This window comes from Mesoplodon densirostris, chromosome 1 (assembly GCF_025265405.1).
Source record: "Mesoplodon densirostris isolate mMesDen1 chromosome 1, mMesDen1 primary haplotype, whole genome shotgun sequence".
NCBI lineage: Eukaryota > Metazoa > Chordata > Mammalia > Artiodactyla > Ziphiidae > Mesoplodon > Mesoplodon densirostris.
This window is the reverse complement of record NC_082661.1, coordinates 1,191,655-1,260,639: the sequence shown is the minus strand read 5'-3', so window position 1 is coordinate 1,260,639 and position 68,985 is coordinate 1,191,655. Positions and strand designations below refer to the sequence as shown.

Sequence of the window (68,985 nt, the reverse complement as noted above, 5' to 3'; positions counted from 1 at the left end):
GTCTCCTGACCTCAGCTGGGAAAGGCTCTCTGCTTTTTGGACTCATGTGGTTAGATTCGGCCACAGGGATGATCCGGACAATCTCCTCATCTCAGAGTCCTTAACCTTCACCACGCTGGCAAAACCCCTTTTGCCGTGGAAGGTGATGTGTTCACGGGATCCGGGATTAGGACGTGGACAGTGTCGGGACGTTATCTGCCTCTCACGCTGGGTGCCCACAGCTTAACCACGACCCTCTTCCCCAAATGAATACAGTCTGTTTTGCTGGGATGAATAATCATGTTTCTAAGAAATATTATATTTAAGAAAAAAATAAGCAAATAAATAGTTTTCATGGATCAAATGTCAGGGAGCTGAAACTTTCAGGTTTACAATAACAATGTCAGTTTTCTACAAAAATCTCGCTAATGACTGCCCTTTGTCACTGTAAGTGTATGTTTTTACTGATACACAGTATATACTGGCTAATCAACAGAGACAAAACCACACCTGAATTTCTGGAGCAGATTCTAAGCAAGGGGGTCTGTGTGCACAGCACGAGGTTCCGGGACCTTCTGGGTGTGTTGCAGCTGGCTCGACAGCTGCCGGAGTGAACGGAGCGACAACACCTCCTGAGAGCTGGGTAGGGCATGGAACGCCCGGTCTGCGTGCGATGCTGGTTCCCGGGCAGCCTGCCCACCGCACACACCTCAGCTTCCTATTCTCAAACGCCTGCTGTCGGAGAGAGCACCTAATTAATTGGGTGTTTTAGACGCTATTCTGAGCAAGTTTCCTTTTTTCCCCCTAAAGAGGTATTTTAGGAGTAAAGCGCCTCTGGTTCGGGGCAGAGCTGTCCTCTCTCTGCCTGCGGTGACGCGGCGGGTCCCCCTGGGCTGCCGTCAGGGCCACCCTGGCCCATTGCTCAGTGTCATACCCACCCCCCATGCATCTACGGACACACGTACATCTTTCTCATACCTCTGACAGAGAACACTCCTTACCAACCACCATAGCATTTCCCCTAAACACTAGTTCTGAGTCGTGTTCCGTGAACAAAGGGTTTCCTGAATTCCTCTTCTGGCAGCTATAGAGTAACTGGTAGTCAACTTGTTCTACTACCAGAAAATACCTCTAAACCGTACGGGAGAGTGAGCCAGGCGTTCACCTGTGGCCAGAGCAGAACTTGGGGCCCAAAGAGGGGAAGACACGGGGCGCCCCAGGTGACGCCCTGTCCTCTGGCGCTTTCCCACGGAGGCAACGGGAGTCTGGGTGAGGGAGAGGACTCACCATGTCCCCATCTCACTGTGACCACGAGGCCAAGCCCGTCGTCCTGTCCACGGCCTCTGGGCATCCTCAGTGTGAGGTGCTCGTTCACATCTCTGCCCGTTTCCCACCGGGTGGTCCATCTTTATCTAGTGGGTTTGTCAGAGTTTCTCCCCGTGCTCGGGACAGTCCTCGGTGAGCGGGTGTTTAGACGTCTTCTCTGAGCCTGTGGTTTGCCTTTTCACTCTCCTCTGTCTCTGATACAGTCCCATCTACCCAGTTGTCCTTTATGGGCAGTGCTGTTTGTGTCCTGATGAGAAATCTGTGCATTTCCAAGGTCATGAAGCCCCACTAGGTTTTCCTCTAGAGGATGACTGTTTCACCTCTCATGTTTATTTCTGCAGCCCGTGGGAAAGTGATATTTTGTGTGCAGTGTGCGGTAGGGGCTGCGTAGAGCCCCTGTGGGCGCCCAGGCAGCAGAAAGGCCATCGTCCCCCGGCCACCGTGGTGTCCCTTCATCACACGGGTGACGGGACCCGTGTTGGTCCGCCCAGCCTGCCCCTTTGACCACAGTCTGTTCTTGTCCCAGTGCCACCTCCCCATCTTTATTCAGACCCTCAGAAGGTCCAGTCCTGGTAGCGTGCGTCCTCCAGGTCTGCCTCCATCTCCAGCTGCCTCAGTGGCCCTTGACCCTGCCATTCCACACAGCATAGGACCAGCTGGGGCAGGGCACGTGGGTCAGCAAGGCCTTCTGTGTGACTCACAACCCTGGGAGCTGGCCGCTAGCTTGTGGAGGCATCTCAGTGGTGACGAGACCCTTCCCTTCCGGGCAGGGGGACCACGTGTCTCTCAGGCAGATACACGGCAGGCCGTACCCCGGTCGTGCGCGAAACAGCATGCCTGATGTTGATTTGTCAGTAAAAAGGCATTTCTTTTAGAACAGATAGACCCTCAGCTAGACCTTGTTTAAACTTCAGGAGATGTAGGAAGAGTGTCTTCAGGAAGGAGGACAAAGGAGGCTGCTTTGGTCCATCATTCTGTCTGTCTGTCTGCTCACTCACTCTGTCTATCTATCTATCTATCTATCTATCATCTATCTCTTATTTAGATTAGCTGTTTTCCATTCATCTCAGCCACGCATGTGAGCAGAAACGACCCTGTATGTCACCAATCCCCAGGACTGTGTCTATGAGTGAGGCTCTGCCCTGTCTGGGTCATTCCAGTCCTGGTCTCAAGCTGGGACGCAGGCTCAGAGGCTGGGTCCCATCCTCAGCCAAGGCTTCCTGAGGGGTCCCGAGCTGAGCGGCAACCCCAGACCCAGCCACTCTTCTCAGCTGGGCCCAGGCATTAACACGCTTGCGGAAACACACCCCAGATACCACACTTTGAACCCTGCGTCTCGGTTCAGTGGCTGGCAGGTTTCAGAGACAAAGGAGCTGTATGTGAGTACAAAGATGGAAAAAATTAAAGTGTTTCATTTAAACCCTTTCTGTATTTGAGGCAATGAATGCAAAGAGCCAGTGCGGTGAGAACCAGATGGCCCTGTGCCAGTGGGAGGTGACATCCCCCAGCCCGGGTTTCCGGGTGAGCCGGACTGGAGGGGAAATGTGAGGTTCAGGCCGCGAGGTGCAGCGAGAGGCTCCGGGGTGCCTTCTGTCTCGTCAGCTGCCCCCCAGGCCCCCCAGGCCGTCCAGGAGTGGACATCATTCACCAGCGTGCCCCTGCCCTCTCCAAGGCCAGTTCTCCCATCCGTCGTGTGCACTCCCAGTGCCAGGAGGGATTCTGCAGAGGCTTCCCGAGAACCTCCTTTGCTTCCTTGCAGCCCTGACGCCCCTTGCGGGGACCTGGCCTTCCCCTCGTGCGCAGCCCATTCTGGGCTTTCAGAAACTCCTGGGACCCTTTCTAGGACTGTCCAGGATCAGCCCCCGGGGCGGTGTGAGAACATGAGGCACCAGGCAGGCCCCAAGCGCCTGGATCCTGGGCCTTTTATGCAGCACCTGGGATGCACAAAGGCCCGTTGGTTTGCTTGTGCAGTGATGGGGACAGTGGTCTTCAAGCAGCAAGACGCACGCCCACTGTGCGCACTTGGAGGGCTTTCCGAGGGGGAGTGTGGGCTGCCCGCAGCTCCCTCTTCGTCTCCCCCCGCCCCCCACTGGCTCTACAAAGCCAGGCAGACCCTCCCCTCCCCAGGTGGACAGCTCTTGGGCACCAAACACAGGGAGAAAGGAAAGCTTTAACTAAAGTACTCAGACCACCAGCCCCCTCCAGCTGATTCAGAGATGCGTTTCTAATACAATTTTACTTCTTACATTTAGTAATTTATCAGAATTTGTAATATATTTGTGCTATTTGAACCAGTTATACACCATAATAGTTGCAATGATAACTCAACCTGAAAGACGTTTTTATAACCTCAGTGCTGAAGGTCACAGTAAAAAATCAAAATTTCCATTTATATGCATTTTCTTCTGCTGTAAAGATGTGATAGGGTGATCAATGAAAGTCCTTCCATCAAAAAAAAGTATCCCATTGGGGGCAATATATAACCTTACTCTGTGTGGTTGGTAGAATTTCAAAAAGAAGAGTAATAATGTAAAGATTCTACTACAGAAGAGGTTGTTGACATATTTTTTAAATTGATGACAGTAGGTTTCCAATCACTGTTCTAGTTTAGACAACTTTCATTGCTCTCTTTCAAGTTCATGAACCTTTTCTTCTGTGATATATAATTCTAATGTTAATACCATCCAGTGTGTTTCTTGTCTCAGACATGGCATTTTAATCTCCGTATTATTGATTTAGATCTTTAAAATTTATTCCATGTCTCTTCTTAACCTGCTGCTGTTTCCTCTGCCTTCTGGAGCTTGTGGTTTTATCAATACTGTGGCTGTTTTAACCTCCTGGTCTACTAATTGGCACATCTGCCTCATGTCTGCATTACTTTCTATTAGTTGTTTTTTTCCCGCCCTCTCATTAGGTCCTATTTCCCTACTTCTTTGCATGCCTGGTAATTTTTGATTGAATGCCAGACATTGTGATTTTATATTGTTGGGGCTGAATTCTTTGTATTCCTTTAAATATCTGAGCCATTGTTCTGGGGCGCAGGTGAGCCACTTGGGAAGAGCTTGTTGCTTTTGAGGCTTTCCCTTCAGCTTTCTGAGTCAGAAACGGAGCAGCTTTCAGTCTCGGCTGATTTGGCTCATGCTTGAGGTCGCCCTTCTGGGGTCTCTCCCCTCCCTCTGCCTCAGGATCACAAGCTCTTGAGGGGAATCTACCAGGCCATGCTGTGCCATGTGTTGTGGGGAGAGCAGGCCTGGACCAGGCGCTCCTTGGGGGACATGCTCCCTCTGAACCCCACTTTCCTCATCTGAAGAACCAGGTTTTGGCTGGTGATCCTGAGAGTCTTTCCTGGAAATCTGGTGGTTACACGTCTCCATTTTTATTTTATTTTTTTAATTTTATTTTATTTTAAAAATTTGTTTTATTTATTTATTATTTTTTGCTGTGTTGGGTCTTCGTTGCTGTGCGGGGTTTCTCTAGTTGCGGTGAGCAGGGGCTACTCTTCTTTGCAGTGCGTGGGCTTCTCATTGTGGTGGCTTCTCTTATTGCGGATCACGGGCTCTAGGCGCGCGAGCTTCAGTAGTTGTGGCTCGCGGGCTCTAGAGTGCAGGCTCAGTAGTTGTGGCTCACGGGCTTAGTTGCTCCGTAGCGTGTGGGATCTTCCCGGACCAGGGCTCAAACCCGTGTCCCCTGCACTGGCAGGCGGATTCTTAACCACTGAGCCACCAGGGAAGCCCACACGTCTCCATTTTTAAACGTGATTGGGCAGGTGATGGGTTTGGTAGAAGCAAAGCTGTGTATAAACCCGGTTCTGTTATTTTCAAAACTCCTGTGCTGCCACAGGGAAGACATTTACAGTGCTCAGCGCTTTATAAAGTCATAGCTGCTGCCAGTTCTTGTGTCTCAGGAGGGACATCCAGGGGTTAATGTCAGGTAAGCCTTCCTCCCTGGACCAAATTAAAGTGCCTTATACAGCACATGTCTTCCCCCAAGAGCCGTTCACTCAAGTGAGGGGGTGATGACCCTTTCCTCAAACAGGTGGGTGGTTTCTACCATCATTTAATATCATGTCTGTCTTTGATCCTGAGACTTGAGCTGTAAAATTTCAAATCATACTTGTGATTGAAATTATAACTGAAATAGTCGTAAATACAAGTCCAAGATTTCCTTCTTTGCTCACAAAGTTGCGGCAGGCCTTCTGCTTCCAGGAAGACAGAGCAGACATGCTTCTCCCATTCCTCCTGTCAAGACAATAAAAACTCTGGACATTGGGTCTAAAACAAACATAAGGAGACTCTGAAAGGGGGCGTGAAGGAGGCATCTGGCTAGGGACCTCAAGACCCAAGAAGATACAGCGTGATGAGCTCCCTGGGTTTCCTTGGCCTCGTACATTCCGGCATTGGGAGTTGAAGAAGCCAAGTCAGACATACCAACAGGCACAGACAGAAACAGCCCCAAGAAAAACCTGCTCTCTCTGGCCAAAGGGCCAGCAGCAGAACAGCCAAGAACAGCCTAGCAACAGATGTCTTACTGAAGAGGATGTACAGATGGCAGATGAGAACATGGAAAGATGTTACCAATAGTGGTTAGGGAAATGCCAATTAAAACCACCGTAAGACATAAATGGTACCAATGTTTTCTTAGGTCAATCTCCCAAGGCAGTAGAAATAAAAACAAAAATAAGCAAATGGGACCTAATCAAACTTACAAGCTTTTGCACAGAAAGGGAAAACATAAGCAAAAGGAAAAGACAACCTATGGAATGGGAGAAAATGTTTGCAAATGACGCGACCGACAAGGGCTTAATTTCCAAAATATACAAACAGCACATACAACTCAATAGCAAAAAAACAGACAACCCAATCGAAAAATGGGCAAAACGCATCTCCCCCTACCTGGCAAACAAATGCAGTATCGCCTCACGAATTGATTGCTTCTCTGAGGTACCTACCAGTGTATTTGGGGAGAAGCTTCGAGAACAAGTTCAGGAGCAGCTGTCCTTCTATGAGACTGGAGAGATTCCACAAAAGAATCTGGATGTCATGAAGGAGGCAATGGTTCAGGCAGAGGAAGTGACTGCTGAGATTACTAGGAAGCTGGAGAAACAGGAGAAGAAACGCTTGAAGAAGGAAAATAAAAGCCTGGCTGCGATTGCCCTGGCGTCTTCAGAAAACAGCAGTAGGACCCCGGAGGAATGTGAGGGGACAAGTGAAAGACCCAAAAGGAAGCAAAAACAAAAGCCCCAGGAAGCTCCTCAGGAGAATGGAATGGAAGACCCATCTGTCTCCTCCAAACCCAAAAAAAAGAAATCTTTTTCCAAGGAGGAGCTGGTTAGTAGTGATCCTGAAGAGACAGCTGGCAGTGGAAGTCTTACCAAGAGGAAGAAGTCTTTCCCCAAAGAGGAACCAGAGAGGGACCCTGAAGAGTCAGAAAACAAGAGGGTCCCCAAGAAAAAGAGGAAATTCTCTTCCAAGGAGGAGCCACTCAGCAGTGAACCTGGAGAGGCTGCTGCCAGCAAGAGCAGCAGCTCCAAGAAAAAGAAAAAGCTCTGAAAACTATCCCAGGAAGATTAGAATGGACATTTCCCTAGTAGGGCATAACTTGCAGGGATATTTCCCAACCCATCCCCTATAGCCCAATAAAAATAAAAACAAAAACAAAAACAAAAACAAACAACAAAAAAAGAAAAATGAGCAAAAGACCTGAATAGGCATTCTTCCAAAGAAGACATACAGATGGCCAACAGGCACATGAAAAGATGCTCAACATCGCTAATTATTAGAGAACGCAAATCAAAACTACAATGAGAAACTACCTCACATGGGTCAGAATGGCCATCATTAAAAAGTCTACAAATAGGGCCTCCCTGGTGGCGCAGTGGTTAAGAGTCCGCCTGCCGATGCAGGGGATACGGGTTCGTGCCCCGGTCTGGGAGGATCCCATATGCCGCGGAGCGGCTGGGCCCATGAGCCATGGCCGCTGGGCCTGCGCATCCGGAGCCTGTGCTCCGCAACGGGAGAGGCCACAACAGTGAGAGGCCCACATACCGCAAAAAGAAAAAAAAAAAAAAAAAAGTCTACAAATAACAAATGCTGGAGAGTGTGTGCAGAAAAAAGGAACCCTCCTACACTGTTGGTGGGAATGTAAATTAGTGTAGCCACTATGGAAAACAGTATGGAGGTTCCTCAGAAAACTAAAAACAGAACTACCATATGATCCAGCAATCCCACTCCTGGGCATATATCCAGACAAAACTATAATTCAAAAAGATACCTGCACCTCTATGTTCATAGCAGCACTATTCACAATAGCCAAGACATGGAAACAACCTAAATGTCCATCAACAGATGAATGGATAAAGAAGATGGGGTACATATACATAATGGAATACTACTCAGCCATAAAAAGAATGAAATAATACCATTTGCAGCAACATGGATGCAACTAGAGATTATCATATTAAGTGAAGTAAGTCAGAAAGAGAAAGACAAATACCATACGATATTACTTATAGGTGGAATCTAAAATATGACACAAGTGAACCTATCTATGATACAGAAACAGACTCACAGACGTAGAAAACAGACTTGTGGTTGCCAAGGGGGAGGGGGTGGGGGAGGGATGGATTGGGAGTGTGGGATTAGCAGATGCAAACTCATATATAGAATGGATAAACAGAAAAGTCCTACTATATAGCACAGGGAACTATATTCAGTATCTTTGGATAAACCATAACGAAAAAGAATATTAAAAAAGAATGTATATATATATGTATAACTGAGTCAGTTTGCTGTACAGCAGAAATTAACACAACATTGTAAATCAACTATATACCTCATTAAAAAAATAAAACCACAGTGAGATACCACCTATCAGAATGGCTAAAATCAAAAATAGCAGCAACACCAAATGCTGGCAAGGATGCAGAGAAACCAGATCCCTCACATGTGGGTGGCAGGAATGTCAGATGCAGCCCCTCTGGAAAGCAGTTTGCAGTTTCTTAAGTGACTGAACATTCAACTGTGTACGATCCAGCAATTGTACTTCTAGGCAGTTGTATCAGAGAAATGAAGACTTATGTTCACACAACAGTCTGCACATGAATGTTTATGGCAGCCTTATCCGTAATAACCCAAAACTGGAAACAGCCCAGGTGTCCTTCAGTGGGTGAGTGGATAATGTGACCACACTATGAGTGCTACGTACACAGCAGTAAACACGAATGAACATGAACTCTACACACACAACTTGGATGAATCTCCAGAATTACACTAAGTGAAAATGGTGGTTCCAAAAGGTCACATACTATACGATTTCATTTCTATAACATTCTTAAAATGACAAAATTATAGAAATGGAGAGCAGATTTGTGGTTGCCAGGGGCTGAGGACGGGATAAAGGTTGTTTAAAAGGCAACAGAAGGGATTCTCGTGGAGAGAGGGTGTTCCGTAACCTGACATTTCCAAAGTCAGCATCCTGGTCATGATTCTTAGTTTCTCAAGATGCTTCCATGGTGGGAACTGCACTGAGGGTACATGGGATCTCTCTGTATTCGTTCATATGGCTGCATCTGAATCTACAGTCATCTTGAAGTTTATTTAAGAATAAGTCATGGCACCTCTAGGAAAGTTCAGTGTTTTAACTCATTCACAGGTGAGTCAGAACTGCAGCCTTGAATCACACACATCTCCTTCCAACAAAAAGGGAAATGCATTGGATTCTGTTCTGTAAACTAGAAATGATGACTCACCATCAAATTTATAGATAAAAATATGAGTGTGTTGAAGTCAAGTCAAAGACCTTGCGGCTGAGAACCACGGGCCTTGTGAGAAGAACGGGCATCTTCTCCACTGGAGGATCTTATCGTCTGTTGTGATGGTCACCATGGTGGGAGCACAGATGTCCCACGGGCCCTATAGAAGCCCCCCCCCACACCGATGCATCCAGTAGGATGCATGTCAGGTGGGTCGGCCATCTCACCAGGCACGGGTAGCTGCCTCCCTGGAGCCCCGTCTGGCTCTTCCTCTCCTATGGCCTGTCTTCACAGTAACCTCCTGCCACGTGAGGGACGCTTGGGCTGAGGAAGGGACTCCTTACCCAGATGCTTCTCTCCCAGAGCTGGATTTCCTACACCTGATGATGACCAGGAACAGGGTCTCTGCCCACCACACGGACTCCTGGGCACTTCCTCCTGGAGAGCCTGGACCATATTTAATAGGCTTTCTTGGGAGAGTCTCATGCTTTTGGGGGCTTGATAATCATTTTCTAAAATATCTCTGGGAGATCATGGCAGCAGGACAGAGTGGGCAGGGAAAAGGGACCACCCTGGTCCGTTCAGCCCTAACTTCCCGGCCAGGTGGGCCATGCCTGGTTCCTAGCGTTCCTCACAGCAGTTCCCACCAGAACCCGGAGGGAGGGTATTGGAAAGTTTCCGTTCCTTCCCTTCCTCCTTTTATCAAATGCCACCACCCTATTTTCTGCAAACTCCATTTCCAGTCAGGGTTTGTGCAAGATCAACACACATTTGACTTCTTGGAGAATGTTGCAGTCAGAAATAAAGGTTATAACCCAAACCCTCAATAATTCTAATCTCTCTTAGGAGACACATTAAAAACACCGTGCATGTTTCTAAGGGTCGCTGTCCGTTTAGCACGAGACGAGCCCTTTCTTCACATGTCTGATTTGATTAGCAGCAAAAGTCTTGCTGTTACAAGTGAAGGGTGTTGCGGCAGAAGTCCCCCAATCCCTGACGATTTCCAGGCCGTGTCCAGTAGGATGCATGTCATTCCTGGGAGGAAATGAAGCCAGTCAGATGCTCCTTCCTGTGAATTCACAGAAAGCCGTCCCCAAACTGGGATGTCTGAAGTCGGTGCAGGAAGGTGAGTTGTTTCTGAGCGCAGCGCTGGGCACACGCCATGTGGGGTGTGACACCCAGCCTTCCAGGTCAGAGAAGCACACCTGGAGCACCCCTCAGCTGCCCCCAGGCTCGGCCATTTCTCTCCTCCTTGTACCCTCGGATGGGACGCCTCTGCCTAGAGGACCTGGTGGCCTGACTTGAAGGTTTGCCAGAAAAGTCACTTTGATGGGGTGCTGTGCACGGCCGCCTCTCTGGGCCTTTTGCTGAGCCGAGAAAACCCTGTGCTGGGCAGCCGTGTCCTCCTCGGAGTCAGAGCAGGACGGCAGAGGCCTCCTTGCTGGGCGGAGGAGGGGAGGGGCTGCTGCCTTGCTTGCTCAGAGCTGTTCCGACCTCAGGACGAGAGATAGCGCGTGGGTAGGGGCTCAGGGTGCAGGAACTTGGGGCGCTCGACCGAAGTCTGACGTGACTCGGCTCCCCGGGTCGCGTCCTGCAGGCACAGGCACTATGGCTGGCGTGGCTGCACTGGGGCTGCTCCAGTCCCTGGTCCCCACGAGGCTTCACGCTGTAGCCTCATGTGTGCCCCTCGGACTCCTGACCTCTGCCTCTGGCCCCTAGAAAAGTCGATTCAGCCTCAGCCTCTTTGCCCCGATAACCCTTCGGAGGACCGTCTCCAGTCCTTCATCTGCAGGAAGGGCCCAGAATGCTCAGGTGTCCGCTGTTCCCAGGGTCGGCGATGGGAGGGCCAGGGGTGGAGGCCCCCCAGGGCTTCTTGGTTGGGCAGCCCTCTGCCGCCGCCTGCGCCCCTGCGCCACCCCGCAGCCCCCGGAGCCCGTGCTACTCCCCAGCCCCATGTCCTTGAGGCCGGGCCCTGCTGGGGGGCTTCCCCGCCCCGCCCCATGCTCTCCCTGTTCCGCCCAAGCAAAACTCCTCTTTCTGGAGGTCTGCAGGCGTGGGTCAGAGTCTTTGATCAACACTTACATCCAGCCTTGCATGACCAGTTGATTTCCCTCTCTGGGGGATGTTGATGTTTTCCAAGAAAAATGAACTTTAATGGGAAAGGGGTCTCTTCAGGTCTCCTCCGGGGCCCACGGCTGGCCTGTCCCAGGGAGTAAAATGTGTCCGCTCTGAGCCACAGACCCTCGCCAGCCCTGCCGCCAGGCTTGCGGTGAGGTGAGGGTCCTGCCTGGGGAGGAAGGCGCCTGGAACCCACACCCCAGCCCGGTCTGAGTGCCCCACAGCCTACGCCCTGTGTGTCCGCCCCACTGCCACCAGGGCCTGGACCTGTGCCCCCTCCTCCGGCCATTGGTCCCATGGCCTGTACTTTGGAGGTCCCTGTGGGATGTGACAGGTGCCTCTGACCCTCCTGCACCTTGGATTTCCGTGGAATTGACAAGATCAGAAGCATCAGGTACATCCTTTCTTCTCCATAGATAAACTGCTTAACTCAGAAAGAGTCCATGTAAATACGACCAGCTTTGCAAGGTCAAAACCCCGTTATGACCCTGGCTGCTCACCCATCGCTGGGGCGTCACCCTGGCTGCCGTCTGCCTGTTGGTGGTTTCCTTCTACCTGCACGTCGGGGGCAGCGCACCAGCCCGGAGGCTCCACGTGGAGAAACGCTGGATGGAGGCCGGCAGGACAGGTGGGGGCCAGGCATACGGACCAGCTTCCCGTGGCGACTGTTGCATGGAACAAACATGCTCTTGGACCGCGAGCTTTGCCTCCTCTCTCAACCCTCCCAACACAAAATGACTTATTCAGAGAGATCAGAACAGACCTCTTCTGCTTGTTTTATTACCTCCTTGGAGACCCCGAGACAGAGGCGGACAGACTGCGCTATGGATCCGATAATTTAACAACTTCTGACCAAAGCGCAGCAAACGTGGTTGGTCTGGGTCTCAAGTGGGAGCTGGGCTGGTGCAGGGAGCATGAGAGGACTTGGTGAAATCCACCCTCCTCTCCTGCACCCCTGGGCTTCCCACGTAGACACACGACACCCGTATTTGGGAGAGTCTGATTCAACGGCAAAGACTGAAGGCGCCCAGCACTGCGACGCAGACTCCGATCACGGGAGCAGCGTGACTTGAGGATGCCTAAGTGAGTCTATCAGGCGGCTGCAGCCTGGTCGCCGCCCCACGCGTGGCCGGTCAGACATCGCCCCGCCCCTTCCCGCCAGCACCGCAGCTCCCAACCTTGAGCTGAGCAGGCGGGAGCCCCGAGGCCTGACCCTGAGTCTGGGGGCGGTTCCACATCTGAGGTTCAGACAGCGTGGGCTGTGCTCCACGTGGAGGGGCCTGGTGGTAGGGCTGGCACAGCGCTGCTCCGACCCCTCCAGGGGGCGGTGACGCTTCCTGGCAGGAGCGCCCCCCAGCGGCCAGAGCACCCCGCAGAGCCCGAGGCCTTCCGTGCGCTGGGCCCCAAGGCCATAGAGGGCTCCGTGGAAGTTCGTGAGTGGCCACCCGGAGCTGTCAGAGCTGGGGAGGTGTGTGCAGGCCTGGCTGGGGCTCAGGGGTGGGGTTGCCTGGCTGGAAAGGAGAGCAGGTGCTGGGAGGGTGGGTCCTAGCGTGGGCGCCCCATCACGGGAGGTGGCCGAGAGGAAGGGGGCAGGCAGTGGAGCCCCTGCGGACGTGTCTGCACTTAGCAAGCTGCTCCAGTTTCCCCAAGGGAGGGACAGGCACGCCCCCCAGTCCCCACCCTGACCACCAGCATCCAGTCTCCATGCAGGCGGCCCCTCCTGCTGTGACCTGTGACCATCCCTGCAGAATCCGTGCTCGGCCCTTGGCCCGTCAGCTGCCGTGAGGGCCCACCCTGGGTGGGCAGCTTGGGCTTCGCGGGCGGGCCCGAGGGTCTCAGCCAGGGAGGGAGAGCCCTTGGCAGAGAGCAGTGGGGCTGAGCCCTGGTGAATGCAGCCCCCATGCGGGTCCAGGCCCACGCTGGGCAGACAGGGTGGTCACAAGGGCCCTGTCCAGTGGGTGCTCGTGGTGTCCTTCTCAGATGGCCCCGCTGCAGCCCCTCAGGCCTGCACTCCCACTGGCTAATCACGGGCCTCCTCAGACGAGAGCACAGCCATGGCATGAGCCAGCGGAAGCCCCCGGCGTCCCCGCGGTGGAGGGCCTCGCAGTGCTGGCTGAGACCTCACCACTCCCAAGGCCTCTGTCTCCCCTCCGTGCGCCCTTTCTTTCTCCCAGGGTGACAGGAAGGACATGGAAGCCTGTGTTACGTACATAGCATCCGTGAGACCGTATGTAATCATTGCAGCTGGTGCTTTGTGGGTGTGGGTGTGTTGCGGCGAAGCCACGGGGTGCAGAGAAGCACGTAACAGGGACCAGGGGACCCCAGAGCTGCCCGGGCACACGTGGCCTCCATGTCTCGGGAGCCCCGCCTCCCTCTAATGTGGGCAGTGGTGCCCATGGGGAAGTGTGGTGGCTCTATCTACCAAAGTGCTGACTCTCCAAAGGCTCAAAGCGGATGCATTCAGTACAAATAGGATGCGGGGGAGAGGGGGAGACCCCCGTGCTGCTCCCCGGGAGTCACCCTGAAAAGTGCCCCCGGAGGACGAGCATGGCCCGCGCAGCAGGAGGGGCCCTGGACGCCCTGCCTCGGGTGTGGGCGAGTGGGACCCCTCACGTGCTCCCAGCGGGCTCTGGGGAGATTTACTTTGTCCAACACTCATTTCCATAAATAATGAGGTCAAGACACTTACCGTATTTGTGCCTAAATAGATGTTGGAGAAAACTGTGAACTTGCCTTTAGGGAGGTGCCAGGCTGGGGCTGAAGATCCATTACTGCGTCGAAAGCTCTCGGTGCTGGGAGGCCAGGGTCAGGGTGGAGGCCGCTCAGCCCCTGGGGGTCTGAGCCAGCCAGAGCTGACGCCGTCTGCATCGAGCCTTCGGGAGGAAATAAAGGTGGGCTGTGTTCTGGACCAGCCAGAGGCTGGGTGGGCGGTGCAGGGGCCTGGCTGAGGGGGCGGGGCGCGGAGGGCCCCTCTGCTGCCGTCCAGTGGGGCGCCCCACCTCCAGCGTCTCCCTCAGTATTACCTGCCCTTGGTTACCTGTTAGACAGCTGGTGACGTTGCCTCTCTATCCAGGAAAGGCCTGCGGAGTTTCATTTAAAAATAAGTAGAGAATAGCAAGACCATTTTCATAAAACACCGAGTAAATAGCAGTTGGGGAGGAACGCAGCCGGTGAATCGCACAGGCGCTGGGAATTCACTTCGGTCTGTGACAGGACACGGTAGGCGGGAGGGCAGGGCCAGGGGGCTGGGTCCTGGCACAGTGGCTCGTGAGACGGCGTGGAGAACAGGCTGGAGAGGGTCATAGCGGGGACGTAGGGAGGGTGGGGCTTGGTCCAGGGGAGTCGCTGTGAGACCGGGCCTGGGGACACTGCAGGGCAGCCATGGGGCCAGGTCCCTACTCACAGAAGGCTGCGGGTTGGCTGACGGCACCGCCCCCGACCCAGAGCTCCTGGCCAGTGGATCCCAGTGGTCCCCCAGGACCTCCCAGACCAGGGCCTCCCAGACCAGGCCTTGAAGAGCCTCACCAGGTGGACGGGACCCGCTGTGCACCTCAGCACGAGTGTCTAAAACACAGGATGGAGGCCTTGGGGGACACTGGGGGCACTCTTGGATCTCTCTGTGCAGGTGAGGAAACTGAGGCACGGGGTGTGGCAGGGAATGAGTGCAGAGCAGGACTCAGCCTGCCTCTGCTTTTTCATCCAGGCAAAGTTGGTGGATGCTCCCATTTCCCACACTTGCGCTGCCGTGTGGGAGGAGGGAGGGGCGGCCCCAGGCCTGGGGGGCAGCGGATTCGGGCACAGGGCTGGGTGACAGATGAGCCGGCCCGGGGCGGGGCGCTGGCGCCCAGGGTGGCCCAGGGCACGTGCTCACCCGCTGAGTTGGCTCGGGCACCTGGGCTGAGGGTGCGACCCCTTCCGAGGTGAGGTTTATAGGCCCCGTGGAGGGGCCCAGGGGTCCCAGCCACCACTCCCTTTGGTGTTTCTCACCCACTGTTCCCATCAGGCTGCCACACACCCTTGTATGAAAGGCGGGCCTTAACTTTGGGTCCCCGGTGTCTTATTCCAAAGGGGCAAAGAGCAAACATTTATTAAGCGCTGGTTACATGTGAGGCAGGGGACATGCTCTTGCTTTGGTGGGGGGCGTCCCCGTCAGGGGTGCTGTGCCGAGCGCAGAAGGCCCCTGCGGTCCGGGGCTGTGACCTGGCGGGCAGTCAGGAGCCAGCCGTGACCCTGCCCACTCTTCCCGCGGCCCCGAGCTCAGGCCGGGCGCAGCCTGCTCACCAGGTGTGCTTTCCCTCCAGGTGAGTGAGAAAATGTAGCGGAGCCCCAGCTCGGCGTGCACAGCCCAGCCCAGACGAGCGGCCCGCCCCGAGCGCCCCTCGGGCCACCCTCACCATGTCCAAGAAGGGCGCGGGCGGCCGAAGCAAGGGGGACAAGGCAGAGGTCCTGGCAGCGCTGCAGGCCGCCAACGAGGAGCTGCGGGCCAAGCTCACCGACATCCAGATCGAGCTGCAGCAGGAGAAGAGCAAGGTGGGCCCCCCCGTGCCCCCCACCGCCTCTCCACGCCTTCCTGGGCCCCCAGGGTCTGCCCAGAGCCGGGTGGAGCCAGGTCTCTGCAGATGTGCCAGCCCAGGTGGTCCCTGGGTCCCAGCGGCTCTCAAGGCAGCTCGGGAGCACAGACAGCTCTGGGGAGGGGGCCCCAGACCCACAGGGGAGCATGCGGACATGGGCCTGACCCCGTGGCAACAGCCCTGGTCCTCAGCATGTGGGCCGAGGGGCCTTGTCCAACCACACCGTCCCTGGAACGGTGCTGCTTCCCCCTGAGCTGTTCACAGTGGAATTTAACTCAAATATAACAGCCCCAAAGCAAACAGCCAGGCCCTGGGCTCAAGGCTTCCAGGTGTTGGGAGGCAGCTCTCCTAACCGACCCACTTGGAAACGTCAGTCCCAGACCCCAGCGGGCCCTACCTGGGCAGCCCTGTGATGACCCCCTGCCCCGACACCCAGCCCTTGGGGGTCCTTGCAGCCTGCAGGGAAGGCTGGGCTTGAGCTGCGGCTGAGGGGGTCCTGGTCAGAGGATGCCCTCCCCTCTCAGTGCCAGGCCAGGCCTGGGCCCGTCCCCTGACCCACACTTCCTCCCTCTCTGTCACCTTTGTCCTCTCCTTGCTCCCCACCCAGGAGCCACCAGGAAGTACATGGGCTCTTGGGAAGGAGATGCTAAGGAGAGAAAATCTGGGGAGAGGGAGGCGTGGGGAGGGGAGAACGTCAGAGCAGGCTTCTCTCCCGGAGGGTTTGAAAGGTCCCTGGCTGTGGTCTGGCCGGCATAACAGCCCCCCAGCCTTGCCCCCCTGGGAGGCCCGGTCAGGGAGGGAGTCACGGGAGCTGCTTCGCAACCTCCTGGTTAAATCACAAGAGGAATGGTATTTTGTGACATGTGATTTATGGAATTCAGATTTCACTGTCAGTAGATAAGTCGTTAGGACCCAGCCCCGCCCGTTCATTTACACATCGTCTGGAGCTTAGTAACAGCAGCGCCAGCTGAGCCACAAGGCGTGGCCCTTTACAGAAAAAGCGTGCTGGCCGGTCCCGGTCACCTCCCTCCCTCCTAGGTCCCCTGCTCTGTGAAAGGGGACAGAGACAGCACAGGGCCTCCTCCAGCGTGGACACTAGAAGGCGGCTGTCACAGTGACCACGTGGCCGCTCCCGTGGCCAGGCCACCTCGCTGGGCCTGCAGGAGAGTCAGAGCCTGCTGAGTGCCCACGGTGAGGACCTAGGGAGTTGGGGAGCATCAATGTCAGCACCTGCTCTGTGCCAGGTGGTCGCAGAGCCAGCAAGGACAGCCCAAGGGGCCCCGACACGCTGCCTGGCTGGAGCACGGGGCGAAGGCACGAACATCGGTGGCCTGGGATGGAGAGTTGTCGAGTGGTCCCCGGACGCAGAGAGCATCTGTTCCGTGCCCTAGAGGCACATGGGTGCTCCGAGCATCTTGTCCTGACCAGACTGAGGGGCTGCGAGGCCAAGCCTTGGACATCACTCTGGCCCTCCCCCTCCCCTGTTTGCAGATGAAAGAGAAGAGGGGCTGACTTGTTAGGAACCTAATGATAATGAAACCCTTTGTTTTATTGGGTAAAAATATAATAGCAATTGTCTTTTCAATGCAAAGAAACGCCACGTGATAGAAACCACTAAGTAATAGTACTTTTGCCCGAATCTCCAGATTCTGTCTACCATTTACAGCAGCATCATACATATTCCATGTGCAGCTTTATCAAAACCCATCCATCATGTGGCAGCCCAAGGGGGCGTGTGCCGGCCCCTCGCTGGCCAACGGGCTGAGTCTGGCCGGGTCGGAGCTTACAGCTCTCCCTGGTGGCAGACAAGAGGCCTGGGCCTGGCGTCAGAGGCCCTGTTATTTATACAAGGTGTACTTACTGTCTTTTGACAAGATGATATAACCTCTTGGTTCAAAACTCCAAAGGAAGAGAATAAAAGGCCCAGCATCAGGGAGGCTTTCTTCTTCGAGTCCACATCCCAGGTCACCTCCCGGAGGGGTTCAAGTTACAGTTTCTTCAACACACCTGCAGGAGAGGTGCAGGCCACAACAGTGAGAGGCCCGCGTACCGCAAAAAAAAAAAAAAAAAAAAAGAGAAGAGAGGAAAACCCCCACAGGCCCATGGCCTCACCTTCTGCAGAACTGAGCTCTCCGAGCCCCGGCTGCTCTGAAGCCTCCACTTTGGGCTTCGCTGCCGAGAGCTACCTCCCCACAGGGGAGCCGCCAGTCCACCCGGCCCTTCTGCCCTCCTCCCCCGCCTCCTGGCTGAGCTGGAGTGTGGGCTGGAGGGAACAGTGCCCCAGGGGCCGAGGGGGGATGCGCCATCCCAGGGAGCGCTGGCCTTCCTGCAGAAAGACACACCCAGGTGGTGTAGTAGGCAATGACCCCTCATTTCTTTGCTCAGCCTCCGGGCCTGTGGCCGGACCAGAGCAGCTGTGGGGGGCAGTGGAAAGGAGCAGCAGGGGTACAGGCAGACCAGGAGCGCAGGCCCGGCCACGAGACCTGAGGACGTTCTCTGAGCCCCCGCGTCATTACCTGCCCCCGCCCGGCCTCCCGGGTCCCACTGATGCCTCCCAGCCAGACCTGCACATTCCCAGCCAAACGTCATTTAAAACATTCTAGATTTTTAAAAAATTGTATTTATTTATTTATTTTTGGCTGTGTTGGCTCTTCTCTGCTGCAGGCGGGTTTCTCATTGCGGTGGTTTCTCTTGTTGCGGAGCATGGGCTCTAGGCGCGTGGGCTTCAGTAGTTGTGACTCACAGGCTTCAGTAGTTGTGGCACGCAGGCTCAGTAGTTGTGGCTCGCGGGCTGTAGAGCACAGGCTCAGTAGTTGTGGTGCACGGGCTCTAGAGCGCAGGCTCAGTAGTTGTGGCTCACGGGCTCAGTAGTTGTGGCACACGGGCTTAGTTGTTCCGCAGCATGTGGGATCTTCCTGGACCAGGGCTCGAACCCATGTGTCCCCTGCATTGGCAGGTGGATTCTTAACCACTGCGCCACCAGGGGAGTCCCAACATTCTAGATTTTAAAAAGTGTGTGTGTGTGTGCGTGCGTGTGCGTGCGTACAGGTACCTGCCACCCGGCATTAGCACGTCCTGCCATTTTGGATTTGAAGATGAATGAGCCGGAAGCTGGCAGACCCGCTGCCCGCCCTTATTTCCCCCGCACGGTCCTAGGTCCGAGCCCAGCCTCGCCCCACACCCACCAGGAGGCCTGGGCCTCCCTGAGACCGAGAGCAATGGCGCTGGTCCCACGGGACAGCCGTCATGAGGATGTGGGCTCAGACATGGGCTCAGCTCCCGTGAGGTGCTCAGTGGCCCCTGACGCGGCCCCCAGGGTGGAGTCCTCGGTTTCCGTCACTCCATCCCTCCGATGGGCGGTGAGCTGGGAGCAGCGCCTGGTTTCCTTCCCAGCGCAGGGCGGACACGGCGTGGGAACTGCCTGCCATGTTTCCTCTTTGGTTCTTGCCTGCGTTTCCCTCCTCTCCTTACCATCAGTCCAGTAAATAGAAGATGCGTCTGTGTTATCCTTGGAGTCTCTCCCGGGAGGGCGTCTCCTGCTGTGGCCGCCAGCAGGGCTGCACCAGGACCACAGGCGGCTCCCAGGGAATCTCCTCGGTTCTGTCTGCTCAGCTTAGAGACGGATGCTTTACCCCAAACACGCGGTGGCTTGGTGGTGCCTGTGCCCTGGCCAAGTGGGGAATGAGATGCGAATTCGATCTTTACGGCAAATGCTAACAACGTCCACCCTCGCCATCCTTCTGAAGGCTTCGCATGTGTTAACGTCATTGTTACAACCACAGGACAGATGTGTGCGGCCAGCTCCCTGGACTTGGAGCCTTCCGTCCAGTTTCCAACACATTCCAGATGCTCCTGCAGCACCCAAGGAGGAGGGCCTGGTTCTGGACCTCATGATGGAAGTGGGTGGACGGCCGGAGGGACCCTTCCCCGGCCCCCAAGGGCCTGCACAGAACAGGGGTGGAGGCTCTCATGCCCCAGCGGTGGTGAAGGCAGCCTCAGGACCGGGCGCCAGCTCCCTCCTCTTCCCTCTTAGGGACTCAGCACCTCGTCTTGCAGGTTGCGGTTTCCAGGGCCAAGAGGTCCCTGTGGAGCACAGAGACGCCGATGTACGTGGCAGCCGCGGGCTAAGCATTGCAGATTTCAGGCCCACGGTTAGTTCATCACCGAGGAGGACGTGCAGGAATGGAGACTCGACAGCAAAGAATGAAATTATTTAAATAAAAACAGGCCTCTCCTGCTGCCAGGGCGCTGGAGATAAGTGGGACCACCTCGGATGGAGACCCTTCTGAAAAGAGGGAGGAGCTTAGCAGGGAGAAGATACAAGGGAGACGCCTCTCGGAAGCTCCGTCCAAGTTAACTCCATGTTGTCTTAAAGAGGGGGAAGTACTGGGATCCTTGAAGTGGAAGGAAGAAAGAGTCATAGCGACATGACACCCCTGTGTCTCCATCACACACTCAAGGAGGCTCCAGCTCTAGGCCGGGCACGGAGCAGCCCCCACTGCCTGCACCCCTTGGTCCCTCCTACAAGCCGTGCCCCCACCTTGGCCTGGAACAGAGAAGACACACCCAAGCGTTACACCTGCTGTTACGAAACACACTAGTCCTAACTGGGAGGAGGGGACCCCATGGGGGGAACCCTGTGCTGAAGTCCAGCCACCCCCCAGCTCCAGGCCATGGACGGCCACTCAGGAAGGACTTACTGAGCACCCTGCCCCCAGGACCACGTCCAGGTGGAGGGAGACATGTAAGAAACAGGAACTGGGCAACCGGGCGGGGTTACAGCCTACAAGCCGACATGCTGGGCTGTGGTGTGGTCACTCTGCTCAGCAATCAGGGAGGGCCTCCCGGAAGAGGTGGCCTTAAACCAGCCGGGACAGGGAAAGTGAGGAAGTGAAGGTGGGAACGAGGCGGGCTCCCGTAATGCAACCGGCGGCCAGGAAGGGCAGCAGGAGAGGTGGCCCAGAGGTCAGGCCACGGAGGGCCATGCAGGTGGGAAGGGCCTAAAAATGTACCGTCTGGACCAGGACGTTGGAGAGAGACTGAGACCCACAGGGGACCATGAACTTGGCTGAGAGCTGCCTTCAGACTAGGTATGTCCTGGTCACCAGGTCAGCGTATTTGTTACTGTAAGTCATGCGAAAAAAGCTTGAAGGTCATTGTCTTTCCAAAGCTAGTGAGGTGGGTGATGTAGATGCCAGCGTGTTGCCTGTTTCACAATGAGGAGGGGGTACAGCGGGGAAGCCGAGAGGGGGAGACGGAAAGCAGGGAGAGGATCCCACGCCAGCAGCAGGAGACCATGTGCACGTGGGGCTGCAGCCCGAGGGCGCTGGGACGTCTGCCCTGTCCCTGGAGACGAGTGGGTGGGATAACACGGGAGTGATCTCCAAACCCGCAAATCCCAGTTATACCCCAAACTCCTGTGGGAAACCCCTTCCCCCACACCCACAAGGGAATGCTACGTCCTCGCAACAGCTCCAGGGGGCAGGCCGCAGACTTCGACTTCTCGTCTCTGTGGACAGAGCCACTGGGACTTTGTAGACAAAACCACTGCAGAAAAGAACACACCGAAAACAATAATGAACCAGAGGAAGAATGCCTCCCCGTCCCCTGATAACCTGGGAGACCAAGAAGCAGGACCAAGTGTTCAGGAACCTGGCCCGACATGCGGAAGACCACAGGCAACTCACAGCGCCAGGAAGCATGAGGCTCGTGGGGAGTCAGGGGGCGCATCCGTTTATTCAGAGGGAAGCTCTGTTCACGTGAGTCAGGAGTGGGACTGTGCCCTTGTCCCGCCTTTACACGCACCTGGGCCAGGGCGCCTGGCCAGGGAGGGGGAGGGGCAACACCAAGCAGACCATCCGACGTGGGCAGGGCTGCGGGTTCTACTCTAGTGTCTGTTCCTGAAATGGACCCCAATTGTAGAGCAGTCGTTGGAGGTTGGCAAGAGATAATTTTTCTAGAAGTAAGACCACAGAGGAAAACATCCTTTTTTGGGGGGGGCGGATTTTTATTTTTATTTATTTATTTTTTTATATAGCAGGTTCTTATTAGTCATCCATTTTGTACTTATTAGTGTATACATGTCAATCCCAATCTCCCAGTTAATCCCCCCACCACCACCCCATCCCCCCGCCACGTTCCCCCCTTGGCGTCCATACGTTTGTTCTCTACATCTGTGTCTCTATTTCTGCCCTGCAAACTGGTTCATCTGTACCATTTTTCTAGGTTCCACGTATATGCGTTAGCATACGATATTTGTATCTCTCTTTCTGACTTACTTCAATCTGTATGACAGTCTCTAGATCCATCCACATCTCTACAAATTACCCAATTTCATTCCTTTTTATGGCTGAGTAATATTCCATTGTAAATATGTACCACATCTTCTTTATTCATTCGTCTATTGATGGGCATTTAGGTTGCTTTAATTGCCTTGCTATTGTAAATAGAGCTGCAGTGAACCTTGGGGTGCATGTGTCCCTTTGAATTATGGTTTTCTCTGGGTATATGCCCAGTAGTGGGATTGCTGGGTCATATGGTAATTCTATTTTTAGTTTTTTAAGGAAGGAAAACATCCTTGCTGGTAGAAAATTGATGTGTCTAAAAGTGGCTCCTGAGCAATGAAATAGGATCCCTCCCAGGGGCACTGTTTTATCCATTCAGCTTAAACTTCTGTAGGCCCCTGAGCTGTCTCCGGGGCCCCGCACGTTTGTTAACTGGCCTTTGAGAGCTCCAAATGTTTGCGGCATTACAAGTGGTGGCTGTTTCCACCCAGAAATGGGTGTTGCACGGACCGCGCCTGAGCCCTGGGACCACGAGGCACGAAGCTCTTGGCCGCAATGCCCGGCACACCCTGCTGCCTGGCACTGAGCGTGGAGCGCAGGGCCCACCTGTGGCCGGTCCGACGCTGCCATTAAAGAGATGCACCTTCTCTCTGCAACTTAAATCAGCAACAGCACAATCTCAGCTTTTAAACGTAATTTGATTCTGATACCTTCTCTTCTCATGAATAACATCTGACAAACGGGACAAACAGCATCTCCATTCTGTTCAGCAGTTTGTCGGTGGAGGACCGTGTCCCCAGGCTCTGTCTTTCCGGCATAACGACTGCCCGTCACTCTCAGGGACGTCCCGGTCAGCACTGTGCGTGTGGCCACCCTGTCCTGTGATGCCTGCTCTGTGCCAGGTCTGTGCTGGTCACGAGCCGGGCGTGGTCCATCCTCGTGGGGCTGTGGTCTGCCCTGAGCATTGAAGCCGGTCTTGACCAAGGATGGTAGCACGGCGGTGTCCACCGCTGCTGAAACGGCCGACCTGCGAGCTGCCTGGGCCACTTCTTTCTAAGAGCAGGTCTGAGCCATTTGGCTAGTCGGCTGGGTGGGGTCCCACCGTGCCAGTGCCCCACCCACTGGGAAAAGGCTGCCTCGGCCCCATGTGGGACTCGCCGGTGTCCCCTCGTCCCCAGCCCCAAGGTTCTTGTTCTTGTCCAATTTCCAGGTCTGCCCTGATGCTGTCTGGAGTCCCCTCCTCTGCCCCTGAAGAGCCCCGGGCCCGTGGTGGCCTGCTGGGCCCTGGTCCAGCCCCCATCACTCCCACTCACACAGGGCCGCAGCACCAGGGCCTCCACCACAGGCTGACCCCGAGGTCCCGTGAGGGGAAGGCCAGAGCAGCCATCAGAAGCACGTCCGGACGTCCAGCCATTCCGTACGGTCGGGCTGCCGTCTGTTTTCACCTGGCAGAGGGGCTCGCTGGGCCTCGCGGGACGGGACCCGATTCCGGGCAGACGTGAGTGGGAGGAGGGCACCTTCACCCCTTTTACTGGATGCTGCGGAACAACTGGTGTTAACTGTCCTTCTCACATACTTCACAGCCCCAGAGAGCACACCCATGTGTGCGTGTGAATGTACACGCGTCTGCGTGTGTACACACATGTACACGTGTGAGGACAGGTGTGCGTATGTGCGTGTGCATGGTGTGTGTGTGTGTGTGCATGGTGTGTGTGTGTGTGTTGGGGCCTCTCTGGGGTGATCGGCAGGACTAACGGGCCTGGCCCCGTGTTCCTGGGCTTCCCACAGCACCCCCAGCTCTCCCCAGACTTCGTGTTAGACCCCAGGGGTGGAGCCACGACGACTCTCCTCCTTGGCCTCACCTCAGACTCACCTGGACAGGAGATTTAAAAGGAGTCCCAAGGCCCAGGCCACCCCTTGCCCCATGATAATAGGTCATCATTTTGGGGTGTGAGATGCAGGCGCCCGTGTTTTTTAAAGCTTCACCTGGTGCTGCCGTGCAGTCAAGGTGAGACCCACTTGCCTGAAGGGTCTTTGCCCAGAAAAAGTCTTCTCTGCATCAGAGGCTGTGGCTTAATTTCCAGGAGAGGTTCAGTGAGAACTGTGGAGTTTGGAGGAGAAGCTGTTTATTCACGTGCGGGTTCGTGGAGCAGACAGGGTTCCACAGGGAGGAGGAGCCCTGACGACAAACCCGCTCTCCCTCCATCCTCCCCCTCCCCCTCCCTCCCTCTTCCCTCCGACTCCCCTGCCCTTCCTCCTCCCTCCATCGTCCCCCATCCCCCATCCCTCCTCCCTCCCTCCCTCCTCCCCCCATCCTCCCCCCTCCCCTCCCTCTCCCTCCCTCCTCCCTCCCTCTATCCTCCCCTCCCCCTCCCTCCCTCTTCCCTCAGACTCCCCTGCCCCTCCCCTTAACCAAAGTGAACTTCGCTCTGAAAGGGAAAAGAGGCCAGTCTGTGAACAAGGCAGCGAGGGGGAAACGTGCTGAAAGATAGTGATAAAAGCTGGTGCTTATTTGCAGGAGTTTATGGTCTGCAAGCAGTTTCCTGTGCTTTTCTTACTTCCAGCCTCTGAGGAGGGTACAGTGAGGCCGAGGTTATCACACAGCTGCTGGGAGCTCCTAAAAAGTTCTGTGTCATGGAGAGACGTTTGAGATCAGGGATCCGGGTCACGTCGGTCGATCTTCAATTTTCAGTGCTATTTGGGGCCAGGAGCCTTTGACCCCCTCCTCCCCAGCACGCTGTGTCGTGTGACCTCTGCTCACTGCCTCTACTCTGCCCCTTTCCCCCCTCCACCTGCTGGAGCCGCACACCTGTGCACACCTGTGCACACCCTCACCATCAGCCGGTCTCCGTGGCCGGGGGAGCTTGTCGGTTCGGCCCAGGCACTAAGGGAAGGAATTCACCACCCCTTAGTGGACGGAGCCTCAGAGAGGAGAGGGGCAGTGAGCGCGTGGCAGAGACAAGTCCCAGTGCGCTCACGGGCGCCTCCTGGCCGGGCTCCCAGGAAGCCACCGGACTGGTCCTCATGGTCAGTGCCTTTGCTCAGAGCTGCAAGTGAGTGAACCCAGCTGAGCGCCAATTCCCAGCCACAGAAGTGTCTCCCGGGACCCTCACTCGTTTTGCTGGTTCTTCTCTCCTTCAGCTGCCAGATCCCTTCCTCTCCAGCTTCCGGTAACCACAGTGGCCGTTGAGGAGGCAGGGGTTCCAAAGGGAGCCCAGCCATGCTGTTGACTCTGTCAGAGCCAATTGCTCCAGCAGCATCGGGGCTGCTGCGGGGACGGGGAGGGAGGCAGGGAGGCCGGGAGGCCGGGAGGCTGGGAGGCCGGCCCCGTGTCGGCTCATTTTTCGCCAGGCCTCTCGTGCAAGTCTAATGTGGGCTCTGGCAGACACCTGTTCCACAACAGAGTCACGGGCACTGGACCGAAGGATAACCACAGGCGGGCGTAGTCTCCATTTTCACTCCACACAGCTTAGCTCAGAGTCAGGGTTAAACCCCATCCAACCCTGAACTGTTCTGCTGATATTTCTCTGTCCTCCACTCTCTCTCTCTCTGCTCCAAACAAAACAAAAAACAAAACACACCTCTATGATACATGCTACATCATTTTTCTTTTCTCTGCTGGTTCCCATCCAAGAGGGTGTCCTGAAGGTGGCTGTTATGTCATCCATCAAGGGGACAGGAGCTGGGCTCTGGATCTCAGGTGCGGTGGCTCCACCACGTCCAGCTTCAGGACCCACTCTGCCGACCCCTCCGCACCCCACCCGCTATAGGGACGGCAGCACCTCCCGCCCTGAGCAGGTTCTGAAATGGCACCAGTGGGCTCCCCTAGAGAGTCACCACGCCCACACGACTGAGAAATACCCCCCCTCCAAATCTTGCTTTTCTGGGTGTCTTGAACTTAATTTAAACTGGACAAAAGGGAGATTCACTTAAATGGAAGATGAATAAATATCTATCTGCTCGAGGCTTTCAGCAATAGCCCAGTTCTCCAGGCAGGAACCCAAACAGCTGGGCCGGCGCTCACTGCACCCCGTGTGCCCCTGGGGACTTGTCAGGGGCCCCGGTTATTAGAGTTTCTGCAAGCATTGCAGGGTCTGAGCCATCCTAAGGGAAGGCTCGGGACCGAACCCCATTGGACAATAGGACTGCCTGTCGGGGTGCACCAGCTGAGGGAGTCAACGTCCCAGGTCTGCCCTAAAGGGGGAAATAACAGAGGACAAGGTGGCCACGGCCCCCACCTGCTCCCGGGGAAGCCAGTCCTGGCAGGGGAGACAGACAGCTCAGCCACAGAGAGAGAAATAAGGCACCTCGGGACTGACGACTGCTGTGAAGACCGTGACGCTAAGTAACGGGGTTGCTGCAGTGGGCCCGGAGCTCCTGACCCCGCGAGGCTGCAGAGGCTGCCGCCCGAGACCGCGGGAGAGCACTGGGGGCTGAAGCTGGGCCGGGCCGGGCCGAGCAAGCCAGGAGGGTGGCGGCAGGCGCACGTCCAGGGGTCATGGGGTCAGAGCCTACACGCCTCTGCGGGGAAAGAACACAAAGCGCAGGGCGTGGGTCCCCAGGGAGCGGGGCTGCGGCCCATGCCTCGTTCTCCGCAAGGATGTGCCCCGTGGGTGGCACGGGGTCTTGCAGATGGCGCCCGCTTTCCTGGGGCTGGGAGATGGTGCTGCTTTTATTCTAAATGCACCGGGAGACGGACGGAGAAGAGGGTCACACGGGGACCAGAGTGGCGAGCTTCGTGCTTCCTGAGCTCTCTCCGTGGGGAGTGGGTGGTGGGGAAGGGCGGTAGGAGGCAGCGGAGGCCTGGGGGCCGTGGGGGGGCCAGGGAGGGGCCAGACACGCGGTGCACCCTGCAGGTGGTGGTGGCAGGACTCGCTGACGGCACTGGGGTGACGTGAGCCGAGGATGACAGCCCCCCTCGAGGTGCATGGACTGAGAACACAGATCTCTGAGGCTGCTGGGGGGGAAGTGAAGCGTCCCTCTGGACACACTGAACGTGAGGGGTCTGTAGGGGACTGCGTTTCTTGGGGTTCTGGCAGGAAGCGGAGGGCACCCTTGGTGTGTCTGGGGAGGGGTGTCAGGGCTGTGAACTCAGGTGTGCCTCCAGCCGGGCTCCTCCTGTCTGCCCCTCACCCCCCACGTAGACCCAGGGCAAATCCGGATCCCAGCCATTCTTTCATACCCTAAATAGATTTTGAGCGCTGGCTTCATGCCACGTGGTGTGCGGTGAGGTCATTCAGCCAAGGTCAGAGCTTTCAGATGGAAATAAATCATTCAGTACAAAAAACTGAGTGTCCCCCCAAATCTAGACATCAGACATCATGTAGACAGACAGTACAGCTGCCTAGATCGATTTCTCCATTTGCCAAGAGTGTCACAGAAGGTAAGCGAGACATCCCTTTATTGGGGCTGAAGGGGGAGGGGCCGAAGCCATCTGGAGGGCAGGAGCCCGCAGCCCCCCTGCTCCCCACGGGCTGTGCCCATTCCTTGGCAGATTCATCTGAGGTGAGGGTTTCACCCTCCCGTGCACCGCAGATTTCCGGGGGCCCGTGTGTCTGCGATTTTACTTCCCAGGCTAGGGGGCCTTCCAGGCTTGACGCCTCTGGGTGCATATTCACGCTGTCCCCAACAAGGCTTGGTCCTGTTGTCAAGGCACGTTTTAATGAGCCGTCCTTGAATAGACGGTTGCTCCCAAGTTTGCAAGAAAAGCCACCTTCCCACAACTTGCGCTTGGGTTTCGGCCAGCGCGGAGTTTGGCTCACACACAGTGGGTGTCGCCCTGGTCTTGCAGGTCGGCCGCGTGGAGAGGGAGAAGAGCCAGGAGCTCAGGCAGCTGCGCGAGCACGAGCAGCGCAAGAACGCCGTCCTGCTCACCGAGCTCAAGACGAAGCTGCACGAGGAGAAGATGAAGGAGCTGCAGGCCCTGCGCGAGACGCTGCTGCGGCAGCACGAGGCCGAGCTGCTGCGGGTCATCAAGGTCAAGGACAGCGAGAACCAGCGGCTTCAGGCGCTGCTGCACGCCCTGCGCGACAGCGCCCCCGACAAGGTGCGCACCGTGCTGCTGTCCGAGGCCAAGGAGGAGGCCCGCAAGGGCTTCGAGGTGGAGAAGGTGAGGATGCAGCAGGAAATCTCCGAGCTGAAGGGGGCCAAGAAGCAGGTGGAGGAGGCGCTGACGATCGTCGTCCAGGCCGACAAGATCAAGGCCGCGGAGATCAGGAGCGTGTACCACCTGCACCAGGAGGAGATCTCCCGCATCAAGAAGGAGTGCGAGCGGGAGATCCGCCGGCTGGTACGTGCGGGCGGCGCGCGGGGTGCGGGGCGGGGCGGGGCGCGGGGCCAAGGAGCAGGCATCACTTCGGCCTCGCTCTCAGGCAGGGTCCCCCGCACAGCGCACCTCACACCCCTACTGTTGGTTTGCAGACTGCAGAGCGGCCAGGCTGCTAAAACCAGCGGGGTGCGTTTCAGAGCTCACCACAGTCAGCGCCCCCCAGGGCCGGGGAGGCTGCAGTCCTCTCCCCTCCACCCACCCAGCCTTCCTTCCCAACTCCAGCGTGGCCAGAACAAGGCACCTGCAAAGGACACCCCCTGTTTCCTGGAAAGGGTTTCTGAAAGGTTCCCCTTCTCACAGCCCCAAGTTAAGCTCAAGCCAGGCAGGGGCTAGTGTTTGATGGCATGAGTCCCACACTCCATAACTAGCAGGTTCTGTGGTCTGTGAGCTCGCTGGACCCAGAGAGGTGAGACCAGAGGCCCACGGCTGATGGTCATGGGCCCCAGGCCCTCCTGACGTTCCCAAGCTGTGCACTGTCTGGGAAAGCGTCGCCCTTTGCGGGTCAGGAACTTCATCGGGTGCATCCTGCTGGCTCCAGAGACCAGGTGCCCAATAGAAGCGTGTATATATATGTGTGTATATATGTCTCTGTGTGTATATTTCACACATATATATATATATCTTTCATATGTATGTCATGGAAGACATACATGCCTGATAGCAAGAAGACCAATACTTCCCTTTTGAGACCCGCCCCCCCAAGAGCCCCACAGCTCCGCGTCTGTCTCACTCAGCCCAGTGGGGAGGGAATGGGCGGTGGGCTCACATTCCACCCACCGCATCTCCCGCCCCTTCCACCAGGTGTCGCTGTTGGAAGCCGGTCCACAAGGTGCTGCCCCGCCGGCATCAGGACCCAGTGCCCCCCATCCACCTCAGCTACTATTCCCAGAGCCCAACCATATTATAGAACAATATTCTATATTATATGATAGAATATACAAAATAATTGTTTCCAGTTTTTATGGGGTATAATTGACACACATCACTGTATAGGGTTAAAAAGTGTACACATGCTGGTCTGACTCCCATGCATGTGACATGATCACCCCCGTGAGGTTAGTCAGCGTCCACCAGTTCATGGAGACACAATAAAAAGAAAAACCAAAAAAAAATTTTAAAAATGTTTTCCGTGTGATAAGAGCTCTTAGGAAGGCACTCTTAGGATCTACTGTAGTAACAGCTTTCATATATTTCAGTACATATCAATGTTCTGTTTTTGTGCAATTTAAAGCAAATAATGAAAAACACACATGAAGTCTCAGCCGCGTTCCCAACACACAGGAGGTGCTCCCAGAGCGAGGACCGCAGTGGGCGCCAGTTCCCGCCACCCGCAAGCCCAGCATCATGGCCCAAGCCTCTCTGCCAGGGCCCTTTCTCTGGTGCAGCGCTGCCCCCATGGTGCCCCCTTGCTTAACTGAGGCTCAGCCTCTCTTCGACCTTCTCGTTTAGGCTCTAGCTGGTGAGAGCATCCTGGCCCCTAGACCCGGCTGTGGATTCAGGGGTAACACCCAGCCCAGCTGTGCAGACATGTCTGAAGTGACCATGACTGAGGCCAAGTGTGATGCCCCAGCCCAGGGGGAGGGGCAGCCTTGCCTGGGAATGGGGGCTCAGGGCATTTTCAGAGAAGGGGGGGTTGGAAAGAGAGGGAGTGGTGGCAGGGCTGGAGCACAACTGGAGGAAGACGTGGTCCAGAGGAGGCCCCCCCGCAGGGCCCTGGGGGCAGGTCTGAGGAAGGGACCTGGTTTGGAGGGGAGGCGGGCTGGGGGCTGTCCAGAGGCAGGGCCTGGCCCCGAGCCACAGTGCAGGGCCAGCAGTGGTCAGGGCGCTGCGGGCCAGAGGAGGGACGTGGTCCCAGGTCCCAGGACAGCCATGGTGCAGCGAGGTTCACTGACGCGGCCCCAGGGATGACCGTGCTGACGGCCGTCGGGGGTCTCAGGGCTCCCGCACAGAGAGACCCCGTCTGCAGTTACCTTGGAAGATATTTGACAATCCCAGTTTCTTACAAACGTTAGGCAAAGAGTTGCTGTTTCCCCAGCCGTGGCACTGGCCCATCCCGGGGTGTGGTGACGATTTCCCTGGGTCTGGGAGGAAGGCACGTGGTTCCGGAGGGTCAGAGGTCCACCAGTGCTCAGGGAAACGCTGGCCTGGGGGAGACGCGGCCTCACCTTCCCCGTGCGCCTCCCAGCTCTGGACACCGAACCAGGGCATGTGTGACCGCAGGAGCGGCCGTGCAGCAGCCAGTGCCAGACAGGGTTGCAACCGAGTGAAGGCCAGCCCGGGGGCCCTACTGCAGCCCAGGCACAAGGCCGAGCGCAGTGGCCGTGGGCAGCCTGACCGGGAAGCCAAGGAGCGTGCAGGGGGGTCCGCGCCTCGCGTCCTCGTGTGGCCGGCGCCCCGAGCAAAGGGGACCCTGCCGAGAGTGCTGCTTGTAGCAAACCTGGGGCCTGAATTCCCTGCACCCTGGGGGATGGGAGCCCCGCCTGTAGATGGGTCTTGCTGGCAGCCCGGCCCAGGGAGGAAGGGAGGGGACCTCAACAAGGGGCGGCCACTTTGCAAAGAACACGACAACTCCCAAGTAGCCAAAAGCAGGAGACTCCCCTGCAGCATCTTGGTCAGTCTGGCTGGTGTTTTGGGGCCTGGCCCCTGCCCGCTTGCCGCATCTCTTCCGGCCCTTGTCCTGTGGCTCCAGCCAGTTTGGGGTCTTCTGGGTGCGGCTCACAGGGTCTGAAGGGGAGGCTGTAGCCATGTCAGAGAGGCCAGCAGGCGGCGGGCTGGCCCTGGTGAGGCGTGAGGCTGAGGGCCCCCGCAGGGCCAGGCGTGGGCAGGAGAAGGATGGCTGCGCCGGGCCAGTGGGGAAGGGCCGGGGAGCAGTGGAGAGTTAGGTCCCTGCTTTGACCCTGGGACCCTGGGTGCTGGCCGGGGGTGTGGCACCCCGTGAGGGCACAGAGCTCTCAAGGAGAAGCTTCCTGGAGGGTGGGGACGCGGCGGCTGGCAGGCACGCCCAGACAGAGCCAGGGAGGCCCGGAGCCGGGTGGGCTGCAGGGCTGCAGGACGGGCTTGGGGCTCAGAGGTGCTTCTCACCGCGGGGCTCGCCTCGGAACGCCCGGGGGTTTCAGGAGGTGACTGCAGGCAGGATTGGGGCCTCCCTGCTGAGGCCCAGGCCTGTTGTTTTTAGGGCTCCCTGGATCTTACAGAAGGGAAGTCTGGAGCCCCAGGAGGCTCTGGAGCTACCTCGTCAGCCGTGCCCGGCTGCACAGCGACCCTGGAGAGACTCGGTCCCGGGGTGGGGGGGATCCTGACCAAATTTTCAGCCTGTCAGAGTGGAAGGGAAGGAGGTGGTTCACTCTGATTTCCTCTGTGAGCTCAGGTGCGTCCCCATCGTCCCAGCCGCGCCTGGCTGGTGACACACTCTAAGGACTGGGCTGCAGCAGGCGGGGCGGGGGGGGGTGTGACTCCGGGCCCCAGGAACGGGCACGTTCATGCTGTGTTGTTGTGGAATCGGGGGATGTCTGTCGAGCATTCGCTAAAATACGAGCTCAGATGGTTATTAAAAATTCTATAAAACCAAAGAAGTACAGGCAACACCAATCTCAGCTTTCTCATAAAAACCTATGGTGTGTGATGCTACCTACCCCCAGTTGTCTGGACAGCTAGTTAGAGTGGTTAAACCCGTACAGAGACTGCTGGGAGGGGGCATGGATTCTTCACAGTGCTTCTCGCAGGTCAGGAGAACAGCCCAGCTTTCCCGCGGCCGCCCGCCGAGGCTTCCCTGGCCATCCCGTTACCTGGGTTTGAATGTGCTCCCCGAGCTGGAAGCAGCCCCCCGAGTGAGGTGGGGGCCCCATGCATCCGACAGAGCGTGTCTCCCGTCGGCTGGGCGTGCCCGTGGTGGACACGCGCCTCCTTCACGGACGGGCCTCTGTGTCTAAAGCAGCAGGACCGGGAGATGCAGGAACGTGCCCTTGGCTGAGACCCTTGGCATGTCGGGCGCAACAAGGCGCTGAGCGCGAGACCCCTGGGATCTTAGAGGCGTTTCCATCTTCAGAAATCAAATCCCCCCCTCGGTGGGGCGGAAGCAGCTGCACGCATTTCCTTGGTGAGCAGATCTCGGAGCTCCACCTCGGGGTGGACCGGCTAACTTGGGCACGTTACGTGGCACGTACAGTGACTTCCCTGGGAGGTTGGCTTCCTGGTCCAGACCATCTGCTTAAATAGCTGATTTAAGTGGGAGAGTGGAGACTTGTTTTTACTTTTCCTGATGAAGGAAAAATGATGTTTCTAAAGTGTCTGTGTATGACTGTAAATGTGAGACCAGAGAATATAGCTGCTTCTTAATATGACTTTATTTTCACTGGCCTCTCTGTTTCCACTAATTGAATGGGTTGCCTCTTTCCACGTTGCTGTGTGCTCCAGGCAATGGAAGTTTAGCAATTAAGGATTTCTTTTCTTCTGTTCAGCGTCGCTGGCCTGTGAATTCTGTGATCTGGGCTAATTAGACATCTCTACTCTGTTCCAAGCTGACTTCAGCAGATGGCTGATTTATTAACTTACTCAAACCTTAAACAGCAAGCAAAGCAGCAGGATATCCTACCCTGCTCTGCTGTTTGGAATATGCTTTAAACCGAGTCTTCTTGTCAATCTGGTGCCATTTGTAATGACGCCCCCAGCACCCGAGCCTGTCTGTCTAAAGAATGGGCCGCTCGGGGCCCGTTTCGCCTGGCCCTCCCCCCAGGGCAGTGGCCTGCGCTTTGGTCAGGGCCGTCCCTGTGGCAGCTGGGAGGGGCCCAGAGGCCAGGAGCAGCTGTGTCTGGAAGGGCTGGCAGCTATCAGGAGGTTGACACTTCAGGGAGAGTGGGCAGGGCTGCAGACCCCTCACAGCCACCAGACACCCTGGGCACCCTGACCTCCCGTCTGGAGCCTGCTTGTCCAGGGACCCCCCGCCCCAAGCCTTAGCTCAGAGGAAGCTGAATTAAAAATGCGGCTTTGCCTGCGAGCAGTCGGGCAGCGCCCCTGCTTTCTACCCACACCTTGGAGCCGAGGGAGGACACGCACGTTGGCCCTACGCACCGTCCAGCCTCCCCAAGCCAGGCGCCGCAGAGCAGTGGGAAAGAGGCCGAAAGGGCTTTTGGGCCCACGGCTCCTACTTCTCTGTGTTCACAGCCCGCCTGTTTTAACACAAACCTTGCTCATCCTACTGACAGGGTACGGGAAACGGGGCACCCCTATTCTGCCTGACGTGCAGCAGAAGGCAGAGGATAGAGGTGGCCTCTCCAGACCCTGCTGGACAAGGGGTCCCCGCAGGCCAGCCTGGGAGAGGGGAGTCCTGCCAGGACCCCGGGGAGGCTGGGGAGGGGTGTGTGGTGGAGACGTCCAGGGAGACGTCCTCGGCTCCCCCAGCTTGGTCTGAGCCGCGGAGTCACGTGAGGCCTGGGCGGCGGGGCATGGCTCTCGGTCCAGGGCCACTTGCTTTGCTTCGGGTCTCAGAGCCCGAGACGCCGGCAGGGCTGCTGCTGCGGGTGCCCCTCCTGACGCTTGCATGAGAGAGTCACTCCTCCTGTTTCTATGGTAACTGCAGATCTGTACCCTGCCTGCGTGTGTGATTGTGTTCTGTTCTCCTTGTAGATGGAGGAGATAAAATTTAAAGACAGAGCAGTCTTCGTGCTGGAGAGAGAGTTAGGGGTTCAAGCCGGGCATGCTCAGAGACTGCAGCTCCAAAAAGAGGCTCTAGATGAGCAGCTGTCCCAGGTCAAAGAGACCGATCGGCACCTGGGCAGCCCCAGACGGGAACTTCCTCACGCAAGCGGTGCAGGAGACGCCTCAGACCACTCGGGAAGCCCTGTAAGCACCTCCCATGCTTGGCCCGGCGACCCAGAGTCACAGACAGTGCTGCCCATGGCTCATGGCCCCGCGGGCAGCCCCCTGGGGAGTCCAGAGCCCAAGCCCTCCTGTCCTGGCGGCACCGACCGTGTCTGCAGCCCGCAAGCCAGAGGGACCCTCAGCTTTGCTGGCTTGGCTGCGGGGCCCGGGGACTTCCGTCTCTTCCCTTCCTGTGACGTAGCACAGCACAAGCCCTCTTCTGTCCCTCCCGTGGGCCCCGCCCGAGGCGTCAGGCTTAGCTGCACCCACCTCAGCTGCCGCGCCCCAGGCTGCGAAGCGTCCCTGCCCTCGCTGGTGGGAGTTGCGGCTGGGCTGCTCCATCGCCGCGCGCACGTGGGCTTTGCCTCGCGGCCCAGGGCGGCCCCCTGCTCGCCCCCCTCTGGCTTTGACCCTCCCGCAGTGGTTTCTGCCGCTCCCGTCACCGGTCGCCCACCCACCGCTTTCTGCATGCCCACGCCGCTTTCTGCTCCTTGGGCTGCACGGCAGCGCAGGGCCTGTGACACCATCCGTTTCCTCACGGCCGCTCCTGGTCCAGAGCCCTCTGAGGGGTTCCGGGAATCCGGGAGGGAGTCTAACTTCCACGGACCCTCGACGCGGTCCTTCCAGGTCTGCGCCCTCGCCTCTCCTGCACCTGCTGAATGAGGAACCGTTCCGCGGTCCTTCCTGGACGCGTGTCTGTTTGCTTGGAGGACAGAACCGCGTTTGAGCCGAGCCAGCCCTAGGACAGTGACATTCGAGAACAGAGCACGACATTTTGTAATCTTCTTATAAATGGCTTAACTGGATCAAAACCAGCGCCTGCTCTGGCATTCGATAGATTCCGTTAACTCCAGAGAAATTCTGAAGCCAGATCAAAATGTTTTCTTTGATTTTTCAATCAAGTTCTAGTGGTTCCCAAAGTGACCTTTCAGAAACTAACTTTGAGGCACCACTTTTCTTGGGAAACCCACTTTTGAAAGTCTAACTTGAACACCTTTTCCTGGGCTCACGTTATAACATGAGGAAAATTATGCCCCGACTGCAGTGCAGGGCAGGCCCCTCCCGAAAGCTGCAGCCAGCAGTGGCCACAGGAAGCATGGTGCTGGTTTCCAGGGTTTTCTCGGCGTCACACAAACCTGCGGCATCTGCATCGGCACGCCCTCGCCCCCACATCTGCATGCCCTCGCCCCCCACATCTGGATACGTCTGGACATTTCTGCTCCTACATCCCGTCCCCAGCGTACACTTTGCCGTGCCCACGGCGCTCGAAGCAGCAGTTGCCGGCCCCCAGGAGGGTCCACACCCACCCCCAGCTGTTCAGAATCACAGGCGAGCATGACGCAGAAGTGCCTTGGTTTCCGTGGTGTGTTGAGATTTGCAATGGTTTTTGTGTCTGTGTCTAGGAACCGTTATTTGCAGTTGATTTTTGTTTTAGGAACAGCAGTTGGATGAAAAGGATGCTCGGCGTTTCCAACTTAAGATTGCGGAGCTGAGCGCGATCATCCGGAAACTCGAGGACCGCAATGCCCTGCTGTCAGAGGAGAGGAACGAGCTGGTGCGTGGCAGCGGGGCCTCTGGATTCTGCGGGCTTGTGGCTGCTGTGCAGGGCGAGCTGAGGCATCCTCTTCCAAAAGTCCCTGTGGGAAGGAGGAACGAGGGTGACAGGGGTGGGCCTTGCGTCCAGGCTCCTTGGCTGTTTCCAATAAACAAAATCAGGTGGGGGGCCAGAAATGGGCCTCAGGAGCCGGCTGGCTGACCCCTGCCCTGCGTCACCGAGGCACAAGTATCCTCAGTTCTGCGCGTGATCGGGAACATGTGAGGACCTCGCCCTTCAGCGGCGCCCTCCCCCTTAGTCCTTATGGCCACGGACATTCCCCGGTGACCTGCGCTGCCGGGGAATGAGCTCCCCAAGGGGCCCCGAAGGGCCACGAGCCGGGCTGCTCCCCACAGCTCTTATGGGCTGAATAGAGCGCGGGCCCGAGGCTGCTGCCCTTTGTGGAACCTGAGGCTTATGCTGCTCACTTGACCGCCTCTGTTTGGAGACTGCCGGTTCTCTGCACACTTTTAAAAATCACTCTGTGTAATTTATTTTGTCTTTCAGTTAAAGCGTTTAAGGGAAGCTGAAAGTCAGTACAAGCCATTGCTGGATAAAAACAAACGCCTTACTCGGAAAAACGAAGATCTGTCTCACACTTTACGTCGGATGGAAAACAAGTTAAAATTTATCACCCAGGAGAACATAGAGATGGTAAGGGGCCTTGCTGTCGTGTACCCGGCCTCTCCTGCACGAGGTTCGGTAACAAGATGGAGCCTTTGGTCTCACGGGCGTTGGTGGGACCAGGAGCTCGCCGGAAGGAGGCCGTCCGCCCGCAGCCCGCGGGTGGCTGGTGACAGGGCTGCCGGGACGCAGCAGCCACCCTTCACCGGTCGGGCCCTCTCAGCCCACATGTCGCGCCGTGTGGTCTGGTTGGTTTTTCAGAGACAGAGGGCTGGCATCCTAAGGAGACCCAGTTCCTTAAACGACCTGGACCAGAGCCAGGACGAAAGAGAGGTGGACTTCCTGAAGCTGCAGATCCTGGAGCAGCAACACCTCATAGACGAGCTCTCCAAGGTGACCGCTGGGCGTCACCCCGCCCGCCCGCCAGCCGCGCTCCCGTCCCCTCCCGTCCCCACTCTGCTGCCCACAGGGCACCCTGCGCCCGGGCTGGGCGGGGCCTGCCGGAGATGGGGGACAGCCTCCCCCAGGGTCGGCTCTAGGCGAGCCCCCCAGCCGAAGACCTCTGCTTCCCCCTCGCCTCGGGACTGTGACCTCAAGAGCAGCAACAGGGCCTGTGTTGGCCCCAGGGCTCTCATAGCGCTGGGGGTGGGATCCAACGTCAGGGTGCTGGCAGGGCCGCGCTCCCGCAGACGGTGCTGGGGAGGACGGGTCTTTGGCCACCGGCCACATCCCTCTGACCTCAGCTGTCTTCCTGGGGCCTCTCCTCTCTCTTCTGGACACCCAACCACCCTAATCCAGGATGGTCTCCTCTCAAGGTCCATGACGTAATCACTCCGCAAAGACCCTGTTTCCAAATAAGGCCGCAGTCCCAGGCCTGGGGCTTGGGGTGTGGGGGTATCTCTCCGGGGGCCCCACCCTCCATGTACGTAGCCCTCCCCTTGAGGCCCCAGCCCCGGCACAGCTTTTCCAGTAGTCCTTCTAGGGACCCTCCTGCAGTTACCCTCATCAGGGCATCTTCTGCATCTTTTTGGGACCCTGACTGACTCCACGGTCAGATCAGTTCAGAACAAGCTGCTTTGGTCATTCTGTGCCCTGGGCGGGGGCGGGGGGAGGGAAGCAGAGGGGACAGCGGCGCTCTCTGTCCTATCGCGGGCATGGCGCGGGGCCAGGGAGCGCCGGTCTGTCTTGTTTCCATGACTGAAATCACCTCCGAAGTAACTGAGATGGGTTGGGGCATCTTCCCACCCCGTGGGCAAGATGGGGTCTCACCACCCAGCCTTCCCTGACAGGGCCTGAGATCAGAGCTCTTGTCCCTTCAATGACCAGTGACCGTCCATCCCCACAATAAGAATGCACGAGGGGAAGAGAACAAAGACAGCATCCTGATCAGTTACAGATGCACACTCACCCTGAGCCTCTGCAGGGTCCCGGTTGCCCTTGGGGGCATCAGCTTAGGGAGGGAGGAGGCACCAGGGCCAAGGAAGACCCTCCCTCTCGGGGTGCGGGGGTGGGCGAGAGCAGTGGGATTCTACATCAGGAAGCAGAGGCTGGAGCCTGCGGGGCTCGGGGGCTCCCACGGGGCTGGATCTGTGCTCCCAACTCTCCACCTGCCTTCTCTCTTCCAGACTCTGGAGACTGCCGGCTACGTGAAGAGCATGTTAGTAAGTACCAGTCGGCATCCTCTCCTGCATTGCCTCCCACTTCCTGGGGCCCTTTGTCCCCAAAGCCTTCCTGTTCCAGTGGTTCCTCCCCACCCAGATAGGAGCATCCACCCCCGCCCTGGGTGGGTTTTATGACCACAGTGCTGCTTGCCCAGAGGCTTTGCCGTGGTGACTGAGAACGCCCACCCAGCAGGGTCACGCAGGGAAACGGCCAGCACCCCAGTTGGCTTTTGGCAACGCCTGATTCAGAGCTGGCTCTCCCTCCAGGCCCTGGGACACTCACCCCCCCATGGGTTTCTCCACCCCCGCCTGGACCCCGGTCTGGGCCTGGCTGGCTTCCTCATGGCCCCATAAATGCAGCCTAGCTCCCTGGAGAGAACAGGGTCACTGGTCTCACGTGTTTGCGAGGTCTGTCTCCACCGTGTGAATGCCACCCTGTGGACGTCTGCCCTGGGAGAGCGGAGAGGGGCTGGGCCCTCCGTCTTTCTCGAACTTGCATTTATGTGTGTGCCACTCTAACCCCTGCCCCGCAGGGTCCCAACCCCAGGCAGCGGAGGAAGCTCCAGACATGAGCTCAGAGACACCCAAACCTGCCGTTCCTATTCCAGCCCAAGCTGGAAAGATGGTCCTTCCAAACCCTCAGAGCAAACTGCCCTGAGCAGACCTCACTGCAGTGTCTTTGTGATAATGCAGGCGATAGACCAGCCTCAAGGTCACTCTCGGTCCATTCAGATGACGACTCGGAAATATTAACCTGTGTATTTAAAACTGACAGAGCTGTTAAACTACTCAAAAAAATCTCCTCAACTGGTTTTTTGCAGGAACGTGATAAGCTTTTAAGATATCGGAAACAAAGAAAGAAGATGGCAAAACTCCCCAAGGTAAACGAGTACATGAAACGTGTATTTTAAAAAGCCACTTAACAGGAATGAACCTCTTCCTTTAGATGTGAAAAGAAAATGGTTTTCTTATTTCTAAAAATTGTTCTTATGAAACAACCAAAACAGGACCCAAAGTATGTATTCTCTTTATATATGTATTTTTTTAAATTAATTTATTTATTCATTTATTTTTGGCTGTGTTGGGTCTTTGTTGCTGCGCACGGGCTTTCTCTAGTTGCGGCGAGTCGGGGCTACTCTTCATTGCAGTGAGCTTCTCATTACGGTGGCTTCTCTTGTTGAGGAGCACGGGCTCTAGGCGCACGGATTTCAGTAGTTGTGGCACACGGGCTCAGTAGTTGTGGCTCTCGGGCTCTAGAGCACAGGCTCAGTAGTTGTGGCTCACGGACTTAGCTGCTCCGCGGCATGTGGGATCTTCCCGGACCAGGGCTTGAACCCGTGTCCCCTGCACTGGCAGGCGGACTCTTAACCACTGCGCCACCAGGGAAGCCCTCTCTTTATATTTTAAATTAAAAAACCCAACCTTGTTTCCTTTAAATTTCCAAGAGAAGATGTGAATTCACCACAGTAATGAGGAGGAGGAGAAGGTAGCTGCGACATGCTCCCCGCCTTGGGCCAGGGCCGCGGGCGGCAGCAGCTGGGTCTCTCCCAGGCAGACCTGCGCCCCTGTGCCCCTAGGGAATTTGAAGACCTGGGATCGTTTCTTTGCTGCACAATCCTTTTTGATAAACCTGTAACTTTTATTAAAGGAGATTTGGGAGATATTCCCAAAGGACCTAACTTGTATCCTGCTTTTTACAAACTGTGTGGGTTTCTTTTTTGGTTTGGTTTTGGAACAACCAACGGTGATCCCCATACAGGCTGTTAGAGATTCCTTAGGCACAAACATGGGCTTGTCTGGCCCCTAGAAAGGCCGCCAGGAGGGCCATGTCCCACTCTGCTGTCCTCCAGCCCAGATGGTGGCCCCCTTGGCCCAAGGTTGGGCGGCCCGAGCAGTGCGGGGCGCGGGAGGTCCAGGATGGAGGCCGGAGTGCGCTTGGGGGCGGCCGGGCAGCTGGTCTGGGTTTGGATTAACGCCGCCCCTTTTGGTCAGAAGCCGGTTGTCGTGGAGACCTTCTTTGGATACGACGAAGAGGCTTCCCTGGAATCTGATGGTTCTTCCATCTCTTATCAAACGGACAGGACAGACCAGACCCCGTGCACCCCAGACGACGACCTGGAGGAGGTACCCTCCCGCGGCGGCTTCTGGACAGGCCCAGCGGGCGGCACAGAGGCAGGCGGGGTCGGGGTCAGGAGGCCTGCTCCCCGGAGGGGGCCCTCACCGGCTGTAACCCTCAATAACCCACGATTTTGTACAGTGGGAAACACCTCCCACTGCCGGCTGCCTGGCTGTCGCTGCCCCCCTTCCTTCGCACGCACGCCCCGTCTGCTTCACCCCCGTCACTGCGCCAGGGCCCCCTCTGCAGAGCGGTGCAGAGAGCTCCTGCCCTCTCAGGGTGTCGGGGGTGGGGGGTCTGGGCCACCCAGCAGGGGTCGGCACCAGCGCCACGGGTGCAGCCGAGTCGTGCCTCAGGGTGGAGGGGTGATGAGGACAAGCTCTGTCTCTGGATAAACACAGCCGAGGTGTCCCACCCTCCCCGCGCCTCCTTCCAGAGCACTGGCCCAGCCCTGCAGGTGTGGGATGAGGGGGGGCCAGTGGTCCGTGGCCCCGACCGGCACAGCGGGCACTGAGGCCGCGGGTCGCACCTCCCCTGGCAGATCCTGGCGGATGGCCCCGTGACCATGAACCCGCTTAGAGATCCAGGACAGGGTAGCACAGCTGCCGCCAGTGAGGACGGGCCTGGGGGAGCTTGGGCCCATTAGGGTTCCCGTCTGGTCACTCCTGGACTTGGCTGTTCTCCTCTGAAGGCCAGCAGCCCCCTGCCTTCTCCCTGGGGCAGCAAGTGACATCCCAGCCACGGGGAGGCAGCATGGGTGAGTGTGCAGGAAGGAGCCTGGAAGGTGAGACCCAGCTGTAAGCCTTTCACAAGGCCCAGGTCCCTTCCCGACACACTCCGGCAGAGCGGATCCTCAGGGCAGCCTGGTCAGGAATGCAGGGTCCCCGGCTCAGGACAGCCTGGCTGGCAGGTGGGCCCCAGCCGAGCCCTGGCCTCGGATCAGCCAGCTCGGCCTTTCATCCCAGGGCTCAGGGCCTGCCTCTCGGGTCCCCGGTAGAGGCCTGGCTAACGCTGTGTCTCCGTGCGCCCCTCCAGGGCCTGGCCAAGGAGGAGACGGAGCTGAGGTTCCGGCAGCTGACCATGGAGTACCAGGCCCTGCAGCGGGCCTATGCGCTGCTGCAGGAGCAGGTCGGAGGGACGCTGGACGCAGAGCGAGAAGTTAAGGTCTAACTGACGTCCACGCCACCACGCTCCGGCTCCCACTGGGCTCCCCAACTTGACCCCCGGCCTTGGCAGGGACCCTCGCACCTTCCAGGCCCGGCCCTTCTCTCCCGCGGTCATGGTCAGGCCTGGTGATGCTCACCCAGGCCATCGACACGCGGTTGTTTGGGAAGCAGCTCTGGCGGTCGCTCAGTGGCGGGTGGGCCTGGGCCAGGGCGGGGTCCGAGTGGAGTGGAGGCACCCTCACACCCTGTGTCCCGCTGGCCCAAACGCTCTCATCCGTTTGCCCTGGAAGCTGTTCCCAGGGCAGCCGGGGCACCCATCATGATAAAGTGCCCTGCGGCCTGGACCCTGTGAGAGCAGATTAGCTCGAGGGAAGGGGGCTCAGACCCCTTAGAAGCCAGCTGGTGCTGGGCGGTGGGCTTTCACGCAGCAGGGCGCCGGGGGCTGGTCTTCTAAAGGAGGTCGGGCTCTGGGGAAGAAAGTGAAAGCGAAGTGCGGGTAAGGAGGTGAGCGCAGGGCGGGCAGAGGCGCGGGGAGGGGAGGGAAGGTGCCCGGGAGCTGTGCCTGGCACACCGCTCAGCAGCCCCTCTGCGTGTGTCCTGGTCATTATTGTCCGACAACTAAAGCAGCCCCTTCCAGCCGCACCCGGCAGCTCAATCCTCTTTCATCCTGGAAACGAGGATTCTCCCTAATATTCCCTCCAAAATGACTCTACAGATCGTCCCCCGTAATCTCAGCAAGGTCGCGTGCTTCAGCTAAGCCTCCGCGTTTCCCCTTTACTCCAGAGCGGTCCTTGCCAAGGGGCTACTCTCCACTGGCTGAACCAAAAGGCAGACAGTCCCTCTAAAGTCCCGTCCAAGTGGGCACGTCTGGCTTTTAGAGAAAATTTGATGTATGTCTCCTCCCATCCTACAGACCCGTGAGCAGCTACAGGCAGACGTGCAGAGGGCGCAGACGCGGATCGAAGACCTGGAGAAGGCCCTGGCAGAGCAGGGACAGGTGAGCACAGGGGCCTGGGTCCCCGGGAAGCTGGGGTGGTGGCCTGGGTCCCTGGGCTGCAGTGCCCCCCCCATGAGGGTGGCGGTCTGTGAGTGTGTCCGTCGGCGAGAACTATCCATCTGCACACTGAGGATTGGCACCCCAGCTCCCTTTACTGTGTGTGCATCACACCTCAGTAAAAGATTTAAAAGCGGAAAGAATGCATACATAAAGGAATTCCACAGCAAGCCTCAAACAAGGCAGGAATCATCCTGGCCATCCGTACACGCCTCTTTGGGCTTGATCAGAGATCCTGTCCGTCTCTTAGCTCAAGGCCTGGATTTCAGGTCCCAGGGGTTTGTCGGTCACTCCCCTTAGCCCCCCTCACTGCTGGGCTCTTCAAATCCTGGGGGGAGGGCCTCCATCCCACGGGGCCTGAGCCTCCCCCTGACCTGCTGGATGGTGCAGCCCCAGGTGGACCTCAGGACGGGCTGGAGGACGTCCAGTGGGGCTGGGAGGGTCTGGGTGGGAGAGGGCCACGTGCCGTGCAGACCCACGGAGGGCCTGATGTGTTAACTGCTGGGGAGACGGCTGGACAGACGGACAGGGCAAGGACGTGAGCCACTGCCCGGCCACGTTGCCACATCCTCGCCAGAGCGCATGAGGCCCCGAATCCAGTGCTGAGGCACCTGAATCACACAGGACCGGCCCACATCCCCACTCCTCGGCCCCTGAGCCCCCGGGCTGCGCTCGGCCTGAGTGAGCTGCACGCACAGCGCCACGACCCAGACCCGGAGGCGTCATTCCTGGGCCCCGTCTGATGTTGCCGCCGAGCCTCTTGCGCCCGAGAAGCACAGTAGCCGAGGGGCTGGGAAGCGAGAAGGAGGAGGAGGGGAGGAAGCCGGTCCTTTGGTTGCAGAAACGAGTCCTTCAGACTTGAAAAGAACTTCACAGAGGACTCTGCTGAGAAGAAATTTGGGGCCGAGTTCAGTGTCTGGACACCTCACTTTGTGACCACATGCCGGTGGTGGAGGTTCCTCCAGGGCACGGAGCTGGAACCGGGGTCGAGGACACTGGGGCTCCCCCAAGGCCTGACCCAGGGCAGCCCAGCAGGTGTCCGCACGGGCCCCACCAGGGCTCAGAGCCTCCCTCGGGCCCCGTGTCCCCAGGTGTGAAGTGGGAGGGACCCCCACCCTGGCACCTGCCCTCTCCCCACCGGCCCGAGCCCCCTGGCTCCTGCTGGCCGTGTGTCTGGGTCCCCTAGACCTGCAACGTCCACATGGGCTCCTGGCCTGGGCTTGCACAAGCCTGGGTGCCATCCACTTCTATCCGGGACCCTCCAAGGAAATGGGTGAAACCCTGGGTTTTCATCAGCTGTGGGGCAGAAGCTATCCCTCCCTGGTTACTTCAGAAGCTGGGTGTTGAGTCTTTTCGTCACATCCCCTGTCTGCTGAATCGTGATTTCAATCGTGGTTCCACCCTGCGGTGTTTTTATTTCTCCACTTTGATTCCCTTTCCAAGGACATGAAGTGGATTGAAGACAAGCAAGCGCTGTATCGGAGAAATCAAGAGCTCATAGAAAAGGTAACGCCCCTGCCAGGCCGCGTCTGAGAGTCTGGCTGCTTCCCGAAAAAAGCAGGAATTCCCTTGCGCTCAGGGGTTTGCGGGGTCCCCGCGGTGCTGGGCAGTGGGGAGAAAGCAGAGGTTCCCCGGCGGAGCCCCAGCCAGGCCTTCTGTGCTTCTCACTCCCGTCGGGTTGCCCCCACGACCCACCCCCACCGTCTCCTGGGACAGGCGGCCTGGAAGGGGGCACCTAGGGCCCCGCCAGCCCCATGTCTATAGCGGCGTCTTGATTCTTGTTTTCTTGCCTGATGGGTTCTGTGGTTGGTGATGGTTAGAAAACCCTTGTGGGCAGTTCATGGCCGTCCCCAGAGGAGTGGGCCCAGGACGGCTGGAGCCAGTCACGTGGAACGAGGTGGGAGGGGGCAGTGGGGCCTCACAGCTCGCTCTGGCGGCCCCCTCATCACCCTGTCCTGGTGAGGGTGCTCTTGGTGACCCGTCCCCACCAGCAGCTGGCCTTGTCCACAGACAGAGGGCGGGCGGGGGCAGCACCTTCTACGGCAGGCACAGCTCTTCTAGAAAAGAGCCAGGCCGGCCACAGCTCGCGAGCCTGAGGGCACTGAACCAGGCCCATGGGCAGAGGCCGGTCCTGCCCCACCCGAAGCCATCAGGCCCACACGGGGCAGTACTTTGGGTGCCATTCGTACCTTAAGTGCTGAGCGACACCTACCCGCTTGTCGTGGACCCTCTGCACACGTCTTCACTCAGCACAGCTGTTTCCATGATGCTGTCATGCTCACATAAACGCTCCTGTGCATGTAAATGCTTGTGTGTACACAGAACGGCCGCATACTTAAATGCACACGCACACAGGTAGATGCTTGTGCGCACACATAAATGTTCACGTGCGCACGTAATAGCTTGTGTACACTCAGACACACATGTGCACCTTTAAACACTCGTGTGCACATTAGCACCTGCATATACACTGGAACACAGGCACACTCAAATGTTCATGAGCACACACACACTTAAACACTCATGTGAGCTTAATTGTCACCTGTACACGTCACACCCACAGGCACACATAAACTCTCATTTGCACACTTGAACACTCATATGTGCACTTAAAACCTGTGCATGTGTCTGGCACGGTGCCCATAGGGTCACAGTCCTGGCCTGTGGGTGCATCCCAGCTGTCCCAGCCGTGCAGAGTGACACACAGTGCAGTGGGGAGACCCAGTCCCCGAGGGCACCGGCTGACTCAGAGGACACTGATGCTCCCGGATCCATCTGGACCCATTCCGAGCCGCAGAGCAGGCCCCTCGGCCCCCACGTTCAACTCGGGGGGACGGACCGAGTGGACAGTGCCCGTGGTGGACACGAGACCACTGTGGACATGTGCCACGGGCTGCACTGTGCTTTACCCCTTGGGAGGTGCGGGCCTCACACACGTCAGTTCTGGAGGGTGGCCAGGCAGCCACGGCACACAGCCCCGCCATCGGGCGGCAGTTCCTGAGGCTCTGGGCCAGCCTGGGCCCCAAGGGGCGCCGTCCTGGCCGTGGTGAGGCGCGGGCAGCATGGCGACAGCTTACGCCTCCGCCCACGGTGGCCCTTCTCTTCCTCATCTCTGCTCAGACGGCCCCCCGCCCACCCGCTGCCGGTTTAGCCCAGGGGGGGACTCACCTAGTCTCACCAGGGCGGCCCCCCACGGACTGAGGCTGGAGTGAGGGCTCTGGGCCGAGGACCAGGGCCAGGCAACCATCCCCGTGACGCCAGCAGCCGTCAGGGAAGCTGAGAGCTGGCCTCACGTGAGACTCCAGGGCCTCACCCGTCTTTTATTTTACAGATTAAACAAATGGAGACAGAAGAGGCTCGGTTAAAGCATGAGGTCCAGGATGCGAAGGACCAAAACGAGCTGCTGGAGTTCCGGATCCTGGAGCTAGAGGTGCGGGGTCGGGGTGGGGTCAGAGAGCTGTCGCCCCGAGCTGGTGCCATCGAGGGCTGCGAGTCCAGCCCTGTCACTCAGAGGAAACAGATGCAAGACGAAACAAAAGTGTCCGCACACAGCTCTGGGGCCTCCCTCGCTCCTGGTCCCCTGTGGCCCTGGCTGCCAGGCATGACCACCCTCTCCTATGATTCCACCACCCAGCTTCGCTTGGTGCGTCCCTGCACCGGCGTTTCCACCCATCTGGTTTCCTGGCGTCCACGCACACCTGCAGTGTGGGGAGTGGGCCCCCATGAGTCCAGAGGGAGCTGCCCCTCAGGGTCCTCCCGTCCACCTCCCGGGGCACAAGAGGGCTGTGTGGCCACTCCGTGTGCATCGCCCCGTGGCCCCAGGGCTCCTGCCTGTGGTCCTGGATGAGGACGGTGGCGGCCCCTCCAGCCACTGTCCTCTGTCCTCAGGGTCGCTGAGGTCAGGCCCGTGCGGGACACTGCTCCCGGTCCCCTGGGACTCAGATCAGCTCGTTGGCCCTGGGGGTGGGACTGCCGGCCCCTCAGCAGGCGGGGGCCGCTCCCAAGGGCCTCCCCATGGGTGGCTGGGAGGCCCGTGTCCCCATCAGCGTCCACACAGGGCCGTTCCCTGGGCAGGAGGAGGGATGGGCCTCTGCTGCAGCAGCCGGGGCTTCATCCTCACAAAGACCACGCTGACCATGCTGGGTGGACGTGGTGTCTTCACCGTGTCCCCGGGCAGCCCAGCACTGCCCTCCAGGAGGGAGGGGACGCCCGTGCCCAGATTCCGCTCTCTGTCTAGGAGAGGGAGAGGAAGTCGCCGGCCATCAACTTCCACCACACCCACTTCGTGGACGGGAAGAGCCCCCTGCAGGCGTACTGCGAGGCCGAAGGCGTGATGGTAATGCCCCGCCCCTGCCTGCACACCCCTCACCCCCGCGGCCGCCTGGCCGGCGCTCCCTCCCAGCAGCCTGTCCCCCTGCCTCTAGGACATCCTGGTCTCGGAGCTGATGAAGAAGCTGGACCTCCTGGGGGACAACGCCGTAAGTGTAGGTCGCTCTCCTGACTTGTGCATGCCTCCCCGTGCCCAGCGCCCCGCACGGTCCAGGGGCCCCTGTGAGTCCCGCTGTGGCCCTACCGCAGCCCACACCCTCCCACTGCCGGAGCTGCCTGGGACGGGCCCTCTGGCATTTAGGAGAAACTGCGTTCTTTCTGACTCTGTTCCCACACGGGAGTTCAGGGCCTCGGCTCTCACACTTGATTCTTCCAGCAGAGGTGCTTCTGGCCCTGTGTTCTCAGTTTCTGGGATCCCTCTCAGTCTCTAAGCTCTTCCATGTTCTTGGTGGGGATGGGGGCTGTGGGTCCTTAGTGTGCCTTAGACACCTCAAACTCAGGGCTTCCCACTTACTTAGTTTGGGAGGAGGGGAAGAGCCTATATAAATAATCCCCGAATCTCACTTAGGGCAGAGTTCCAGTTTCTACAGCAAACTCCTCAAACACCCGCCAATTGCTGAGTGGGCAGTGACCGCATCCCTCACGCCACCCTCCACCCTCCATCCTCCATCCACCCACCTTCCATCCATTCTCCGTTCACCCTCCGTCCATCATCCTGTACTGGTTGAGCCCCTGCCCAGTGGTTAGGGGGATCAACTGTGCTGGAACAGGGCCCCAGTCCACACCCCAGAACGTTTCCGCCACAAGGTGTCCTAACAAGTGTCTACAGCTGGTCCTAAAGCACCTTGGGCTTCACATCCTGGTAACTGCTCTCAAGAAAGATCAGGGCTTCCCTGGTGGCCAGTGGTTGAGAGTCCGCCTGCCGATGCAGGGGACACGGGTTCATGCCCCGGTCCTGGAAGATCCCACATGCTGCGGAGTGGCTGGGCCCGTGAGCCATGGCCGCTGAGCCTGCGCGTCCGGAAAAAAAAGAAAAAGGAAAGATCAAGGCACTAAGTCAAACTGTGCCCTCCATGCAGCAGATGGAGGAAAAAAACACATGCACACACACACACACACACACACACACACACATTCTCACGCATACCAAAACCCAAGCACTCATGCACATCCTTGGGGCCAGTTCTTCCCAGCAGCTTCGAGGTGTTCAGGGCCCTGTATTGACAGGAATCCCTCCTCTCCCCACCTGCCCTTGACTTGGGAAGCAGTGAGGGTGGAGAGCGGGGGGGAAAAGCAGCTCCCAGCAGGGAGGCTCTCCTGGCTGTATTGCCCACCCCCCGACCCTGCCACTCGTCAGACCCCTGGCTCCACCTCAGCTGCAGGTAGTGGAGGTGCTGGTCCACAGCAGGGATGGCCGTTGTCACGATGTGCTCCAGGGTTTAGCCTGAGTATCAGCCCCCATCATGGGCTCTTGGGAACCTTTCAGTTCACAGCTAGAGAGACTGAAGCCCCAGAGGACACCCACCCAGGTCACAGAGCTGCGGTACTGGCCAGCTAGGACGAGCCCAGGTCTGCCTAGTTCTGTTCGGGGCCCCTCCCAGCCCTGTAGCTGCCCACGCGAGAGCACCAGTGCACGTGACGGCCCTGGAGCCATCACACGGCCTCAGAGACGGGGGCAGAGGACACACTGCCGGTCTTACGTGCAGGTGACCTCTAGAGACCCTTGGCAGTTTCTGAAGGACCATGGGGGTGACCATTGAGTCTGTCGTGTGCACATGGACACACTTCAGGCAGATGACAGGGATAGCCTGGCCCCCTCCCCTTCTCAGCCAGGGCACGCTGAGGCTGTGGCCACTGTCTCCAGGCTGCTTCCCAGAAGGCTGCAGCCTCCCAGCTGGCCACGGGGCACCTGAGCCCCGGGCCTCGGTTTCCTCGGGAGTTGGGGTCCTTGGAGTAGGGCAGAGTGGCCGGCGGGGGCAGAACGGACCCCCGTCCCCCCTGGTGGGCGTCCGCTCACTGCTGCTGCGCCTGGGCCGCAGGGGGGACAGGGCACCCAGGGAAGGCTGCGAGGGTGGAGGAGAGAGCACGTTGCCAAGGCCAGGGTCACCTCCCGGAGGGAGTGGCTGGAGCCCAGCCAGGCTGCCCACCAAGTGGGACGTCGCGGGCCCTTCAGCCTGGTCTGACCACATCCAGGTAGCTTCCCTCAGTTACCCGGAAGGCCCCCCGCAGCCTCCCACACTCCCCATCCTGCCCATCAGGCCCAGCCCTGCCTCGGGAGGAGGGTGGGGACAGCCTGGCTAGTGTCCCCGGAAGCCAGAGGGATGAGGGGCGCCTGGCCCCGGCACCACACTGCATCAGGCTGCAGCGTGTGCCTGAGGACGGAGCCTGCCTCTGTGTCCCAGCAGCTGGCCACCCTCCCCCACCTGTGCCTACTGCTTCCGGGGTAGGGGGTGGTGAGAGACCCCTGCCCCTGGGGAGCTCACGCTGTGGAGGGAGCAAGGCGGGAGGGCCTCCGGAGCGGGTGGCCCTGAATCAGGGAAGTTCTGGGGTGGGGGGCCGCCCTCAGCTCAGTGACCTCAGGGGGCTCCTCCCTGCCTGTCTCTGCTCCCCATGACCCTTGTTGGCTGTCCCACAGGTGGGCCCAGCAGTGGGGACAGCCCAGCTGCCTCCACCCTGGTGCTGATGCAGGTGGCACATCCTCTGAGGATGCCCCCCGGCCCCAAAGCCAGAGTCACCCTGCCCGGAAGGACCCTTTGGGATGAGGCATGAATACAACGTGCAGAAAAAAGACAAAACGGCAGGGATGGGAACCATTTCATAGTCATGAATGTTTGATCTTTGCTTCACATTCATAAGTGGTGCTGTAATGATTCAGGCCTCCTGTGTGCAGAGCTGTGGCTTTAAATAAAAACCCAACAGAGAAGCCTGGCTGCTCATCCTGCCACCCGCTGTTCCATTCTGCCTCACTGGCTACCTTAGACGTGGTCACCAGCTATGAGAGGGCCAGAGGGGCAAGACGGAGAGTCACCCCAGGGCTGGCAGGGCCAAGAGGAAAGAGGATCAAAGCCTCCCGGGAGGGCCTTTTAGTGAAAGCGACATTTAGCTGTGACCCCAGCTCCCCTGCGCCCGTCCCATCAGTGCCACCGAGCGCCCGTCCCTCAGCCCGGCCACCCAGAAGGCACTTGCCCTGACCACACGTGAATTCTGCTCTTGGATGCAGAACCTGACCAATGAGGAGCAGGTGGTCGTCATACAAGCCAGGACAGTCCTGACCTTGGCCGAAAAGGTAACAGTGACTGTGAACGCTGTCGGGATGGGGCCGGGCTTCCCGAAGCCTCCCTTTCTGGCTCAGCGCACAGAAGATGCTCACCCTAGGAGGAGGGCTGCCGGGAGGTGGGGTTGGGGTCCACGGGTCCTATTTGCCTCGGGAGGTCTGGCACACGCACAGGTCAGCCAGCACCGCCACATGTGTTTGCAAGTGACAGATTCAGCTGGACCTCTCCCCAAGGCCATTCTGCCTCCGCCTCCCCCCAGAGGCCAGGAGGTATGGTGGGTCTGTAAATCGGCAGCATCTGTCTCAGCTGCCGGGACCCTCCTCCGGGGATCTCCCAGCCCACCCGGGCTCCCCACCCTCCAGCCTCTCTGCTCCCACAGGCCGCCAGCCTCCGCCCGGTCCCACCCCCGCAGCCAGAACCCGCTTGGTAGGCCTGCTGGCAGCGCCCCCTCCCAGCGGCCCCCAGCAGGGCGGGGAGGGATGTCCAGCAAATAGGAGCTCAGGGGCCAGCACCCCGGGAGAACGGGCTGCCTAATGTCCCTCCTCTCCCAGCGCTGGGGGGTGCAGACTCCCAGGACACGAGGCGGGGCTGCGCGGGGGGACCCAGGCCTGGCCCGCACGCCGGGCACACGGAGCCCATGATGCCAGCCCAGCCCTGACTCCCACGAGGGCTGAGCCCTCCCCTCCTGGAGGAAGCATGGGAAGGGCAGGGAGGGCCAGGCCCCCCAGGCTGTCTCCCCGGGGCTCGGGGAGGTGGACTTTGACGCCTGAGTACCTTCCGTCTGTGTCCAGTGGCTCCAGCAGATCGAAGAGACGGAGTCGGCCCTGCAGCGGAAGATGGTGGACCTGGAGAGTGAGAAGGTTCGTGTGCAGCTGGCCACGTGGGCCGCGGCCCCGCGCTCCAGGTCGGCTGCGCCAGGCCCAGACACGGGTCCTCTTGCGTTTCAGGAGCTGTTCAGTAAACAGAAGGGCTACCTGGACGAGGAGCTGGACTACCGGAAGCAGTCCCTGGACCAGGCTCACAAGGTAAGAGAAGCACGGCTGCCGGAACCCCCAGGGGTGGCAGATTTGGGGTAGAAACGGGGAAGATTGGTCCCACGGCCAGCATGGTGTCTCGGGGGCCACGTGGCCTTGGACCTGCCTGGGAAGATCCTGCGCCCAGTGTGACCAGCGTGGGGTCACGCTTCGCATTTCTCCTGCCGGACACCCCTCGCCCGGCGAGTTCCGAGGATGCCTTACTGCTCCGTCGGCAACCCTTGGCCCCAGGAGTGCAGGCACACGAGCAGAAGTCAAGTGGGTATTTGAAATGAGCTGAGAAATAGAATTCATTGAAACAATGCATTTACAAGTGAGGTGAACACAGCTGAGTGTCTGTCAGTCCATCCTCCCGCCTGGGACCCCTGCTTCTGTCCATCTGCACCAACCAGTGCACACGTGCCTTTTGTGCGTACCTGCCCCATGGGAAACCATTTCCCCCCGAGAAACCTGAAGGGACGTCCCCGTGTGCAGTTAACCCCGACATCGGTGCCGAAAAGATGGGTCCTGGAGATGACATCAGGGAGACGGCTTTATGACACACAGACACACGAACACACACGCACCCGCACGCCGCAGAAAATGTCGCCCCGGGACTGTGGATGGGGCTCCTGCACACAGCGCTGAGGGATGCTGTCAGGGCCCCCGGTGATGCTGGGTCCGCTCCCAGTCTGCTGACTGTCAGGGCTCCTCTCTGCATGATACTGTTTGGGAGCCCCCTTCCTCCAATTCCGGCAGGAAGGCTGCACGTTTTGCTCTCCCTCCCTGGTTTTCTTGACTCTATAGTTAGGCCTGCACTTCTGCTGGATAATTAGCCATTTTATCTGCCATTCACAAAGCCCTGTGCAGGAGGGAGGCACCTACCACCTTGGGATGACCTGGGTCGGGGGGACACAGGCCTGTGGGAACCTGCTGGGTTTCACACCCTCCCTGCTCTGTGAGCACAGGAGCCACAGCTGGGTTTCGAAGGGGAAGGGTGGTCCCTGCGTGGCTGAGGGCCGTCTAGGGAAGCTGGGAGCAGAGGCCTGGCCGTTCACAGGTGAGGACGAGCGCTGGGGCGAGGCTGTGCACACAGAGCCGGCGTCCGGGCGGCCCGTTGCTCAAGGTCAGGCACGCAGGGAAGGTCAGAACATCGCCATCTCCTGCCAGTCTTGGGGTGAAGCCGTCATGATGTTAATTCTAAGCCCCACACTCAGCTGCCTTTATTTTAAAGCTGGAGCGTATCTAAAACACAGTAAGCTCTTTTGCTCTAGGAAGTGGCAGCCGATGTGCTGTGTGAGCTGGCCGTGACAGCTGGGGACAGTTTATTTTGTGGCCGTCAGGAACAATAACATGTAAGCAAGGAACAAAGGTTTCCCCCCCGCCATTTCCTAAAATGTCTACTCAGCCAAAGGACTTTCCATAGTCATTTTGCCTGAAGAAGAAGAAACATTCATTCCTGAAGAGGTTACATTTTTGATGGGAAGATGGGAAGAATTTGGCTTTTTCAAAGATTGTATCTATGAAATTTCCTGAGGAACAAGCTTTAAAAGTGCTCCAGATCAAAGTGCTAAGTCACTAGGAATTTATAACAAGGTCTGTATTTTGGCAGCTGGGTGGCAGCAAAGGGATGATACAGCATGTGTGTCTGGGGACCAGCAGCATGGCCAGTTCTCCACGTCAGAGCCCTGGCGGGGCAACGCGAGGGCCCTGGGCTGGAGCCCCCCTGGAGTCTGAACCCCACTCCCCACCAGCAGGGCCCTGTGCAGGTCGTCCAGCCCGGCAGTCTCATCAGCCTGCCTCAGTGTCCTCACCGGTGAGCCAGGCCTAACAAGAGCACCTGCTTCCTGGAAGGGGCGGGACTGAAGGGCTTCATGGAGGTGAAGCCCTAAGCCGGCACAGGCACACACAGGCACCCACGGGCGTGGGCATCCTTAGGGTTATCACTTGGGACAGAGGAGGTGAGGGGCTGGGAGGCGGCCAGAGGCCGGACACGTGGGCCTCATGTGCAGGCAGCAGGGAGGGAGGCAGAGAGACAGACAGACAGAGAGGGAGAGAGAAGGGGAGGAGAGGTGGGGCAGGTGTATGTCTCACAGTCTGGAGGCCAGAAGCCTGACACCAAGGTGCTGGCAGGGCCACATCCGTCTGAAGCTCCAGGGGAGGCCCTCCTGCGTCTTCCAGCTCCTGGGGGCCCAGGCGTTCCCGGGCTTGTGGCTGAGTCACCGCAATCTCTGCCCTGTCGTCACATGGCTTCCCCGCATCGTCCATGACTGTCTCCAAGTTCCCTTCTTCTTCCGAGGCCGTGAGTCAGTGAATTGAGGCCCCCTGATCCAGTCTGACGTCACGTGCACTGGGTGACATCTGCCTATTTCCAAATGATCCACATTCACAGGTTCTGGGGGTTAGGACGATGTTTCTTTGCGGACACGAGTCACCCCACAGGCAGCGCTGGGGACCGCAGAGCTGACGGCCTGGCCCCTCTGCACTTCTGCAGACAAACCCTGTGAGCTCCGCCCTCCTTCCTTCTTAGCGACTTGGAAGCCCAGGGTTTGGCGAAGGTTGTGAGCAAAGGAAGAAGCCTTTGCTGCTCTTTCCTCAAGGGACACCCGGCCGGCCCACGGCCACTCTGGCCCTCGTCCGACTCTGGCCTCGAATTCTGCTGACCTCAACGTCCCTAGTGTTTCACTGCACGTTAAGCATCACGTGGAAGGGAATGTTCTTGAAATAATTACTCCCGGACTGTTTCCAGCCTCCAGAACATCATTTAACTGGTCCAGGCGGGAGCAGTCCCCTCTGTGGGCTGGCCTGGCGGCGTCGTGACCCCAGGGCGGGGTGCTCCAGTCCCCCAGGCCGTCCCCGGGGGAGGAGGTGGGGACTGACGTGTCCCCTCCCGCCCCCAGCACATCCTGGAGCTGGAAGCCATGCTGTACGACGTCCTGCAGCAGGAAGCCGGGGCCAAAGTGGCAGACATGCTGTCGGAAGAGGAGCGCGAGAAGCTCAGGGTGGCGGTGGAGCAGTGGAAGCGCCAGGTCATGAGCGAGCTGCGCGAGCGGGACGCCCAGATCCTGCGGGAGCGCATGGAGCTGCTGCAGCTGGCGCAGCAGGTGCGCACAGGGGCGCCGTGGGCGCAGGACCTCCGGGCGGAGCGGGGCTTCCCGTGCCTGACCCTCTGATGGCACACCTCCAATGACAGTACCCTCCCGTGGCCACGCCCCAAAGCTCATGCCCTCTCGTAGCCACGCCCCCATATCCCTGCCCTCCAATGATCATGCCCCCAAGGCCAGGGCCTTCCACTGGCCGTGCCCCCCGATGGCTATGCTCTCCAGTGGTCGTGCCCATGGGGGACCCTCCTGCCGCACTGCCTGTCCCTCCAGACCAGCCTCCCGGGCCGTCCCGCCCAGGCCTCTGGGTGGCACAGCCCCCCTCCTGGGTCCCCCCCACTCTGGGTCTCTTCCATGGTTCCTCCCTCAGTGGCAAGACCCCAGTGAAGGTGTCATCTGGGGAGCAGCGGCTCACGGGCTAGGGACTTGGGGAACCTTCTCTTGGCCTACAGGCACTTGGGGCCCTCAGGCCAGTCTGGCCAGTTCATTTCTAACTGGGGGTGAGGGATCCTGGCAGACTAGACAGGCTTGGTGTGTAAGACATGCCTCCGCTCCACTGTGTGTGCTGGCGTGGCCTCTGTGGCTGTGTTCCGTGTTCAGATACACTAGTGAATCCAGGTTTACTGTGAATGTCAGAGGGCTAACGTCTGACCAGAGGACTGGTCAGCTACCAGGACCCTCGCTGCCAGATCCAGGGTGGTCAGTGTGAGGACTGCCACCTGCAGACCCTCACTCCCATCAGACGGGCTGTGATCAGAGCTCAGCTGCTTCCAGGGTCCAGGCCAGGCATCCAGGTCCGGCGTGGGCACACACATGTCCATCTGCCCGGCATTGTGCACCAAAGTGAAGACTAGAGTTTCCGAACCTGAGGTCCGCCTTGCCAGGAAAGTCCTCCCCGTGACTGACTTTGTGAGCCTTCTGGCTACTCTTCTCACCGCTGGAACGGCGTTTTGGAAGGACTGTGAATTGGGCCCTTACCATTTCCTTGGGCTTCTAACATCATGGTTTATGACCTGGAGGTGTAGGAGGTGGGAGGGTGCCATTCCCGTCACAGGGAGCGCAGCTGACGGGAAAGCTGTCCCCCTCTCTCTTGCTGTTGCAAAGAGCAGACTGAGGGGGGCTGTGTCCGTAACGGAACCCGAGGCAGGCACACTGGCTCTCCTCCCGAAGCCGAGGCTCCTAAAAGTCGGCGGGGAGGACAGCCCGAGGCCCCGGGCCCCTCGCCATGGCCAGCGTGGCAGCTGCTCTGTGACGACTGGTCCACCAAGTACATGCGTGAAAATCCTGAAGAGCTTTTGCCCACTTGGTTTCCCAAATATTCTGATTATTGAGGGTTTTCCTTCTTTTAACATTGCAGAGAGCTAAAGAATTAGAAGAAAGAATAGAAGCTCAGAAGAGACAACTAAAGGAACTGGAGGAAAAGGTAAGACAAATACGAATCTGGGGGCTTTGCTTTGTTGCCGGAGCTCAGGATGCCATGTGGCGCTAGGTCTGAGGTTGGGGTATTTTTGGACAGAAAGAGGCTTCGGGGACGTGTCTGCTCGGGACAAGGAGCCGCAGCCCAGGGTCTGGGAACACCCCGTCCATGACACCTAGCCGTGCCACCCCAAGGGCTGTGCCTCTCACGGCCTCTGTTTCGCCGGCTGTCGGGGTGCCTGCAGACCAGCGACCAGCGGTCCCTTTAGTGTGATTCCTTGACTGTGGCTCCCAAGTTTGGAAACGGCAGGTGCTGGGGTGCAGCTGGTTGGGGGCCGTGTGGCTTGGGGTCGGGGAGGACTGTCCAGCTCTTCTCCCGACGGCTGGCTCTGCAACTCCCAAATCAGGGCGCACAGAGCACCCTCAGAGAGAAGCCTGCAGGGTGTGCTTCGTTCTAGGACAGCTGGGCTCTTTTGGTCTGCGATTTAGGACGTTTCGATGGCTTCTAGCAGGCAGACTGCTTGTTCGCGTCTTGTGACCGGTCGTGCCTGTGGGGTGGATCTCACCAAAGGCCGGCTCCCCTCTGAGCCTCCCTGGCTTGTCCCTGCCGGAGAGAACGGGAGGCTGGGGTCTGGACAGGACCCGCCACCCTCAACGGGCCACACGTCCTCAGCCCTGCCTGGGAAGAGCCAGCAGAGGCTCTGTGCTCCCGGGTCACAGGGACCCCTCCCCACGGCAGCCCCTGCAGCTGGTCCTCCCCCTGCCCTGCCCACCCCTCCTCCAGATGAACCTGGCCCCTTCCCTGGGCACTTTACCGCCATCTGCCGAGCAGTCTTGGTGGTAACTTGCAAATCCAGAGCTGGTGACAGGCTCCTAGAACCGTGCAGGACACGACCTGCAAAGCAGAGAGGCAGCCAGGGAGCAATTATGTGCCTGCCCATGGGCGCCAGACCGTGGGCGACACACACCTGGCTCGCCTGGGGAGGCCGGCGGGACGCGCAACCTCGTAGCGATGCAGTCTCTCCCCAGAATGAACCTCTCTTTCCTTTTGCATCTTAAAGTGAGAGCATTTGTTTGTATTAAATACTAGAATTTTAAAAATTGGGTGTTTATTCTTTTAATCTAGCTGAAGCAGCTCTGCTTTTCCAAGCAGTTGTACCACCATCAGATTTTCTTTTGTGTCTAAATTGGCTGGACACCTCCCCCGACCCAAAATGAGGCTCCAAGTGTGAAATCTATTCAGCAAGTTGGCTGTACTTTATCATTTATAATGGGACTGAGACCAAAATACTGTCACGGAGTGTGGTGTTTGCCTGGCACTTGGATCGTCTTTCCGTAAGACTCCTGTCATCATTATAGCCACTTAGCGCCCTCACCATCAGCCCTGGTAACAGGTCCAGATGGCCCGTCCCTGCCACTCCCCCAGAGGCGAAGTGACCAGCAGAGCCTCCCTCCTGACTGTCTTCCGCAGCCTGGCCTCTGGACAGTGCAAGGTCCCTGGGGAGGGGACAGCACGGTCACTTCAGGCCCCTGGCAGTGCAACCCTTAAACCACTGGACACCAGTGCACCAGGATCTGCTCCTGACCCCCAGCTGGCATCTCCACGTCGCTCTGTCTGTGATCACGTTATTTCTTGCCAAAAGCTCTACAAACTCTTTTTTCTCTTTCTTTCCTTCCATGTCTCCACCCTCCCCTTTCCTTTTTAGTTTCTATTTTTGTTCTTATTTTTCTCCTTAGCTTTCATTCTGTGGTCATAGCTCTCCTGGGGACCCTGGCGTGGTGAGTATTTCGTCTGCATCATAAGGACCAGCACCGCCCCCGCTGTTCCGTAAGCAGGAGGTGCTTCCGGAAGGGGACAGCCAGGGGTCCCCCAGGTCCTAGAGGGGAGGGGTCTGCCATCGTCAGAGGGGAAGGGGCGCTTGCCTTCCTTGAGAAGGAAGGGACGCAAAGGACCCCCTCCCACGGGACCCCCCCAGGGGAGAGATGCGCACACAAAACTCCCTGTTCTCTGCTCCGGGCAACTCGGCAGGGAGCAGTGCTGGTGTTTTCGTGTCTTTTTGTCTTTTCCTTGTATCAAGTACAAGCTTGGGTGACACTGGAGATTCAGCCAGAGATGCGCCCACTTTCCCAGACAAGCTGGGCTCATTCACGGCGTCACAGGCATGCTAAGCTGTGGCATCGTGCCCGCGGCTTTCAGGCCAAGGCCGCATGTGAAAGCTTGACCACTGCTTCCTTCCCAAACAAGATGAGAGGACAAGTAGGGCGTGGCCTCACCATCCCGTCTCCGTCTCTGTCTGTGGCCCCCGCCCTCAGAGGGTCTCCCCTCGGGAGCAGGGCCACCCTTCCTCATAGCCCCATCCCTCCAGCCCTTCCCTCTCTCCCTGCAGCCTCCCTGACCTGTGTCCTGCGTCTCCTTTCTTCCAGCCCTCCGAGGAGCCAGACCCTTTTCCTCCAGCTGGACCAGAGAGCAGCAGGTGCCCCGGTGGCAGAGGGAGGTGCCGCATCTCATTCCTGAAGACTCAAGAGGATCTGGGCTCTGCATACCCCCTCCCGTCGAGGAAGAGGGAGAAAGGGGGTCTTTGAGCACCTCTGCGGGGGACTGTCCATTTTGATGAGCCAGAATTAGAACTAGTTCTCTGACTGGGGCTCCTCTGAAGAGACCTTGTCTTGGCTGTGGACCCTGGGGTCCTTCCTCGGGACGCGGCCTCCCAATCCTAGTTACAGGGACGCGCGAGTCCCCTGCTGCACACGTGTAAAGAGCTGCTTCTGTGCAGGAGCCCCAAACTCCCACCTCCCTTTGTTCCCTTGATGACCAAACGGTGTCTCAAAGGAAGATTCCCAGAAACAACGCAGGCGCCCCGCAAAATGATGCAATGAAGCTGCCACCACGGTGGTGACCTTCGTTCAGGGAAATGGGGACGGTTCATGGAGCATCTCAAGGCCCGTTGCCCCGTGTGTTCCAGGACGGACGGGCTAGGAAGACGCCGCGACTCACTGGCTGGGGTCCTGAGCACTTACTGGCCAACACATCCTGCCACCCTGCCTTGTTGGTGACGCTGTCGCTCGCGGGAACAGAACTATGGCTGCCACGGTGCCATCAGCTTCCCGCCCTGAGCTGCGCCGAGGGACTGACCAAAGGGATGACTGGGGAGCCTGGTAGTGGGAGCTGGGACCAGAGCAGTGGACCGACTGGGAAGGGGCCTGAGCTTGTCGGAGACGCAGGGGCCAGAGGACACCTCGGGCTGTGCAGCACCGCGAAGGCCCTCAGGCTGCAGGCGAGGCCAAAGCTGCCCCGTGCAGAGCTCCAGCCCGCACACTCAAGGGGGCAGTGCCGAGCGAGGATGACGGTGCCCCGGGGCTCTGCAGATGCGAGCAGGGGGCCCGACGCCCAGGGCGCCAGCAGGTGAGGCTCAGCATCATCCCTGGGGCGTGGCGTCCTCCTTCCCGCCCTTTGTGGGCCCTGTGGGCGCCAGCACGCCTCCTTCTGGTCTGTGGGATCCCACTTCCTCTGCGGCGAGGTTGGCCGCGTTTGAGACGTAGGTTCAATTTGCTGGGACGCTGGCCCTGCAGCAGGAGCTCTGGTGTCTGTACAGGTGGGCGGGGGCACGGTGAGGGCGGCTCACCTCCTACCGTGGCCTCTGGATCGGAGTCTGCTCGCTGGGGCCAGCTGGCGTGGGCCTCTCCCTGGTCTGAGATGCTGAACCCGTTACAGGTATTCTCCGCCCAGACCCAGGACACGGCCCCCCAAGGCTAGCCGAGGCCTCCAGAGGTGCCCAATGGTGGGTCCCAGGGCACATCCCTGAGCTACGAGGGCAGCCTCTCTCAGCTCCTGGCAGAGAAGAACTCCTCAAGGGCACCCGACCACTTCTGTGGACTCGGGCCCTGGCCCTGCACCCCCAGCTCAGCTGGCCTGCCCTGCCCACCCCCGCCTTGCTGCTCCCAGAAACTCCAAAACGAGAGAGCGTCCCACTTTTTCTTGTGGAGCCATCCCTCCCACTGACCCTGACTCCCAGCTCAGTGGGCCTCCCTGGGTCCCCAGGTCGTCACCTCCTCTCCCTGCCCCAGGGCTCGGAGGCAACCCTGGGGCAGCCGGGTGGGTCATCCCCACGGCAGGGACGGAGGATCTGGACGGGGCATCACGCTCCACTAGTGAGCTTCCCTCTCCAGGCAGAATCTCCTCGGCAGGCGTGTTTCTGTGGGACGTGGTGAGGCTCTGGTGGGGATGCAGTTCTGTATCCGAGTCTGCAGGGTGTGATGTGGGGTGCCGTGTCCCCCACCCCCCATCATAGTGAACCTCTAACAGTGGGGCTGCAGGGGCCCCAGGAGATGCACCACTGGGCAGAGAAGGGGGTGCGGCAGAGCAGATGCAGAGCCAGAGGCCAGAGCGAGGCCACCACCCACTCACTCAAAGGGGCCTCGGGACACTTTGCTCTTTCACGCGGCACGTCTGGGCACATGTTCCTCTAAAGGGGCTCATCTCTGGAAATCGCATGCGGTTAGCCTGGCGCAGGGCCCAGGCACGGCAGTATCTGCTCCCGCATCCCCAGGGGTGCAGGGCATAGCCTCAGGCTAGAAAGATCACTCTGGAGGCTGGTTCTGGAGTGGAGCCCGCTCCCCGCCTGGTCCCCGGCCCGGTCCACACGTGGGCCCTCAAATCCGAACACGCCTGGTCCCCGGAGCTCGGGGTCCCTGGAGTTCGGGGTCTCCTCTTAGAACTTGCGCTGAGGTCCTTGGGCTGCACCGTGTCGTGTGGAGGAAAGTACCAAACGCACCAGCGCTGCGTTTCCGATTGCTTGGCGAGGACGATCCACTGTCACGGCCTGACCTCAAAGGTCACCTGTAGCCGGTGAAGGACAATGAACAATGCGCGTGGCCACGGCAATACCTGTATCAAAACGCACTGCCCAGAGTCCCCGGAAGGGCCACACGGGAGGCGGGGTTGCCTCTGCCCCATCGGGATCATCCCCGCAGCCTTCCCCCTGCTGAGCCAGCCTGGCTCTGGGGTCTGCCTTGCCACGTGCCCAGCACCGGGGACCTGCCAGGGCTTGGAAGGCTACTCCATGCCCCAGAGCTGTGAGCAGGTTTCACCTGTGGAGGAGCCAGTTAAGGATGGCTGAGAGCGTGAGAACAGGTCCAGAGGCGGAGGCGCTGGGCAGGCACGGCCTCCCTGGGGTCCAGGAGATCTCCAGGACCTGGACGTTGATGGGGGCCCCCTTGGACAGAGCCATTTTGTGGGTCTGGAGACCCAGAGGTGGCTCAGACCAACTCCCGGGTGCTCATGTTGCGGTAGCCTGGGTGGGGGGCAGTGGGTGTCACAATTCGGGGACAGAACTGTGCTGCACGTCTCGGCTCGGGACACTGCACAGCAGCCATGGGGCCAGGGTCAGACGTACATTTGGTGCAGTACATGCAACACGAGAAGTTAACAGCTTCCTAAGCAAGCATCTCCTTTCTCCTATCAGCTTTATTTTTTTTAAGATTTTTTTTTGATGTGAACCATTTTTAAAGTCTTTATTGAATTTGTCACAATATTGCTTCTGTTTTATGTTTTGGTTTTTTGGCCGAGAGGCATGTGGGATCTTAGCTCCCCGAACAGGGGTTGAACCCACACCCCCTGCACTGGAAGGCAAAGTCTTAACCACTGGACCACCAGGAAGACCCCATCAGCTTTTTAAAAACCTTTTATTATAAAATAGTTACAGATTTAAAGAAAAGTTGCAAAACCATTATAGTATAAATTTCCTGTACACCCTTCACCCAGCGTCCCCAGTTGTTCACATCTCATGGACTCACAACGCCCTTTCCAAGCTTAGCTGGTCCACCCACTCAGTTCAGACAAGTGTTTCTGCTCCAGGACCCCATACTCTGTTGAGTCGTTCTCCTGGTCCCTCCCAGTGGGCGAGAGTTTTCTTAGCTGTTCCTCATCTTCCTTGACCTTGGCACCCTAATAGGAGCTGGTGGATTATTTCGTGGATTGTCCTCCAGTTTGATTTGTCTGATGTGTTTGAATGATTGGGCTGAGGTTATGCATTCTTGGCGAGACTGAGCCCAGGTGACTGCCTCTGAGTGTGTTCGATCAGGGCGGCACAACATCCATACACTGTATCCCTCTGATGTGAACCTTGATCAAGGTTCTGCCAGGTTATCCGCTGAAAAGGTATCATTTATAGCTATAAATAGATGGGGAGAGACACTTTGAGACTAAGCAAGTACCCTGATCCTCTTTAAACTTTTGCCCAATAACTTTAGCAGACATGAGTGGGTCTTTCCTGCCACAGTGATTACTGCCTGTTCTCGTGGTTTTCTATCCCTACGTTCCTTCTATTTTATTAGAATTTTTCTCTGGAGAAGACCTGTCCCCCTTCTCTCATTTTTTTCTTTATCCAATTATTTATAGCAGTATCTGCTTATGGGTATTTAATTTATTCTATGAGTTATAATCCAACACCATCTTTAATTATTTTCTTGCTCAGATTGTTCCAACTTAAGCCACTGAGATTTCCAACAGATTGATGCCTCTGTCCTTTGAGTTCCCTTCTGTGTCTTGAGCCCTTTCTTACTTTCTGTCTCCTCTGGACGCTCAAGCTCATCTGTATTTTCCCTGCCCCAAGCCTGAAAGCAACCAAGGAGCTCTGGTTCCTTCTGCTGGAGCTTCTCCAAGGAGCTCTGGTTCCTTCTGTTGGAGAATGGTGTTTAGGAACCAACATCTCTGGGCTGGGTGTGTTTGCTACTCCTGGGGTGATAGTATTTCTAGGCCTTCTCAGGGGCAGAGCTTGGAAACAGACATCTGTGTGCTAATACATGCATACCCCCACTTCTTTGTTTATTTCTGCTTCTATCTATCATCTATTATCTACCATCTGTCATCTATCTATCATCTATCTATCTACCATCTATCTATGTATTTATATAGCTATTATCTATCATCTATGTATATATCATCTATCATTTATCATCTATCATTTATCTATCCTCTATCTGTCATCCATCATCTATCTGTCTATCCATCTATCATCTGCAGGTCTATTATAAAACCACCAGTTCATACTGACACTTGGAATTCAAGGCCAACCATTCAAGACTCATTCCTGCCCCCCCCCACTTTCCTTATCTGTAACTACTTTCTTTGGAGATGCGGCTCTCTCCTTATAAACTGTGTTACTTATTTGCCCCAGCCTAGTATCCACACAAAGACATTTCAGAATTGCTCACCCACATCCCCTGGGAGGAACAAGTTTACCAGCAAGGAGACATTTGAGTGCTGTGTCCCTTTTATCTTTAGCCTTTTAGTCTCCAGACAAAATATTGTTCTCCGGAATGATGTAGTCTTGCTCTTTTCCTCTAGTACATTGTCCATTTGTGGCCATTTAGGTTTGTTTGTTATATCTTGGATTCCATTGGAGTTTCCTTCACAGAGGGATTTCTTTAAAATTTACACAGCACAGTTCCTGTTTGTACTGTGTAGTCTCTGGGTCTTGACATAGGTGGGCACAGAGTCACGATACAGGACAGCACCATCACCCCAGCTCCCTCTGCTTCCGGCCACAGTCACCCTATCCATCCCCAACTCCACCCTTGGCAACAATGCGCTATGTTCCCTTCTTCCAGTTTTGCCATTTACAGGTCTTATAAGTGGAAAATATGATATGTGCATTCATCATGTAGCTTTGGGGTCTGGCTTTGTTCACTTAGCAATATGCATGGAGGACTCCCCTATGTTTTTGTAGTTCATTCCTTTTTATGCTGAGTCATTTCTGTTGCATGGATGTGCCACATTTGTCCACATTTATCTGCTTATTTCCTGTTTAGGGCAACTGTGAATCAAACTGTTACAAACATTCATGCACAAGTTTTTGTGTAAATACAGGTGTTCATTTCTCAGGTAAATACCTAGGATTGATAAATGTGTGCTCAATTTTATAAGAAACTCTTGTCCAAGGTGGCTGTACGTGTTGCATTCCCACCAGCGAAGTATGTGGGAATACTGTTGCTCCACATCTTTTCCAACACTTGATATGGTCAGTCTTTTGTGGGGAGGAGGTCCATTCTAATAAGGGCATAGGGGTATGTTATTTTAATTTTAATTTGCATTTATCTAATGACTAATGACGTTGGGCATCTTTTTATGTGTTAATTTTCCATCCATGTATCTTCTTCGGTAAAGTGTCTGTTGAAATCGTTTGCCCATTTTTTAAATTTGATTTTTGCTTTCTTATTATTGAGTTTTAAGACTCCTTTATGCATTCCAGGCATACACCTTTGTTGGTGCAAAAGTATTTTCTCTTTTATCTTTTTGTTCTCTTAAGAGTATCTTTTGAAGATAAGTTCTTAAATTTTGATAAAATCTAACTTATCAACTTAAAAAAAAATAGGTTGTATGGTATCGGACCTAAGAAAACTTTGCCTGATTCAAAGTCACAAATATTCTCTCCCATGTTTCCCTCTGGAATTCTGTGACTTCCATTTATATTCATGATCCATTTTTAGTTCATTTTTGCACTCAGTGCACAGTTTTGGTTGAAGCACACTTTTTTTGCATGTGGTTGTCCAGCCCTTGTCTCCTCCCACCCCCATTGTAAAGAAGTCTTCCTCTTTTTGATTAGAATGCCTTCTGCTTGGCTGGATCGAGTCCCCGCTCTGTGGTCAGCCCTATCCTGACTGGAGTGTCCTCCTGGACTCTGAGTCACCGCCTACCAGGAGGCAGGGGAACAGAGCTGCTGTGTGCTGGCGTCCTCCATGCACGGCACGCCTGGTCCCCACTGGGTCCTGGGGGTGGGGTTGGGTCTCCAAGGACCTCGCCTGCCCAGCTCGGGGCCTGGAAGCCCAAGATGTGTGAGACTAACTGTCAGCAGCTCAGATTTACAGCTCTGGGTGGAGCAGGCACTGAATACCCATGAGCCCCCTCTCCTCTGAGCCTGGTCTCAGATTACTCACGCTGTGCTGAGGCCAGGCGGCCAGAAATGACGGCTGTTGCCGTTTTGAAATTCAGGGATGAGCTGCTCTTGCTCAGAACACGTCCACAGTTAACGAGCATTGTGCACACATGGAAGGGGAACCTTCATTAAAAAAGTATCTGTAATATTTTCCATCATAACCTAATGAAATTGTCTTTTTAATTTGTGTATATTGTTTTATGTGTAAGCAAAGGAATAATAGGTAAGGTGTTTTTGGTCCTCGTAGAAGGTTCACCCAAGTGTGAACAGCAGCTCTCGAGGCCGTTCGTGCTGGTGGGTGGGGGTGGGGGTGGGGGGGGTGAGCGCTGTCTGTCCATCTTGGGAGGAGGGACGGGTGGTGGAGCCCCCAGATCCAGGCACTGAGGGGCCCTGTCAGGGCGGCTTCATCAGCCTGGGCTCCAGCCCCAAGCAGGACAAGGGGGGCTCGGGGCTGAGGTCAGACACATGCTTGTCTGATGGCAGGTGACAAGCCAGTGCACGGAGCGTGGTGGCCATGCTGCCTGAAGGGCCACTGCTGGTGCGCGTGGTGATTCGCATTCTTGCCTGCCCCTTGCAGCCCCTCATCACGGGGCTTTCTTCCTCTTCGCTTCTCGGTGCCCAGAACTGCATTCATCCTGCCACTGGCTCATTCCTGCCAGTGGTCTGGGAATGGCCCACGTGCTCATCTTGTTTCTTGGCTACACTGACTTCTAACCCTATGACCCCGTACCATCACCTGCCCCTCCTCCAGGAAGTAACTGCCTTCTGGACCTCGGGGCAACCGCCCTGTGCAGAGCTTTGTGGCAGACGCGTATGTTTCTAAAAGGTACAATTGTTACTGTGTTTTAAGTCCTTGTAAGAGGTGTCATGCTGTCCGAGTCTTTTGGACACACTGTGCACTTAATATCACGGTGCTTAGACTCGCCGTCCTGTGACCTGTGTGTCGGCCCATCCCTGTGTGGGGCTCCGTCATGGAACTTCACCACGCCTCTAATGGACGTTTGCGTTTTGCTGTTGTGGACAATGCTTCATGAACATTCTCGTAAAGTCTGTGGATGTGCTGGTGCAGGAGTTTCTTCTGGGTGTCCGCCTAGGGGTCATCAGGGGTCATCCAAACACAAGCACTGGACCTCAGGAGATACTGACAAACCCCTCCAGCTCGTGTTGGCTTTGGAGCATCGCTTTTTTTTTTTTTGCTCTTTGTTTAGAATTCTGTGTTTGCCTTATGGCAAAAGCTGTTCTCTAACGTTACTGAGAGGTTTGCACACGGTCTCAGACAGAAGTGGGGTAACTGGCTAGAGGCCGACGGTTCCCCCTCCCCCGGTTTGTGCCTGCCCAGGGACAGCTCATGGCCTGCGGCCAGCTGTCTAGCGCTCTGTAATGTCACCATCTTGGTTAAAGCAATGATGCGTCTTTTCACTAGCATGACCACAAGGCCATTAATAAGAGATGCCGTTATTAGAGAAGTCGGTGCCAGAAGAGAGCTGGACGCCCCCTGGTAGGGCTGTGAGAGCAGCTCCGAGTAACCCAGGCAGGAAACAAAGCAAGAGCCAATGGAAAGAAGACAGAAAGGGTGTGGTCCCGCCCACGTGCGGGTCTGCGCGTGTGCTGGGCACGTGTGGTCAGGTGCAGGCCTGGGAGCCTGGGCAGCGGACTCTGCGCCCACACCAGCCAGGGAGACGGGTGTGCGTACAGCATGTGAACATGAGCAAGTCGCCCTTGTCTCCCGGAGGGAAGGACTGAGCTGGCTTCTGTGTACCTTCCTGGCCGTCCCCTGGGGCCCGGGCCTTGGGAACTTGGGCCGATGCGGACGAGGTGGGGTCCTGGGTGCTCAGACGGTTGGAAGGTGCGGAGCCCGCTCAGTGCCTGCCTCGGCCGGTCCTGCACCGCGAGCTCCGCACCAGAAGCTTCCCCCTGCCCCCGCTGGAATTCCTCCCCCACCCCACCCCGACCCCGTCACCAGAATGGTCCTCCTGGTACGCAGGGGCAGGGGCGTGGGAGGCCATGGGAGTGGAGGACGGGCCGCTCACCAGGCTGAGCAACCGCGAACAGGGGAGCCCAGGCCCGGGGCTCTGATGCGCGATGCCTGTCACCCTGCGCTTGGCGCCCCCCTGCCCTCCAGAGCCCCAGGGCCCCCGCCTTGTGCGCCACTAAGAGCTCAGTGGTGCGTGCGCCACCTGGCCAGCCGGGGCCCAGCCTGTGGTGGTGCCTGGCCGCCACCCCCTGTCCACGCTCTGGGCCGCGGGCCCAGCACGCACGGCCCCGAAGCCGCCGGGAGCTGCCTTCTCTGCAGGAGGTGCCAGGGGCCGCTGATGTGCGGGGCCACGGGGCTCCCTGTGGGCTGCTCGGTTGAAGTGGGGAAGGAGGCCAGAGGCGAGCGGGCGGCGGGAGGGCAGGAGCCCCCGCACGGGGCGACCACGGTGGACCTGGGACCAGACAGCTTCCCCAGGCACAGCACATGCGGGCCGGGGGTCCAGGGATCCAGTCCGCGGCCCAAGCCCCCTGGCCCCGTGCCCGTGTCACGCTGTCCTCAGCAGAGGTGCGTCCCCCCCGGCAGCCCGACCCCTCCTCTCTCCAGGCTGGCTTCCCTCCCCGGGCTCCCACGGTCCCCGTCTCCCTTGCTCACCCCCCGTTCCCTCCTGGTGGGTCTTGTCTGGGTCTGCTCCAGGTACCTCCCGCTGCAGGGGGAGCCCTGCCCTGCCAGCTCGGCTGGTTCACTGGTTCCCTGGAGGAGGGGATAGAACAGAGGTCGCCGGGGCTCCCGGCCAGCAGCTTTGGGCAGAGCTCACGGAAGCCTGGGCCCCTCTGCTCGCCAGGCCGTCGCCTAACGCCCTCCGTGACGCCCAAACTTCACCTGCCCTGGCACTCCAGGGCGCCGAGGTCTTGGGGGTCCTGAGACGTTGGGCCTGGAGGCCGGGGGCCTCAGTTCCCACGAGAGGAGATGGCTAACTAACTGCAAGTTGAACCTCCAGAGCGGGGGGCTCCGTCTGACGCGCAGTCTGGGGGTGGAGGGCGGGGCGCAGGTGGGGTCTCTGGGAGCTTCGTGAGGTTTGCTCGGGGGCCTTTCCCGATGGGCCCAGAGGGGCAGCTCTGGGTCAGGAGGCTGGCGTCCGGCCCGCGGGCGGCAGAGAGTTTCACAGATGAAAAGACGCACAGAGTCAAAGTAAAAACAGCTGTGCAGGGAGCCGCCTGCAGGGAGAGACAGGTACATTCTGTGACTGAGTTCACCCTGCAGACAGAGGTGCGCCTGGCTCACCCTGGGCTCTCACGCCCTGTGCCCCCTGCTGCTGAGCGGGGCAGGGAGGGACCCTGAGTCTCAGGAGGCTGGTGCGGACTCCGGGGCTCTGTGACCTTAGTGCTGGGCAGGGACGGGTCTTCGGACGCACACCCCGGGTCTGCTCCACCGCCAAGCTGATCTCAGGCCAAGGTCAGACTGCGAGCCTGTGCACACAGGCACCCTTGATTCCCAGCGAGGTGGGCGTGCCCGGAGGGGTCAAGGCCGGTGGGTTCCACCAGCGAACATCCCAGGCCCTGTGGAGGAGGTGGGCAGCACCCAGAGGGCTCCCTGTGGCCCTGGAATGACCGCCCCAGCTGAGGCAGGCCTCAGGTCTAATCCCCAAATTACTGGGTAGAAAACGCAGCAAACAGACCGTTAGGCCCATATAGTTATTCTGTAAAATGGCCATTAAGGGAAGAGCTTTTTGAAGACTCAGGAATACAGTTTCATGGAAATGGCCTTCAAACTGGAGTAACCCTGGGTCACCTGGAAGGCTTATTAAACCAAGACCACGGCCCAGCCCCCAAGTGCCTGGTTCTGAGGGGCGGCGTGGCCCAGGGTGCATGTCTTTGACAAGCCCAGGAGGTGCTGAGGGTCCTGGGACCCGACTTGCACCCCACAGGTGCCTTTACCCTCCCCCGGAGTTCAGGTTGTGAGGACACCATGCTGTTTCTTGGCTGCAGCTCAGGTTTCTCCTCAGTTTGGATTTTCTTAAAGTGACCCTCTGATACCCCCGGGGCTTCTCAGGCCTCGGAGCCCGTTTCACGGCTCCTGTGGTCTTTGTCCGGTTGCTCGTGCGAGACGTGGGAGGGGCCGTGGCTGCCACTCGGGAAACTTGGTGGCAGTGAGATGGGAGGGGCAGGTCTGGGGTCGCACAGGCCGGGGCTCGGGGCCTCCTCCGCACTCGCTTAGCCACGTGGCCACGACAGGTGAGCTGACCTGTGTCCACCTGGGCCTCCTGCTCTGAAAAGGGGTCACCCCCTGAGGTTGGGTGGCTAACCAGGTAATGCATTTGTAGAGCTGAGTTCCCCAGAGAAACAGAACCAGTAGGCTGGCTCACGTCTATCCATCTGTGCATATCTCTCTCCATCGGCCTGTCCATATAGACAGAAGGAATTACTGTAACAAGTTGACTCATACATCCATGGAGGCTGAGAAGCCCCAAGATCTGTGGTCGTCAAGCTGGAGCCCCAGCAGAGCCCATGTGTCAGTCC

At 57.8% G+C, this 68,985-nt stretch overlaps 2 protein-coding genes across 20 annotated transcripts; both read left to right on the top strand.

The window, feature by feature from the left end:
• Positions 1–6,206: 6,206 nt before the first annotated feature.
• On the top strand, positions 6,207–6,854 carry LOC132486389 (nucleolar protein 56-like). Its single transcript, XM_060093526.1, has one exon. The coding sequence runs from the start codon at positions 6,345–6,347 to the stop codon at positions 6,852–6,854; it is 510 nt and encodes a 169-aa protein (XP_059949509.1). The 5' UTR covers positions 6,207–6,344.
• An 8,714-nt stretch (positions 6,855–15,568) lies between these two features.
• On the top strand, positions 15,569–57,318 carry JAKMIP3 (Janus kinase and microtubule interacting protein 3). 19 transcript variants are annotated; one of them, XM_060092433.1, is made up of 21 exons: positions 15,569–15,703; positions 27,820–28,317; positions 33,979–34,194; positions 35,657–35,767; positions 36,314–36,460; positions 36,692–36,823; positions 38,056–38,091; positions 38,913–38,972; positions 40,087–40,215; positions 41,243–41,371; positions 42,287–42,370; positions 43,871–43,933; positions 45,759–45,857; positions 46,665–46,763; positions 46,852–46,905; positions 49,977–50,042; positions 50,823–50,891; positions 50,979–51,056; positions 53,945–54,148; positions 55,503–55,568; positions 57,268–57,318. In XM_060092433.1, exons 1-21 carry the CDS (start codon positions 15,569–15,571, stop codon positions 57,316–57,318), a joined length of 2,526 nt encoding a protein of 841 aa, XP_059948416.1. The 19 variants fall into 19 exon arrangements, with proteins under 19 accessions (XP_059948416.1, XP_059948350.1, XP_059948284.1 ...); XM_060092367.1 differs by having other exon boundaries at positions 35,654–35,767; positions 41,243–41,365; positions 46,852–46,911; XM_060092301.1 differs by having other exon boundaries at positions 35,654–35,767.
• Positions 57,319–68,985: the final 11,667 nt, after the last annotated feature.

Excerpts from the sequence above, each read along its gene's own strand:
- LOC132486389 (XM_060093526.1), top strand. The coding sequence starts at position 6,345 with ATGAAGGAGGCAATGGTTCAGGCAGAGGAAGTGACTGCTGAGATTACT.
- JAKMIP3 (XM_060092016.1), top strand. The coding sequence starts at position 15,569 with ATGTCCAAGAAGGGCGCGGGCGGCCGAAGCAAGGGGGACAAGGCAGAG. Across the intron at positions 36,461-36,691 it reads CCCAGGAGAACATAGAGATG|AGACAGAGGGCTGGCATCCT; the intron begins GTAAGGGGCCTT and ends TTGGTTTTTCAG. Across the intron at positions 45,858-46,664 it reads TCCGGATCCTGGAGCTAGAG|GAGAGGGAGAGGAAGTCGCC; the intron begins GTGCGGGGTCGG and ends CTCTCTGTCTAG.